The sequence below is a fragment of the Polistes fuscatus genome, unplaced genomic scaffold, assembly GCF_010416935.1.
Source record: "Polistes fuscatus isolate 324 unplaced genomic scaffold, CU_Pfus_HIC Scaffold28, whole genome shotgun sequence".
In the NCBI taxonomy this organism is placed as follows: Eukaryota; Metazoa; Arthropoda; class Insecta; order Hymenoptera; family Vespidae; genus Polistes; species Polistes fuscatus.
Genome location: NW_025113105.1, coordinates 363,991 through 429,982, shown reverse-complemented (window position 1 = coordinate 429,982; position 65,992 = coordinate 363,991). Strand labels below are relative to the sequence as shown.

General features: G+C 30.8%; 4 protein-coding genes and 3 long non-coding RNA genes across 7 annotated transcripts; 1 reads left to right on the top strand and 6 right to left on the bottom strand.

Annotated features, from left to right (window-relative positions):
- Positions 1-5,573: 5,573 nt before the first annotated feature.
- On the bottom strand, positions 5,574-6,499 carry LOC122519019 (histone H1-like). Its single transcript, XM_043638186.1, has one exon. The coding sequence runs from the start codon at positions 6,397-6,399 to the stop codon at positions 5,662-5,664; it is 738 nt and encodes a 245-aa protein (XP_043494121.1). The 5' UTR covers positions 6,400-6,499; the 3' UTR covers positions 5,574-5,661.
- Positions 6,500-18,957: 12,458 nt separating this feature from the next.
- LOC122519004 lies at positions 18,958-25,057 on the bottom strand. Its single transcript, XM_043638168.1, has 11 exons — positions 24,829-25,057; positions 24,539-24,702; positions 24,062-24,466; positions 23,748-23,947; positions 23,487-23,629; positions 23,226-23,388; positions 22,919-22,998; positions 22,371-22,852; positions 22,100-22,259; positions 21,408-21,979; positions 18,958-19,128 (listed from the first exon to the last, which is right to left on the bottom strand). The coding sequence occupies exons 1-11, from the start codon at positions 25,055-25,057 to the stop codon at positions 18,958-18,960; spliced, it is 2,769 nt and encodes a 922-aa protein (XP_043494103.1).
- Positions 25,058-26,127: 1,070 nt separating this feature from the next.
- LOC122519034 (cytochrome P450 4C1-like) lies at positions 26,128-27,292 on the bottom strand. Its single transcript, XM_043638195.1, has 6 exons — positions 27,245-27,292; positions 27,034-27,140; positions 26,887-26,955; positions 26,582-26,756; positions 26,307-26,475; positions 26,128-26,219 (listed from the first exon to the last, which is right to left on the bottom strand). Exons 1-5 carry the CDS (start codon positions 27,288-27,290, stop codon positions 26,411-26,413), a joined length of 462 nt encoding a protein of 153 aa, XP_043494130.1. The 5' UTR covers positions 27,291-27,292; the 3' UTR covers positions 26,128-26,219; positions 26,307-26,410.
- Positions 27,293-27,316: 24 nt separating this feature from the next.
- LOC122519033 lies at positions 27,317-28,119 on the bottom strand. The gene is made up of 3 exons (XR_006304231.1): positions 28,061-28,119; positions 27,638-27,820; positions 27,317-27,551 (listed from the first exon to the last, which is right to left on the bottom strand). It is a non-coding gene; the product is annotated as an uncharacterized LOC122519033 (long non-coding RNA).
- Positions 28,120-34,900: 6,781 nt separating this feature from the next.
- On the bottom strand, positions 34,901-35,927 carry LOC122519003. Its single transcript, XM_043638167.1, has 3 exons — positions 35,697-35,927; positions 34,995-35,264; positions 34,901-34,951 (listed from the first exon to the last, which is right to left on the bottom strand). Exons 1-3 carry the CDS (start codon positions 35,925-35,927, stop codon positions 34,901-34,903), a joined length of 552 nt encoding a protein of 183 aa, XP_043494102.1.
- Positions 35,928-36,590: 663 nt separating this feature from the next.
- LOC122519032 lies at positions 36,591-36,850 on the top strand. The gene is made up of 2 exons (XR_006304230.1): positions 36,591-36,650; positions 36,754-36,850. It is a non-coding gene; the product is annotated as an uncharacterized LOC122519032 (long non-coding RNA).
- On the bottom strand, positions 36,752-37,017 carry LOC122519031. The gene is made up of 2 exons (XR_006304229.1): positions 36,910-37,017; positions 36,752-36,821 (listed from the first exon to the last, which is right to left on the bottom strand). It is a non-coding gene; the product is annotated as an uncharacterized LOC122519031 (long non-coding RNA).
- Between the last annotated feature and the right edge of the window lie 28,975 nt (positions 37,018-65,992).

Sequence of the window (65,992 nt, the reverse complement as noted above, 5' to 3'; positions counted from 1 at the left end):
TTCGCGTTTTCGTATCAACGTCAATATGTGCTATGTAGATATCACATTAACGCATGCACGTTTGAATATACCAAAAATAAAATCAAAACGTCTACCTTCAAATTATTCATACGTCAAGAATAAAATTTAAAATAAAATTTACAACGATTTAAAAAAAATTTTAAGCTACAATTTATTATTAACAATTCTTTCAATCTCGTGTAGTTGAAGCATTAATTATACGAAAGTACCTTGATAGTTAGACGGATATTCTGTAAAATCATAACCTTTTCGAGGATTTGATATATATATATTAATCATGTTCTATATTAAAATTATTCTACGTGAAAAAAAAGTCTACATCACATACAAGTGGAAATCGAAAAAAAAAATTACAAAGGCGACACAATCAAACCTACTTGCATATTGCAAACAAAAACATATGAAAGGGGTAGATCGTGCAGATAGTACTTGGCGAACAGCAGTATCTTACGAAAAACTGTAAAGTGGGTAAAAAAAGTTAGCATTTCTTCTGATAACTGCAGCCTTGTTCAATGCTTATAACTGTACTGTACCAATTGCTAGAAAATAAAACAAGATATACAAAATTTCTACTGGAAGTAGTAGAGAATTAATTAAAATTTAACAGTTAATGTGGATTTCAAAGAATGTAGCATCACACTAACACTTCGAATTTCTAAAACAGCCTTAATAAAACACCCTTCAGGTTTTCCGGACAAGTAAGAGACCACGTCTTAGAAACAAAGTCACTACCAGAAAAGCAAATCCGAGTAGAGCATGCAGAGTATGCTCTTCAAAGTGAAAACGAAGCAACTAGATATATTTGTAAAAGCTGTTGTGTACCATTACACGTAGATGATTTTTAATACGCTTATCATACGAAAACGAAAATAAAAGTTGAATAATAAATAAAATTTATTAAAGTTTACTTTTATTGTTTTATTTCACATCCAATAACGAAATAATAGCCAGTGACATGAGATAAATTTTTAGTAAAATTGCCGGTCAACGATGTGTTAAGATTGAGAAATTCGAACCTACTAATAGTACTGGTTAAACTGGATACTAACTGAGATTATCAACTAAAACTAAAGTACACGATTCGACAGCAAAAAGAAGTGTAAATATTTACTTACTAATTTAGTGTATGATTCAACCAAAAGAATATATATATCTGTCCATTTCTATTTTGGAATCATTCCTTCTGAACTATTCCAATTCTTACTTTCTAGTGCATGTACTCTTTCGCGTAGCAAATGCATTTCAAATGCCACAGGATTTTTTCACTGACAGAGTAAGGCTGATTGATTTGAGGATTTTTTGGATTATTTGTATTGTCGGACGTTAGATCTGAACGCCGTAAAGCTTTTAAGCATTTTAACGGAGTTTGTTGATAGAAGAAGTGAAAGTCTTTCAGATATGTAAGAAACAATTCTTAAATAATAAATATTAAAATATGTTACACTTGTGTGATGGCGTGAATGTATGTGTAAAAAATTTCGTAGATAGCATGAGTGTGAGAGAGTGTATAGGTATAGTGAGTGGAAATATGTAAAACATACATATACACATACAGATAGACCGATCAATATACAGGATGTAGTAGCATAAACGCGGAATACTATGAGATAACTTCAACACATCAAAATCAGAACAAAAAGTTTATATGAGCATATCCTATTTGACCATGTTTAGGAATTATATCGAATCGGAGTTTGGATTAACTGAATGCACTTACATTCACAAGAGGTGTTTCAAAATAACTTCCTTGTACCTATGCACAAGCTTGCAGTCGTTTTACGGGCGATTGCCTTACTCTCTCTCCATATTTTCGAACAATTGCTCGGATATACTGGAAGTTTTTGATAATTCCTTTCACGAAGTATTCCGCATTGTTTATAGGTTTTTTTTTTATAGAGAATGTTTTTTAAATAGCCTCACGAGTGAGAATCAAAGATTCAAATCGGAGGAACGAACAGGTCGGGTAGCAAGACATCAGATTTTTATTTTGTTTGGAAATCGTTCGTTTCAAAATCGTATAGGTAGTCGGTAAAATGCAGCGGTGCTTCATCATGCGTTAACTATAGGTTGTTCGACATCCAGTTTAACGTCCTATTTCCGCTTTTGTAATAATCATTGCGATAGAAACACCACGTAATTCGATGTAACTCCGAAACAAGGTCAAATAGACATATTTACAGGAATTTGTATTTCTGTTTAAAGCTATTCGTATAATATTTTCCACTTATTCTGTTACTTATTCTGTATTGATGGAGAATACATAGTCAAATATGGACAGAGTGAGTGTGGGAGAAAAAGAAATAACTTTGGCGGTCTCACATATGATTCAATATTATAAATTAAAATCTTTAGATAAAAACTGAGTTGTATTATACTATTGGTTTTCTTTACAATAAATAAATATATAATTGCAATCCTTTCGATATCACTCTTTAACAGTTTGTATTATCGGCAATTAGTGAAAATCCATCAGCTTTCCATATAAGAATAATTTCCGTTAAATCCATCGTATTTTTTGTCAATTAGATATTGTTTCATTATATAATAGAAACCTTGTTAAATGTTAATTATTCCAATTCATAGACAATAATATTTTTGTGCAACAATTAAACCCAATGTACTTGATAAATATTTTTATATGAAAAACTAATATATTTAAAGAAGAATTGCAGGTAAAAAAGATATAAAATAAGTCAATCAGTCAGAAAAAAATACTCTGCATTTGCTAGTTAGTAAATCAAGCAATTGATAAGTCACGTTCTAGATATAAAACGGGTAAACAATTAAATCTTTCTAAAAGTAATAAAAGTATATTCAGCTTAAAAAAAACGTTTTGTATTCTATTACAATTATTTCCGAACATAATCATTCGCCTATCATTAAGATAAAATTTACTCTCTAATCAACACGCGGTTAGAAGAAAAGGCAAGTGACTTAAAATCTGTATTCTCGTTATCCTTCTTTCTGCTTCCTTAAATTCTAACATTTTCCAATCTTATCATCTTTTTATATATTTCATCGATCAGTGACACGTATTCCATATTCAGTATCAAGTTAATACTTGCAAAATAAGGTTGGTTAACGTAAAGGTCATTTCCTGGTAAAGCCTTCACGACCTTAACAATCTTAATTACGCCACAAGACGTAACATATTCAAAACTTTAGTTATGTTAAGTCTTGCATAGAATAACTTCATTTCTTTGGTCCTAATAATATATTTTTCTTGCGAGAATTTTAAAATATTCCACTTAGCGACTTGTTTAAGATCCAACCGATGCCTTACGGTATTTAAGCAACAAATATTTATCACACCCGTTGTTGAGGGACTAAACTTTTAAAAATTCCTGGTCACTCTTACAATCTTCTACTATTTCCTGTTTGCGTTTATTTTCTTTTTATATTTCATAATTTTTTGAAGATCCTTTGCTTCGATACTTTGCTGCTACCAAGTATTTTCTAGTTTTTAAAACATTATCTAATTAAATGTATTATATAATAAATAAATTTATTAAACCAATAGAGAACAAACTATGTCAAGGACGGATAAACCTACACTTGAAAGGCCATAAACCGAAGAAATGCATACTTCTTATCTCAAAAATTTACTACTGTGAAAATATCGACAGGAATGGATCAGCTGACAAAGAATATTTTTTTATATTATATTTGGAGCATGTCCTAACATAAATATGATAGATTAACGAGAGACAATGTATTTCAAAAATATTTGAAAATAATGCACATATTTCAAATATCATAGATAAAAAACTAGGCTCATCTATAACCAATTAAGAAATCAATTTGTCTCTTTTCTTACAAATCCATTGCAGGAAGCCGAATATCTTTACGCAGTTATTTATCTTTGCGAACTTATTAGAAGCAATTGATTACTGTTAAATATTATTAGCTTCATGTTAAAAGCAATAGATTTTAATCGAACGATTGTAATGTAACATCCCTATTATTTGAATCATGCTTCGATGATAAAGTTAAATTAGTGTCCGAAGTCAAATTAACTACGTGACTTATTCGAATTGTGAAACGAGTATCTATCGATTCTTTAACAGAGAAAATATTTTTTTTTCTGATCTTTTATTATTTTTGGTTTTTATTATTGTAAAGTATATTATACGACACAAGAAAAATAATAAGGCTATAAAAATCTTGGGACCAAACAAGCACAAGGGTAGCCGAATTCATTATTAGATATCGATAAAAAATCATTAAAAAAAATCTATTGCAGCGAAAGAATAATCTAAATTATGAAAAGAAGAGATCAAGAGAAAAGTTGATTTCTCAATATAATAAAAAAGTAATTACGTTGACGAAACGAGGAAACTTCACATGCTTTTTAATAAAAATGCACATTTTTATTATATTCCCTACAAAATTAATATAACTTCCTCTAGAAAAATTAAAAAAAATAAAATCAATTGAACATTCTTTATAATATGATATATATATATATATCATATTTCATATATATTTCATTATGTTTTTTACTGTAAGTTGTAATATCATAATTCACAGTTAAAAATACACTGGTAAATAAAGAATTTTTATTGCATATTCTTTCAGAAGAGTATTAAATTAGTCATTTAGCCGATAATAATATTGTTTCATTACACGAAAAGCCAAAGGAGCAATTTCATGTTTTGTAAATATTGTCTAGAAAATAATGATTCGTTTAAGAAAAAAAAAGGAATCACTCTCATTGTTTGTTTAATGACGAGTCTTCATCTATTCATATCATCTGCTTTAAAATGGTAGTTCTTAAATTTTTTATTGTATTTTATATTATATTATTACAATCAAACTGTGAATGAAAATAACTTGGTCTTGTAATAAAAAGACCAATCACCAATAGGTGATACTCAAATGTATCTTTCAGTAAATCAATTATTTACAGATTAAATTTAATTATTTAAAATTATATGAAGTATTTTTTTTTTCATGGACTTGTTCTGTAAATTAATGAAAAATATATGATTGTCTATTTGATTTTTTTCTTATCTAATATATATTTGGAGTTGAAAGAGTGATTATATTCTTAAGTCTTCAAAGGTTAAATGAATATTCAATTAAAAAGACTAGTTCTAAAAAAAAAAATAAGTCTTGAAACGTTTACAAATATTTTTGTTTTTCAAAATAGATTTTGGCTTACAGTATTCAACTGGTTTTAAATGTTTTCTTATTAAAATTCTGTAGTTATTATTGGGGCTTCTTATTTAATTACTTAAATTAGTACTGAATGAATTATTATCTATATCACATTAAATACTAGTTTGCTATAAGTAGATGAACAAAGGGGACAGTAAACTAAATAAACGAATACTTTTATTTAATAAAATTTATTAAAAATTTGTATTTACATATTTACAGATGTTGTAGAAAATAACACTAAATATTATTATTTTACTTATACAACCACAATTACTACAAACTATAAATTAAAAACTATTAAGCATTAAATTCTTTAAAATATGAAATATATCAGCATAAAAAAATGAGGAAAAAGAGAGAAGGGGTAAAGAGAGTAGGTAGAGAAGATATGCATGTAAATCGATATTCACTCCAATGACTTATAAAAAACGTTGTGGCCCTGAAAAGGGCCAATTTATAGGATTCTGGTGGAAAAAATTATTTTTTGGCAACAGCCTTGGCAGTTGTCTTCTTCGGTTTAGGAGTTCTAGTTTTGGCAGCTGGTGCCTTAGCAGTTTTCTTAGCTTTTGAGACAGCTTTAGGTGTAGCTGGTTTCTTCGCAACTTTCTTTTCGGTGGTAACAGTAGCGGCGGCTGCGGCAGCGGCAGCAGCAGCAGCAGCAGCAGTAGCAGATCTTGATGTTGCAATTTTCGATTTTTTCGGATCGGCTGCTTTCTTCACAGTTTCAGCTTTTTTAGCCGGTGCTTTGGTCTTCTTAGCAACAGCAGTAGCAGCCGATTTGCGTGCTGCAGCAGTCTTCTTTTCTACAGATTTGTCAGCTACTTTCTTTTCCTTAATAACTCGTGGAGATTTAGCTTTGGCAGGGCTCGCCTTAATGGTCGACAACTTGAACGATCCAGACGTACCCTTTCCTTTGGTCTGAACAACGGCTCCAGTCGAGACTGCATTTTTTAGATATTTTTTGATAAATGGTGTTACCTTTTCGCCATCAACCTTGTACGTAGCTACAACGAATTTCTTGATAGCTTGCAACGACGAACCCTTACGATCCTTTAATTCCTTAATGGCGGCAGTCACCATTTCAGATGTCGGTGGATGAGTAGATTTTGGCCTTTGAGTCTTGGCTTTAGGCTTAGCAACTTTTTTCGGTGTTGCCGTAGTCGTTTCAGTTGAATTCTCAACTGCTGCTCCAGAAGTATTGACTAAGTCCTCCATTGTAAGATATCGTAGGATGTTCTTTCCCTTCTGTTATAATAGTTTATAACTCGTTAAGTCCTCTTCAGCAATTTTCGGCAAAGGACGATGTATATATCGATGTGATTCCTTTAAGTTAGGTGTATCAAACTCTGCCGCGCAAGGAATGACCCTCATTTTGTATCGTAGCGCGGACCATGAAGAGAGACTCTCTCGATATGGCGCACGAACGTCTCGATTAGAAAGATACGCAGACAATTCCGACATCGTAATATCAACCTTATTTTAAATAATACTAAACGTTCCCAACACTTGTTTTATATCAATCGAAAGTTTAGTTTATGGGCTTTCATAATATCTACTTTTTATCCATTTATCTATCAGATTTTGTTCATTATTTATAATATATTCCGAAGCATACACTTTTCAGATGATAGTTTAGTCGATAATATTGTTAAAATTTACTTTATTCTTTATTAAAATTATATATTTTTTCATCTTAATAACATCATCATGGATTAATCTTTCCATATCGATCAATAATTATTCTCATATGTGTCTTATTGTTGTTGAAAATATCAAACAAATGCGACGTGTCAATACCATACGATTTACTTTTCGTCGTACACGTAGTCGTCAACACCGGTTAACACATTTTTGCACTAACGTATATTATCAATGTGATTAATATTTTTTATTTCATATTATTGTGTAAGATATGTTTGTGAAAAAACTTGACGATTAATTGGTCGATTAAGTCGAACAAACGTAGATTTTCCAGGCGTACTTCCTACGAAATAAGAAGAAAAGAAACGACTGAGTAGAGAATGGATTTTCATTTGTAAAAGAAAAAAAAAAAATTGAAAATATATCGGATCGACTAATTAATTTAACAATTTTTATATTTTATTAAATTACAATGAATCCTTTTGTAATACGATCTCTATGTAAATTAATAGAATAAAATGTTCTTTCATAATACGGTATTCTTATAGCACGATTTTCCAAATATAACGAGTTAACAAATTTAGATTATTCTTGTCTAACACGAAGGCTTATTCATTCTATTGCGTTATTTTTTTATTTTATTTTTTAATTTGTTCTTTATTTAACACGATTTTGTTTAAATGTAGAACGAATTAATTGTGTTATAGGAGAATTAGAGTGTACATTGTTATTATTTGTTAGGAATACACGTGTTCATGCCATATATGTAGGAATTGAAGATTCATAAAGACAATTATTCTGGTATACTTCAATAAATAACCAAATATATATTTTAATTATATAATTTATGTATAACAATTAAACAAAATACGTTTTTTCTCTGCTTTGTAGCAATAACTCGTTTACCTAACCCCAAATCATTTTTTTTGTCTAATATATATATATATATATGTATATGTATATATTAAAAAAAAAAAAAAAAAAAAAATTTCTTTCCTATCGAGGAATCGATCTAACGCATCAGAGACACGAGGATCATTTTTGCGAAATTTCTATTCGTTTTTTCGAAAACGCTTGAATATATATTTTATGTAAATACAATAAATATTCTCATGGACTATTACAAATGTGAAAAGTTTCAAAAAAAAATCGGAAAGAAGTTACTTTTACGGTCCTCCCATAAGGGTATAACAAAAAAATAGAGAGAACCCCCTTCCCCTTTAAACTAAATGATTACAGAAGTACCTTACTTTATTAAGCCTTTGCCATGTTTATTTTAGAGAAAACTAACCCTCCGCTATATATTAAGTTCACAAGAACTATCGAAGCGAAGGAATTCCAAAAATTATCGAAAAACAGGCTATAATTTAACAGAATCTAGGAATAAATCAGGGTAGTAAATAAAGCTGTGAGAAGAACAGAATTCGCAACAGAAACCAATCGCCACGCTGATCTATGTTGTAACAAAATAACAGAATACATCGTTAATAGTAAACGAACTCCTGTCTTTTACTCTGTCCTTACAACATGGAAGCTTGAAAGAGTAAAATTTTATTATCAAGCAGTTTGAGAAGGCGCGTGCATGTGTCCGTGCACAGTAAAGAAATTGAAGATCCTTACATGACTATACGAATATATATATACAGCATTCCTAAGAGACAAGCAATTCACAAAAGCTACAACATTTTTAGTTATAAAAGCGCATTCCATCAAATATCTCAAACCTTATATCAGTCTGATATATTTTCGTAATGCAATAAGGCTCCTAACAAATCGGAGTTATGAGTGTTGATTACTGTATCCAATAATAATTACGAGTCATCTTCAGTAAATTCTAACGTCATGTAGTTAAAAAGGATCGGTAAGAATCAAAGTCAGCTAGTCAGTAAAATGTAATCAACCTATAAGAACAAATACCCTATAAATCCAGTTTTTGATTAGTTATTAAATCCATATCCTGTATTTAGTGAAACCGATAGTAATTATTAAGTCTGTATTTTGAGCGATGAAATAATTACAATAAATCGATTTCTTTAAGGAAATTAACTTATATCAGAAACTCTGTAAATTAATTTGAATTTTATTTGGCATCTTTATTCAATGGGGGAGGGGGGAGAAAAGAGAAGAAGAAAGGAGAAAATATTCTCTCTCCCTTAGTTACACTAAATTTGTAGTATTTAAGTATACAATGCCACAAATTGGCCCTTACTACAGAAAGTAATTCATGCATAAGAGAAAAAAAGAAAAAAATTACCAGCACTTGATATAAAATTATAATTTTATGACAGTGATAATTATTTAATAATTTTTATAACGGATTATTTATTCCCACTAGTCCAAGTCGCTACCTTTTTTTCTACTTAAACAATTCTTAAGCTTATAGGAGTAGAATAATTGACACAATTTCAGTGAAAATGAATAGAACCTTTCTCTAAATAACTATTATAAATCCTGACACAGGAGGAAAATATCAAGATTCAATATCAAAAAGTTATTGGTACACGACAGTATGGTGAAAAAAATATCTCGTAATTCGCGCGACTTTAATTTTTTGGTTGAATTTAAAACAGAAATTTTTGGAATAAAAAATTGAATGATATAAATATTTACGATCATATTTTTAACAAATGTTATAAGGCATATGTACGACATTTAAAAGAAATAGAATTGTGTTTCTTCTAAACAAATTAGCTTTTAACATTGTATCCTAACACTTTACCATTTAGTGTTACGAAAGGATTAAAAAAAATACAATTAAGTATAATTTAAATAAAAAAATACTAATGACTTTAAAATCATGTAAAAAAATTTATTTTAAGAGAAATGTCTCCTATCAAACAGCCTTTAAAATAGTGTAACATTGTCCTAAGCATTTTTTTCGTAAAATAAAAATAATTAGGTTATATTACCAGCTTATAATTGTTATAGACTAACCCTCTATTTACTTATAGATTACGTTAATGTTATAGTTAGATTATATGTAAATGTGAAATGTACAACAGATTTTCATTTCCGTTAAATAATAAATATAAAATAAATGCAAATATATATAAAAAAAGGTATCAACGTTACTTAGGTTTATTTGCGAGGAAGAAAAAACGAATGGAAAAGAAAAGGATAAGTCACATACCAAAGACGACCGTACATGCTATGCCTTTATAGTACAAGTACCTACGTTTTAACTCTTGCGACTCCGTTGCGGTAACTTCCATGTAAATAATTAAGTTAGTGTCAATTTTGCAATTTTGTTTATTATTATCTACACTGGGAATTTTTCTGATATCTTTTTATATTTATATGATAGTTTATTAGTTGACAATCACTTAGTTGCCTACCCAATATTAATAGTGTCTAAATAATACGTACAGTAAATATTGTATTGACCGTGCTTATAAGACAGAAAAAGATCTATTCTATAATTAACGGTCTATTTTTATTATTATTGTTCGGATTATGAGACACGTGTTTTATTAATTAATTTAAACAATAAAATGTAATAAAAATTACTTTTGAAAGAGTATGTAATCGTTTGAAAACAACTTTTTATATTCTTTTTTGCATTTCAAACGTTAATATTTGCAGTTTATTTAATTTTAATGTAGGTATACGTACGGTTATATTAATCTTACCAAAAATATGGTCATAGTCATTGTCGCCTCTGGTCATTTAGGGAACATCGAAGAGTGTCAATAGCCGCCCCACCCCCCTCTTTTAACCATTGCTAAACACGCCCTGCTATGCCCGCTAACAACCGCATTAGCTATTCTCTTCCGTTGGAAAGTACACGCCCACCATTAGGACAGATATTATACGACAAGAAAACAATATACAGAGTGATTCACTAATTCTTGCCACCAAGATAGCTCCGAAAATGTGACAGTAGCAGGAAAGTTTATACAACAAAAATTGCAAGAAAAATTCAGGAGTATAATATGACTTCAGTTTTTTTGCTAGGTTTAGTCGCTTCTAAGATTTAAGAGGCAATTTTGTTTTTTTAAATGGAATGCTATGTTTCGGCACTTATTTTCTGATAGCGGCTATCATGGTGAATCCAACAATGTGCAACATTAAGGTATTTGAAGATCAACAAAGGTCAAGTTTGGCGAACCAGCCAGCCCAGCCACGATACAGCTCCTCCGCAACGTGCTTGCATCAGATCACGTCATCCTTTAGGTGTCCGACAAAGGACGGAACAGTCAGACGGAATAGTCAGGTTTAATGAGTACGTCATATTTAATAAATATTTACTGTATTTAATGTTACACATCGTTGGATTCACCACGACAGCCGTTATAATCAAAAAATAAGTACCAAAACATAGCATTCCATTTAAAAAAACAAACTTGTCTCTTAAATCTTAGAAGCGACTAAACCTAACAAAAAAAAATGATGTCATATTATACTCCTGAATTTTTCTTGCAATTTGTGTTGTATAAACTTTCCTGCTACTGTCACATTCTCGGAGCTATCTTGGTGGCAAGAGTTAGTGAATCACCTTGTATATAAGCGAGGTATAAGTGTATCCCTTATACTTCCACATACGAGAGAGAGGTGCATCACCGCGAAAGCAGCAAACCGATGAGGAAGAGAATAAGCGAAGTGTTTAAACTCTCTTGACACTCTACAGACGAGCCAGAGGCGAGATTCATTATTGTATCTATCTAGAAGCGAGGCGAGCGAGAGGTGAACCACGTGTCCTAATCTTTGGTTGGACGCTGTTCAGTATTATATACAATTTATCAATGAGGATTTATATGCCGCAAGGCTTTTCCCTGACGAGCTAATAAAAATATTATGTATTATTTTCTATTGGCTCAATCACGTGTTTTATTTCTTATTTTAATTCAACCTTTCTTTTTCCTGATCATTAGCTTATCACAATCACTAGAGACCTCCATTGTTGGGAAAATTTGCGCACAATACAATCAGTGATAGAGGAGTATATTTTACTTGATTAGCGTTCGGAAAAAAATTAGAACTATTAAATCTGCCGGAAACTAATGCATACCTCACGTGTTTAAAAAAATTCATTAAAGTGAGATGTTATTAAAAAAATTTGTTATTCAAGAAAAATAATCTTTGTTTGTTCATTATTTTAGGTTCTATTTATTTAACACGTTCACGCCGGGGCGAAAATCTACGTTTTTCCGCGTGAGGCGGGACTGTCTTATCTCCTTACGCTTCGTGGGGCGGGGCAACATCGTTATTTTGAAAAGTTGCATAGGTATAAATTAATAATTGTTATCAATTTAAAATATTGAATGTTAATGTTTATAATACTTAATTTTTATATGTAATGTTGAGAAATAATAAAATCAACTTATTTTCTTAACGACTAATTTTCTGAAAACAAGTGATCCACAAGTGGGTCATGCCGCCCCACGGAACAGTAAAGTGTTACCCACCGGTGGTCTCAACGTTTATGCCTTGTTTGATTTATATCTTTATATTTTAGTTTTTACTTTATCATTTGTATATTCATCCCTAAAAATGTCAAGACATTCGAGGAATATCAATTTATTAGACAAAATAAATAATAACAATGAGGATCGTTCAGAAGATGACAAAGAAGTTACCGATATCGATGATATATCAGAAAATAATTATGACTTATTTGACAGCGATACGGACGAAGAGAATATTTTGAATATACGAAGAGGACAAAAAAGAAAAAGATTCATAACTATGAATCTAACTAACTAGTTCCGAAAGTGAAAATGAGGAAGGGATTGAAATTGCTATGGACGGAACAGTCTGGCAAAAAATAAAAGAAGGGTCTAGTCGCGGAAGAGCACCGATTTATAATATTTTCAAGGAAATATCAGGACCGATAGAATACACTTAACGAAATATTGTAAAGAGCAGAGTTGATCGATAAGATATTGTAAAGTCAATAAGACTAACGAAATTTGTATAAAATGTCAAAAATACGTATGGTAAAAGTGTGCAATAAAAAATGCTGTAATTTTTAAAAAATGTGCTAAAAATTCATAAGTAAAACTTTCTAAATAGAAAAGCGGGGAGCGGGTTTTTTTTGTAGCACCAGAAAAATATTATGTTTACTATCCAATTGGCCAAAATCTCTTTCTATATTAAGATACTTATGTTCTTTTGAAACGATCATTTGACTGCTTATGGTAGGAATAGGAATACATGAAATGTCGGAAGGTTTAGTGTTAGACATCTAAATTTCCAGATTGAAAAAACTTGAGCCAACTTTATCTCAGAAATATACTGATACTATATAATGTCCATAAAACTCACAATTCTTGAACAACTTGAGCCGCATTCTTCTCTTTTATAAAATAGCTTTAAAATTTCCCGACTTTTTTACTAATTCTTATTTATTTTTAAGACGCAATAACTTATGATTGGAAAAACAAATACCAAAACTTTATGTTTTAATTACTCTTTGATATGGCAGCTATCAAACTACATAAATATTGTCAAATTCGATTAAATATTACCAGAGTTATGCGATTTTACAACTATCTACCGGGAAAATAAGAAAAAAAATTTTTTTTAATTTAATATTTATAATATATGTAAAAAAAAAAATAATTATGAAAAAAAAAACTAATTTATATAATGAAAATATAAATCGAACATATGTATTTATATAAACCGACCCGAACCTTACGGACAACCCAATAAAATATACAAATTGCAATGCATTAATGAAAGACTATTACACAATGAATCGTGAACAGTAAAGTGCAATTTTACCGCTTACTGAACCAGGTAACGTAATACGAGACAAAGCGGAGAACTTTGAAAACTAAAATACAAAGAGATAGAAGAGAGAAATAAGTAGTAGATTTATATTTGCTTTAATGAAACATTCTAAAACTACAAAAGAGCTTATCATAGCTTTTTTATCAAAAGCTCAATAGATCTTTGCTTATTTTACATTATTTAATTATTTAAATATATCGCAAAATTGTGCTACTTTGAACAATTTTTCGAAGACTGCTAAGGCTTAACAATTTTACAAGTATTAAAAATATAAAACAAAAAAAACTGTGTGTAGCCTTCAAATGCCCGATAGAAGCGAAACTTGTATTTATCGTGTTAAAAATAATCAATTGATACATATATAAATATGATCCATATATAAATATGTACTTTATTGCGAGAAAATAAAACTAAGAAATAAAACGAGAGAAAAAAGATGGAGAAATTTAATAATTTAAAGATTTTATTGTCAATATTCGAAACAGTATTTATAAAATTTATTGTTGATTCAGTTTCCATCTCCTCTTTTTAAAAAAAAAAAATTATACGAGTAGCTTATAGTAACTAAAACATAGTATATTATATTTTTTATAATTATCGTATATTTTATATAGTTATTATATTTTTGCATTTAATTATAATAATTATTATTTCAATATAAATTATTCTACTAATGTATCAACTATAAGAAAATAAAAATTATTAAAATATGAAATATTTTACTTTATTCAATAAAAAAAAAATATCTTGAATAACCTCCGAATTCCATCTTATTAATGTTAACTATTGTATATCAGGTTTTAGAGCTCTTACCGACGTCAAAAACTGCGCATAAGAGATCTTTACATTACATTTGTTATCTTTCTGGCCAGTTTTTTCGGATATCAGGTCAAAAAATGTTTTCTCTTAGAGCTCTAAGATAACTTTGTACTAAGCGGGTTATAATGTATACTTTTTAAAATCTAATTATCAGAGGTTTTCAACTTAATGGATAGTTACTTACTTCCAAGATAAATATAAACCCGATGTTGTTTTTACGCAAACTTTTTTTACACGATTTTAATTATTTAATTATTTTGTTTATAACTTCTCGGTCTTCTTGTTTGGACGAAAATTCAACTGAAACTCTGTACATATCGCTACTATAGTTGTCCTCCTTAGCCGTCGCCGGTTTTGAAAATACATCGATCACACGGATCGAATTGTCATTTTTCGCCTTCCGCAATATATTTTGCAAAAACTCGATGCTCAGCCATAACGGTGTCTCTTCGGCCATTTCTGAAATTGGAATTGAAATCGGAGAATTTCATCGACAAATCATTGTTTATTTCGTTGTATTAGGAAATGTGGAAACGATTCTTTATAATAACTTATTATCAGCAGGGGAATATATAATTTTCTTTCAATTCTTAGGGGTTTTTGCCCCTAAACGAAGTACGCGAACCAATCCATTTTTTTGATATCATTTTTTGTATGTTACGGTCAATGTATATATTCCGGTAAATCTATAGAATGCGCAGAAGGTTTTGATTACTCTATGAAATGAGCTTTAATTTGCTATTTTTAGAGCTAATGGAAGGGAGAGAGAGGAGGAAATGAAACAAACCGCGATAGGTGTATGTTCGTATGGTCATCAAATAATCTTCACTTTCCGTACTGTGCACGCGTTTTTTCAACTGTCTGATAATAAGAACTTAATCTTCCATACTTCCACATTGTAAGGGTAGAAGAAGGTAATATAGAAAAAGATACGAATTCAATTATTATTATAATAAATAAAGTTATTATTGTGTTAAAATAAAGTTATTATTTAAACTTTTTAAAATTGTAAATAATTTAATAATTGAAATAACTTATTTAAAGTTATTATTTACCTTAAAAATAAAGTTATTATTTAAGATATTAAATATATATATTATATATAATATAATTATATTTTATATAAAAATAATTATTCTTATATTCCGTTACTATAAAGATCAGCGTAGTGCTTAGTTTCTTTTAAGTGGTGAGATTCAGTCAAGATTTTCAAAAAATAGATTTGTTTTTTTTTTACATTTTCTCGAAGTACGTTTCAAAAATATTCTCTGAAAAATTTGAAGGTAATCCGATGAATAGTTTCCGAGACATTCTACAATTGATAGGTAGCGGACAGAAGGAGCAAGCAACCGTTTTCGATACGCCTATTATATTTTACGAATAGTCTTGTGGAAACAACAACAAAAGAAACATCGAAAGCTGAAAATAAAGAAACAAATTAATTGACTCTATAGTCACGTACCGTTAAATGGCAAAATGTTTTCAATCCTAAAACTGCGGAATGTGATGAAAGTGTTACAAGTTCATCAGCTAATAGTAATTTATGTCATATGGCCGCAAAGTGGTGATTTTCTAACAACGACTATGTTGCGATATGAGTTTAAGGTTCGTGGCGGAAATGTACGAAAACGGGCGTAATTTTAACGTCCGAGGCGAAGCCGAGCGAATATCGTAGAATCGTCGTTGTCAAAATCACCACTTAGTGGCCAAATGACATACATTATTTTTTGTCATTATTGCTTCGTAATTTAAACTTTCGAGGGATACTCATTTTAAAAATGAAAAAATTTATAATCAGTCAGAATACATTATCGGAATATTTTTATAAACTTATTCAACTTATTATGAATTTTATATTTCTATTCAACTTGTTATGTATTTATGTAGTAAAATGGCGTTATTGTTATTTTATTAACATTAGGTGTTCTCTTCGCAATAAACTGTCAACAGAGAGAAATAATCAGCGCCACTAAATAGTAACTAAGAATAAAATTTACTAAAAATCTGCGGTCGGTACACTAGAATTTGATTTATTTCTTTCCTAATTTCATCCGATTGTACAAGGACAGTACGGAAAAAAAGGGGGAAGTAAACTTTGCGGCCTAGGCTGCGGAAAAAAGGCGGTATGGTAGAGTCTCTAAAAACGAATATCTTTTAGGACCCCACCCAGCGCTCGAAAGTTGAACTTTTGAAGCAAGTATGAGAAAAAAAATTAAAATGTGACATAGAAGATGATGTACCTAAAGATTGTCGTGTTGAATATAGAATAATAAACTTTGTTTCTGTATTACGACCATTTCGAATCTTGTAAAGGGAAAATAGTGTAATGAGGATGTGAAATTTCAGAGAGTAACCACGCGTGGTCCGGGATTAAAAATTGTAGTATCACGTGATAATTGTATTAACGATAACATTTCTTGTATATAATAATGTAAGTAATTATTTAATTAGTATTTCAATAAGTACATAAATTAAGTGTAAGATTGAAAAACTCTTTTAGAAATTTAAAAAAATGTATAACTCAAAAACTATGAGCTTTAGCAAAATTTTGTATATAATACTTTCGTTGTGAAATTGTCCAAAATATGAAAAGAAAATTAATTCATCTCGAAAAACTATAACTTTTTGAAAAATTGTTTAAACAATTGGCTATAAAGAATTAAATGCTCAATTTTTCGGCAAAAAGATTGTGATATTCAGATTCAGCGGATCAAAATACATAAAAAAAGTTTAGCTTTTTCCATCGAGCTCAAAATTGTACAAAAATATAATACCTTATCCAAATAAAAAATTGTTAAATGCGTTTTTCTCGAAACTATGTTTGTCAAGTCGGTGACCACTATAATTCAATAACAACTCGATGGATTTTGATGAAATTTCGACTGTTTATTAATAGCACTAAAAACTAATTCTTCATCGAAGGATTTTCATTTAATAGAATATCGATTTTTTAACAATTTTTTTTAACAAAAAACTCATGATATTTTTGTCAAAAATCGAAAAAATGCTAAAATCCCCCATTTTGGTAATTTTCAAAAAAATATAAAAAAGCATCGATGAAGGACAAGATTTAAAACTATATAAATTAATGATTTAGACCTAGATAAACTAATATGATTTATATATTTTTTTTTTTGATGATCTAATAAGATGTTCTGATGGTCACCGCGAAGCGCTTCTTGCGAAACGGGGTCTAACAAAAATGGCGATATTTTTATAAATAATTAATATTTGTTTTTAAAATTTTGTAGAAGTTAAGTTGAATCATAATATAACAACTCTGTGCAATCATTTTTATAAAGCAAACTTAATTATGTTAAAATTAAAAGCATACTTAATAAAAATTTCACTCCTCTGACTGTGTCTCCCACCTTAAGCGAGCTCCAACAAGACTATTGTTTTACAAATAGAGGAATCATAGATATATTCATAAACGTTCATAAATTTTGAAAAAATGTATCGAATGCGCACGGTAATTTCTTTTAAAAGCTTCTATTAGTCGATTGCCACTTATTACACAAAAGTACGAAAGTATTGCCTATCGCCAGGCGCTGAATAATGTAAATGAAACTTCTAAGAACGTTCGGGCGTATAGCATTGTGGTAATTTTTGCGTTTGTTGTGTGAAGAGAGAATTTTACTCTATTATCGTTGTGGTTTTGATTTCGGTAGTTTTAATTGATTGCTTTAATAGTTCTTTAATGTCCGATGTCTCATTAGTGTTAAAGTCTTTTTTATGTGTGTGTGCTCGTTTTGTCACTTTAGCGTAGCTTCTTTTGATTCAGTTTGTTCATATATTGGTACTTTATCTCTGTTGTGCATTTTCGTTTTGTTTATAGTAAGGAATTTCCTTGTAAGTAGCGTCTAGAATAGGTTTTACCAATACTTTTTTTCTTAGCGTTGAAAACAATTTTTGTTGTAGTAGTTTTCTCGTCTGACATCCTTTATAATTTTCTGGGTGATTACCGTTGCAGTTTACACATATGACGTTTTCGATTTTGCCCTCTTGAGGACAGAGTGTTGTTAAATGTTTTTTTACACATTTGACACAAGCAGGATTTCTGTTGCAATAATTTTTTGTGTTTCCATAAGCTTGGCATCGTCTGCATTGACGTATTTCTCTTTTAGTTCTAGGTAATCCGACTTTAATTATTGTATTAAGCAGGATATTAATGTCGTTATGTTTTTGTTATTATTCTGAGGAGCCTGTTCGATAAAAATAAAGGTAGCGGCTGTTTGGTATCGAATTTTGTTATATTATTTATTGTTCTTACCTTGTGACCAAGTTTGTGTAATTCATTTGTTATTTTAACTGTATTTGACTTGGAATAAAGTCCTTAAATTACGATTTTATAGCTCTTCTCGTTTTTTTCTTGATACTTGTGGTATCCCGGGTTTCAAGTTTTTTACATACAAAGTGCATTTGTTACCTTTCTGATCGTATCTGATGTAGTAGTTCGTACTTTCACTTGGTTCTCTATAAATTGTTTTATTACATAGTTATTTTGTTCAGCTGTCTCATTCAATAACTCGAGCAGAGGGTCGATGATTTCCGCGTCGATTTATATTGGTGGTGGTTTTACTGCATTTTTTCCTTCCAATTTTCAGTAGTATTTTTTGGTTTTGTTGACCTGACGAGTAGATCATAAGAGTTGCTTATGGGTATGTCTGGAAGCCATTTTGTTGGTAATAATGCGGAAGAGTTATTATTACTGTTTTTTGGTTCACCCATCTTGCGCTTTTTTGAACCCTGTTAGCGGGAATCCAGATTTGCGAATTTTTTAAATCTGTATCCATTCTCTCTTTCCACATATATGAGTTTTCATTATCTATTTTGATTATTCTCTTTTCTGTACGAGCAAGGTTAGAGGATTGTTTTGTTTCCATCAACGGTTGACCTATTTCGATATTAGCTCTTATTCGATTAATATAACTGCTCCCCTTATTAACTATTTTAAGAGGTGGGATGTTGTTAATTTCCATGGTCAAAGCTTTTTTGCCATAGGATTGAACACGCGGTTACCCGCGTGGGTGCAATGTTACCTCGCTAGAACACTGGTCACTTGTAGTTGCGATGTCAACCTAACTTACGTTATACTGTGTATCTCAACGTAAATACGTTTAAATAAATATTATTTAAATACTTATATTTTCGGAAGCGGTAGATAAACACGTCCGTATTTACTAACTATTGAACGAAGAATTCCTATTTTATTGATATGATAAATGAATGTGCTAGAAAAATTTACATCTAATCGCACATCAGCGTTTTTTCAGGATTGCATCGAGTTTGCGTCAGAGATACATCAGTGTTTTCTCAGAGTTTTTTCGGAATAAAGCGAATATTTAGCTCCTAACATCTTTCACACAAATTTATATATTTATTACCCCGCACAGGCCCGATGGAATTGAAAATTTCTTTTCGATATTGTCGATTGCGATAATCAAGAAATAATGGGAGTTTACTTTTCGCTTGAGACACATTTGATTACATATTTTTTTTTTTATTTATCTTAATCTTTTGTAGCACATACGCTCGTATAACATCCGTTTATTTTCCTTAAAAATTTTCTAACAGATATTATTTATTTTTTTAGGTTTTTTGCAGTTAAAAGAAACAATAAAGATAACATAAAAAAATGCAACCTCATCTTTTTAAAAATGAGCCAGCTTTATATTGTTAAGGCGTAAAAAAAATCGCACAGTGTGTTATTCAGTTTATACATTTTCAACCTAATTTTATGATCCATATAGAGGAGAAATAAAACGAATTAAAACTAATAAATAAGAAACATACCTTCGTTAACATCAAAAAAGACTTTTATTACTAATATTATCAAATAATCAATGTTTTTCCAGATATTTTTGAAGATATTCACAGTTTTTTTAATATCAATCACCACCATATGAAATAATTATAATAAACCAGGGGAAGAATAGGACGAGTATCTTTGTTACTGGACCCAGCAGGGCGTGCTTACCAACGGTTTGAAGAGTGGGGAGGCGCGATAACATTTCGATATTCTCAATATTCTCACAAAGAAAGAATATTCTTTCTACGATATTCACAAAATAATTGAGACGCGTATTTCGAATATACGCTAAGATTCTATAATCTTTATGGATCGTACATAAATCGTTAACACGTTGAGTGCCACACGAAATCCTAAAGAAAATCCTTGTCATTCCACGCTCGTTATTTAGTATTAAAAAAATATCAGAATATAGATATCAGTCCACACTAAATGTAAGAGAGATAAATCAAATTATTTCATGCTGTAAATTTGAAATCTCTTTGCCCGCGCATCGTAAAAACCGGAAGACATTGATCACTTTTGGAAGTTTGTTTTGGTAGGGATGCGTACGGATTGTAAAAATTCAATCTAAACATTTTTTCCTAAGCGCACCAAAAGAAATATAACTTCAATAAGAAATGATATGTTGATGTTAGGTGGATTAAATAAAATAGTTGTGGGTTAATAAACTCTAAAAATAACTCTTTATTCTAATCCTAGATTAATTTCTTACATTCTAAGTGTTACGACTAGCCGCTTGCTCTCTACCAACTGAACGTACACACGCATGCTGGCTACAATTGTAGCTCCCCACCATAGGCTCTCGACACACACTCATATATATATATATATGTGTGTATACATTATAGTATAAAGGTACCATACTCAACATGCTTCCTTACCTTTATACTATACCCCACTATCATTTATTATCACTTCAAATACAACTTTATTTTAAATTTAACATTCTTCTAAATTTTTCAAACTTATCTCTACATAACGCTTTTGTAAACATATCTGCTAGATTTTTTTCGGATTCTACTTTGATTACCTCGATAATCTTTTGTTCTACACTCTCATGTACATAGTGATAGTGAATTTCAATGTGTTTTGAGTTTTTCGTAAAATTACCGTACTTTGCAATATTTATTACCCCTGAATTATCTTCGTATATTTTAATCGGTTTTTCCATTTCAATTTCAAATACTTTTATTAGTTCCTTTATATATTTTACTTCAGTTACCAATTCCGATAATGCTACATATTCGGCATATGTTGACGCTTTGGTAATGCACTTCTGTTTTCGCGATTTCCAATAGATCAAGTTTCCATATAATCTAATCGCATATCCTGTTGTTGACTTTCTATCTGAACTATCACCTGCCCAATCAGCGTCTACATAACAATCAACAGTCTCATAGTTCTCATTTTTATTGTAACATAACTTTAAATCTCTGGTACCATATAAATATTTCAAGATTCTCAAAGCATATCTAAAATGTGTACTCGTATAACAATTCTGAAATCGGCTAAGGTAGTTTACACTATAACTTATATCTGGCCTTGTGCCCGAACTAATATACAACAAGGCCCCTAGTAGGTTTTTATACATAATATTTTCATTGCAACAATCCGGTTTTTCTACATTTAATCTTGTTTCCATTGGGGTATTATAACACTTACTATTTACTACATCATATTTATCTGCTAGCTTTTCTATATATTTACTTTGACTTAATTTCATTTCATTCTTCTCTATATTATAGTCTATCTCTATACCTAAGTATTCTTTAATTTCTCCCATGTCTTTAATTTTAAATTTTTCCCCTAATAATCTTTTAATAACTTTAATTTTATTTTTATTTTTACAACATATTATTATATCATCAACATAATTCATTAAGTAGACTTTATTATCTCCTGTACCGTGTACATATAAACATAATTCTATACCATTTGTCCTAAATCCTAAGCTTTCTACATACTTATTAAAACATCTATACCAATCTCGTGGACTCTCACTTAGACCATACATTGACTTTACTAATTTCATAACTCTATCTGTGCCATCACTAAAACCTTTAGGCTGTTCAATATACCTCTGAGATTACATCTCCATACAAGAAGGCTGAATCTACGTCTACTACTTCAATTGTCAATCCATTAAGCAACAGAAAGATAACAAAAACTTTATAGCCTGATTGCTCGCTACAGGAGCATAAATATCATCAATTGCATTTTTCTGTTTAAACCCTCTGGCAACCAATCTTGCCCTAAATCTACCATTCACCTTTTTAGTATATACCCATTTGGTATCAATAATATTCTTACTATTTTTCCTATTTACTAAAACCCAGGTTTTGTTTTCATTTATATTCTTAATTTCGTCTTTCATCGCTACTTCCCATTTCTCATGTTCCTCGCAATTTAATGCTTCCTCAAATGATTGAGGTACATTTATATCCATATAGTTTACAGAGATGCAATACGTTGTAGGATCTCCAAATCTTTTTACCTTATTTCTTGTTCTCTGTGATACACTCTCTGGGTCTCTATTGCTTTCATTTTTCCACTCATTACTTCCAATTTTCTCATTAGTGTTTTCTACTTCATTATTCTTATCTTCATCACTATCTCTAAGTTCCTCCTTGGTTTGCACAGAAATAGGAGTACCATTTTCTAAATTTACAAAATTAAATTTTTCATTTTCATTCTTTTCGTTTCTGTCTTTGGTTCCATTTTCACCATAAATCAAATCATTCTCATTTTCAATTACTTCAACATGTCTTGCATCTATAACTTTATTATCGACTAGAACTCTGTAACTATCATGATTGTACCCAACCAAAATCCCTAATTTGATTTATCATCCCATTTTCCTTTTCTTAAAACTTCTGGGACTCTTACAAAAACCTTACTTCCGTATATTTTTAAATGTTTAATATTTGGTTTTGTACCAAAGAAAATCTCATAAGGAGTTTTATTTTCCAGCGTATTGGCTATCGTACGATTTTTCAAATACGCTACCGTTTTCATTATTTCAGGCCAATACTTAATATTAACTTTTGCTTCTCTTGCTAAGCATCTGCCCATGTCCATTGCTGACCTATTGTACCTTTCTGCTACTCCATTGAGTTCATGAACATATGGGGGACAATTTAATATCTCAATACCCTTACTTTTTACGAAATCATAAATTCTCTTATTTAAGTACTCTGTACCATTATCACACCTTAATTTTTTATACCTTTACCGAATTGGTTTTCTACTAAGTTTACAAATTCAATTAGACAATCAGCTGTCTCATCTTTACTTTTAATACAATATATCTTAGTACATCTACTATAATCATCAATGAAACTTACAAAATATCTTTCTCCTTTGTAACCAGGAGTCCTATGAGGCCCATTTAAGTCTGTGTGAATTACCTCTAATATTTCTTTTGACCTAGTCCGCCTATTTTCAAATGGTACATTAGCCATTTTGCTTTGCTTACAATTTATACATTGCATAAAACCTTTTTCTATCTTATCTGGTAACCCATCGAGCATTTTATCCCTTACTAGTTTATTACCTAAAATTTATATGGCCAAGTGCTCTATGCCATTTTTCTTTACTTGTTATTTTAACAGAATTTGGGTAAACATTATCCTTATTATTCTTACGTATAAAGCTAGTCATATGATACAAACCATCAGTCTTTTCTGCTACTGCTGTTAATTTATGATAATTATTATAAATTTTTGCATATTTACCAGATGCTACTACTTTATTCTTCTCGGTTATTTTCGATATGCTTAATAAATTTCTTTTTATCCCTTCTACAAAAAATACATTTTTTAATTCAACATTTGTTTCATAGTTATACGTTTTGAACACCGTATTTACGCTTCCTATCTTAGTAGCTTTTAACTTTTTATCATTTGGGAGGATAACTTCTATTGGGTTTCTCAAATCTGTTATATCACATAGATATTTCTGATCATTTACGATATGATCTGTGCAACCACTATCAAGTAACCATTCTATAATGTTCTCATTCTCGTTTTCACTCTCACTACACTGGTTTACATTTCCTTGAACTACCTGTGTTGCCCAGGATTCGTGCGATGATTTCTGTTGTTGTTCATGACCTCTTCCTCGACCTCTGTACGTGTTGCCTCTGCGAGACCCCATTTGTCCTCTCGATGACTTCTGATATTGTCTTTGTTTGTTATGCCGGCAATCTTTTATATCATGTCCTGTTTTGCCACAGTTAAAACATTGACCTTTAGTTTTAACATTAAATGTACTCTGATTTATTTTATTTTCACTATCATTGGCATTTATCTTCTTTTCTCGAATCTTAGATTTTATTAAATCAACAGTATTTTGATCTTCTGGCACCAAATCAATAAAATCTCCAATATGTGCATAACTAGATGGAAGTGCTTTTATAATATATCTCATTTTCTCTTCTTCTAATAATTTTCCACCAGCCTGTTTAAACTCATTACAGGCTTTTTCAAATTCAATGAAAAATTCATCTACTGTGTGATAGTTTTCCAATTTTATTTTATCTAATTTATTCCGATTGATTATTTGCAGTGCAGTTGATTTACTTGTTTATAAAGTTTCTAATTTATTTATCATTTCAAACGTCGTCGTACACTCACTAAGATATTCTAATTGTTTATCGGATACAGAACTAATTAATATCGTTTTCGCTTTTAGATCTAACTTTTTCCAACTAGCTTCATTTTCTGTATCCAACCTTTTCCTTATTGCAGGCTTATCACATTCTTTATACTCTAATAAAGTCAAAAGTCTAAATTTCCATGCACTATAATTAACTCCATCAAATATTGGAATACGAATATCATCAATTCTTGCTTGATCAGCCATTTATTCTTCCTTTTATTATCTTTAATTTTTAACTAACCTCTTTAGCCATATGTTAATTAAACACTTACTTTTATATCGTAACCACGCTCTGCTACCATGTTGATGTTAGGTGGATTAAATAAAATAGTTGTGGGTTAATAAACTCTAAAAATAACTCTTTATTCTAATCCTAGATTAATTTCTTACATTCTAAGTGTTACGACTAGCCGCTTGCTCTCTACCAACTGAACGTACACACGCATGCTGGCTACAATTGTAGCTCCCCACCATAGGCTCTCGACACACACTCATATATATATATATATATATGTGTGTATACATTATAGTATAAAGGTACCATACTCAACAGATATATTAAAGAATAGTAAGTTAATACAATTAATAATAATAATAATAACGACATAATAGACGCAATTAAATCTATACTATGCGATATAATAAAAAAGTAAAATTATAAAGTAAAATAAAGAATTTTATGAACAAAAGTCGAATATAGAGTAGATTGATAGATACTCTAATATTAAAACACTGAACGATATCGCTTCTAACAAATAAAGAAATATAAAGTTAACAAGTAAAGCAATAAAATAAAAAGATATTACTAATATATATTAAATAAAATAAAAGCAATATAAGATTTTATTGAACGTAGCTATCAGAGAGTTGGCGAAAGAGTGCCGATCTTTTCCTCTATGGCGAGGAGATTTCCATTTTTGACAACAAAGTTCGAAGTTGCCATCGCAATGTTTGCCTACTCGACGACTCGCTTGCTCTTATTTTCTAGTTTCCACTTCGTTAGCCTCTCCTAGTCGACAGCTATCAAGGTTGCCGTTATCTAAGGGCTACGAACAAGGCACAACCTATGACAACGTAGACGTCAGTTTATAATATTTATATCTTATTTTAGATAGTTGAGCCGTGTTACGTCGAGAGGTGTCTGCCGGCAAAAATTTCTGTCGCACTTTGGAACAGAATATTGACAAAAATGTCAGATATTATCTTTTGTAAAATCTCAATAATATAGGTTTCGCTGGTTTCTAGGTAACCAGGTTGTATTTTAGGTCAATATCTTTAACTATTACTGGATTATCTATTTGTACAACAAATTTTCTTAATATTGTAGCAACTATTCCCTTCATATCGATCATTGCTAATGTCTGACCTGTAAAAGTGATGTTAAATATATATGTATTTTGCAAAATAACAGTTTCGAATATGAATTCAAGAATTTATAAAAATGTGGTATTACCTATGCAGTCTCTTCTTCCAGCACTGAATGGTAAAAAACATTTAGGATCGTAATTGCCTGGTAAAAACCGATCAGGATTAAATGTTAAAGGGTCCTTCCAATATTTATCGTTTCGATGAAGTGTAAATATAATAAGCAGTAGAGAACAATCTTTCGGTATTACCACATTCTCGTCCACTAAATAAAATAAATAAACACATATAATTAGTACATAAAAAAATAATGCGAATGGTAAAAAATATATACATGTAGTCATGTAGTATATGTAGGAATACCTCTCACATCTTTTTGTAAAACTCGACCAAGGATAGGAGCAGGAGGAAAGAGACGTAATGTCTCCTTGATAACACGCTCCAAATACTTCATTTTTTTAATATCTTCAAGTGTTATAGGAACATTTCGGGGATCGCTTGAGCCGTACATTTGGTACAACTCTTCGTATACTTGTTGCTGCAATCAGAAATAAGGAAATAAGAAAATAAGAAATATAAAGAAATAAAGAAATAAGGAAAACAATACAAGGTTAGTAAAAAGATATATTTGATTAATTATGTAGTATTTAAATGCTATCTGTACATACTTGAACTTCCGGAAATGTAGCAACCATTAAAAATAGAAAAGCAAGTGTTTCAGCTGTTGTGTCGCTTCCCTGAAAAGTAATACTAATTATATTTCACGTTTACTCGATTCCAAAAATTGTATTTAATCTAAAATTAAAAAAACTTACTGCAAAAACCAATGTATTAATTTCATCACGAATATCTTGTTCCGAATATACTCCTGTCTCATAAAATGATTTCAATAGCAAATCAAGAAATGTACTTGTATTTTGTCCTTTATTCAGAAAAATATATAATTTATTAGTTAGCATTGTTATATAAGTTTTCTATTCTTAAATGGATCAACAATAGAACTTGTTTTTAAACTGTTATACTTACTTGCATCTGACGCTTCCAATTCTGGAGTAATTTTATCTTTTTGCATTGACTCTTTTTTTCTCGTATAATCTTGACGAATGAAAGTTATATACATTAGTAATATATGATTTTGTTTTAGCAAAAAGAAAAGCAGTATCCATGAGTCTGAATAAGTTTAAAATTCAATAAGAGAAAACAAATATGGACTAAAATTGCTATTACATTATAAATATTAAAATATTCTTTTTATTTTAATACTCCGACATATATTCATCAAGTTTGCATTCGGGATTGTTCTGCCAATCAAGATCACGACCTAAAAAGCTATCTGTCAGTACAAAAAAAAGCAAATTTTAATTAACTTACTTATATTTATACAAATAATTGAAACATTTAAGAATTTCAAAAGCTTACCATATATTATATCCAAAGTACATAGATGTATGTAATGCAGGGTATCTATATTTTTTCCGTCAGTACTTTCTAAAATTGTAGCTAGTCTGTTTGAATTTTTTGATATCGAGTCCATAAAAGTAGAATGAAATTGTTCTTTGAATACTGGATTTAGGATTTTTCGATGAATTTCCCACTTTAATGCTTCAAATAAAAGAATATTTCTTACTAAAATTTCTTACGTTGTTTCTTTTTTTTATATTCATTAGTTAAAAAATGAGAAAAAAAATTTATTTTATACGCATGTATTTTTTTGAGACTTTAAACATTGTATGCTCAGATAAAGAAAAGTACTACTTTTACCAGTATTCCTTTGTAAGACATTTAAAAATATTCTTTTGGATTATTATATATATATATATAACATATGAACGTGTTGATTACCTGGGATAGTAAACAACCCATTACCCAGAGCCGGTTTGAAAAAATCATATATCAGATTTTCTCATAACTGTTAGACTTTTTTGTTATAATCTAGAAAGAAAACAAAAAATTAAACAAAAATAAAAAGCAAAGAATGACATAAATTAAACTCGCGTCTCCTCATTAAACGTCATTACGGTAAACTGATGAATTTTACCTCAATACATTTAGGATCATCAAATAATATAAATAATTTTGGATTTATCCAGAATCGCCATGGTGATGCATATTTGGTAGATAGTTTTAACATTTTATTGGTAACATCTCTAAAATAAATATCTTTAATAGCGTTAACATAAGTATAGATATGACAAATATGAAATACAGTCATACCTTCCATATCCCCAAGAAGCAAATACAGGTTTCCAATGAAAGGAAAAGCTTTTGGTCCCGAGAATCCTTTTGCCATATTAAATTCAAAATCTTATTTATTAAATATTTAATTATATAGTATAATATAATTGTTATTGCTGTTTTAGCAATAAGTGTATCGATATACTCCATGATGAATTAAGCAAACTAAAAATTACTGAAGAAATAAAATTTGTTTAAATATAACACTTGGACCTCCCGTTGTAACTTTGGAACGAATATTATGTAAGCACTGTGCAGAAAATTCTTGTACACTTCGCGTCTTAACAACAAGTGGCAATGTATAAGCAAACGGAAAGCCTATTTATACAAGACTAGGTACATACTTTGTCCAGACGTCAAAAACTGCCCGTATGAATACTAATTTGCATTTACATATGTACTATGTAATTTCCAAGATTAGAGCAAATAAATAAATAAAATATAAATAATATATATTTAAAAAAATCTTGTTTTCTTCCCTTTTTTGTATTTGATTTCGTATTATACTTATAAAAAACTATTAGATAATCAAAAAAATCTGACGAATAGCAAGAAGTATATTGATTATGATCAGATTAAAATAACTTCGTTTTGCATCATTGTATAACATTGATGATTAGTTTTAGTTACTCGAGATGTAACACATAGTTTTTCCTATCTTATGAAATAATACACTAATATGGTAGAGACATTTTTACATTTTTTGCTTTTTTGTTATACGCGTACTTATCTTCCTGTAAATTCAATTTTTTATGAATTGGTGCAATAGCGTAGGTAGTAGCGTTTTCGGCTGCCGATCCGATGGGTTAGTGTTCGATCCTTCTTGGGAAAATCTTTTTTTTATAGGTTATTTCTATATATAAATTTAAAACAATTTGTTTTCACATTTATTAGTATTTATTAAATATTTTTATTGAAATAATTTAAATTTTTTGCATGAAATTTTTAATGATTAGAGTATATATATATATATATATATATATGTAAGGACAGTAGTTCGAGCTATATTGAATTTAGCGCGTAAATAGGTTAGGGAATAAAACAGGTGGCGTTAGTGCTACAAAGAAAGCAGGAGTGAAAAGATATAGAAATTAAGAAATATAGTAAGAAAATTAATCAAGAAACAACGGTGTGGATATTAGCATTGAATGTTGTTTCTTTGTTATTACAGGTAGGATAAATAATTAGTCTAAGTTGCTACATTATTATTTTGTTCAAAATAAAATAAAACCTTTGTTATTACAGAGAAACAATTCTACCTATTATCTACCCATAACCTGCACTATAAATAAGACATTATAAAACAACATTCTCGTTGGAATTCACAACAGAAAGGAAAAAAGAAAATAAGAATAAAAGATGGAGCAGTTGCAATTTACTTTTACGATTAAAGGGACAGATGATCAGAAAAAGAATGTGCTCTGTATAACCTCAATCGGCACATCGAATGGCCACGTATATGCAATTCCGGATGAGTATCAACCAGTTACACAACACAAAGAAATTATGGCACAACCGATATTTAATAAGATAAAAAATTCGTTAACGAGAAGGCACCAAATAAAGAGAGTATGGATCGATTTAACAGAAGAATTAGCGAAAGTTTACTTAGACGAAGGAGGGAATTTACACATAAAGGGATTGTTCCTAGAGGAGATACTGGAGAAACCGGAGGATAGGTCACAAACTTCAGAACAACCACTGATGAAAATGTTAGAAAAGTTGCTCGAAAAGAGCCAAATACAGTCGGAAAGTACAGGAAAAAGGGCAGAACAATTCATGATTGGGAGATTTGATGGAAGGAATTTAGACGCAGATCAATGGATCACGAGTTTCGAAAAAGAGTGTGAACGATTTGACATCTCTGAGGACTATAAAAAAATTGAAATCTTGAAATCATTCATGGATAAGAGCGCCGCAGATTGGTACAGTTGTACATTGTTAAAACTTACGATTGAAGCAAGTTGGGAAGAGTGGAAAAGAATCTTCTGCAAAACATTCGTCAGCAAAGGTTGGTCTAGGATAAGATATGCTCTGTCGTTTAGATATCAAACGGGTCCTTTGCTTGATTATGCGATAAAGAAAGAGAAACTTTTATTAGAAGCAGGAAGATCGATGGACGATGGAACGTTAATTGATTTAATTGCAACTGGCCTGCCAAATTTTGTATCTGATAGGATTGATAGAGAAAAATTAAGAGAGACAGAAGATTTATATAATGAAATAACGAAATTAGAATATCTAGTTTTCAAGAGCAACCCTGGTATAAAAAGGAATAAGAATTACGATAACAAAGAAAAGACAGAAAGAACACCATGCGAAACTTGTAAAAAGAAAGGCAAAGGCGTACGCTTCCACCCTGCAGCCGAATGCTGGTTTAAAGATAAGAAATACGAAACGAAGCATACCAATAATTCAATATTAGAAGTAGAACTAAGTGATGAAGATCCAAAAAACTATTAACTCCACCATTAATCGAACTTAAAATAACACTGAACAACACGTTCGATGTAACCGCTATTTATGATTCAGGCTCAAACATCTCACTAATAAATGCAAGACTAGTACACTTGAAACATAGGAGAACTAATTTGAGACAAAAAGTTAATTTAAGAACGATTAATGGTGTGTATAAATTAGAAGAATTAATAAGAATCAAAGCAAAGATATTGAATATAGAAGAAGATATAGACGTATTCATAATTAATAATGAAAATTTCAAATATGACTTTCTAATAGGATTAGATTGCATAAAAAAATTTAAACTAACACAGAATGAAAAATTAGAGATAGAACAAGAAAAATCCCATTTAATGGAGAAACAAGAATACCAAATGAACTTCAATGAACATGTAGATTTAGACAGTTTCCAAGTCTTAACAAATCACTTAGATCATTATGAAGAAAAAATAATAGAGAATCTTATAGACAAATATAAAAATATATTTGCTAGAGATAAATATGATATAGGCGTAGTAAAAGACTATGAAGCCAGAATAGATCTCATAGTAGATAAATACTGTAGCAAGAGGCCTTACCGATGCACAATTGAAGATAAAAAAGAAATAGAAGAACAGATCTCAGAATTACTTAAAAGAAATCTAATAGAAGAATCATATAGTCCTTTTGCTGCTCCAGTTACATTGGCATACAAAAGAGATGAGAATAAAAAATCAAGACTATGCATAGATTTTAGAGACTTGAATAAAATAGTAGTTCCCCAATCACAACCATTCCCATTAATTGAAGATTTAGTAGTAAAAACAAGGGACTGCAAATATTTTTCAAAATTAGACATAAACTCAGCATTTTGGTCTATTCCTCTTCGAATTGAAGATAGAAGAAAAACAGGATTTGTTACCCAAGAAGGTCAATTTCAATGGACGTGCCTTCCGTTCGGACTGAAGACGTCGCCAGCAATTTTTCAGAGAATATTAAGCAACATAATAAGAAAACATAGGCTGTCAGACTTCACGGTAAACTACATCGATGACATACTGATTTTTTCAAAATCTTTTAAAGAACATGTAGAGCATCTGTCACAATTATTAGAAGCAATAATGGAAGAAGGGTTCAGATTAAAACTCTCTAAATGCACATTTGCATTAGATTCCGTACAATACCTAGGTCACATCATAAAACATAACTCAATTTCGCCAATAAAAGATAATCTAATTTCAATAAAAAAGTTTCCAATACCGAAAAATCAGAAGAATATCAGACAGTTCTTAGGGAAGATTAATTTCTACAACCAATACGTTCCGAAAATTTCACTAATTTTAGAACCCTTACATAACTTACTAAGAAAGGGACAAAAATTCATTTGGTCAAAAGAATGCCAAGAAGCCTTTGAATATATGAAAGATTTCCTCTGCACTCAACCAACATTAGCCATTTTCGATCCCGGTCTACCGATACATATATACACGGATGCAAGTTTACAAGGTATAGGAGCTGTGTTAAAACAACCACAACTAAACGATGATCAAAAGATGGAAAAACCAGTGGCATATTTTTCAAAAAAACTCAATGAAGCACAAAAAAGAAAAAAAGCTATTTACTTGGAATGCTTAGCAATAAAAGAATCAACGAAATATTGGCAACATTGGCTTATAGGTAGACACTTCAAAGTATTCTCAGATCACAAACCATTGGAAAAGATGAATATTAAAGCTAGAACAGATGAAGAATTAGGCGATCTCACCTACTATTTATCACAATATGATTTTGAAATAATATATCACCCAGGTAAAGATAACTTAGAAGCAGACTGCTTAAGCAGAAACCCAGTATTAGAGTGTCAGGAAGACGAAGATGATCAATTAAAAATTGTGAATTTAATAAAGATAGAAGATATTTATGAAGATCAAAAGAAAAATGATGATATAAAAACTAACAAAAATAAATTACTGTTAAAAGAGAATTTGTACTATAAAAAAGTAAGAAAGAAAGAGAAAATCGTACTATCAGAAGAATTCTGCAAGAGATTTATAAAAAACACCCACGAATATTTCTGTCACATCGGCATAAAACAAATGCAAAGAAAGATATTACCATACTATACAGCAAATAATATTTCAGAGAATATAGAGCGAATATGCAAAAATTGTGAAATCTGTATAAAAAACAAGTCAAGGGGACAAGATAAAATTGGACTGATGTCTAATCTTGGTCCAGCAAAAGAACCATTTGAAATAGTTTCCATAGATACAATAGGGGGATTCGGTGGTTCACGATCCACAAAAAAATATTTACATCTTCTAGTAGACCACTTTACAAGATTTGCTTATATATTGACATCAAAAACACAAAGCGCGAATGATTTTATTAAGTTGACGAAAAACGTGCTAAAAGAAAACAATATAAAGATGATTTTGACGGACCAATACCCGGGCATAAACTCAAATGAATTCAAGAATTACTTGGAAAAGCAAAAAATCACGTTGATTTTTACGGCAGTTAATGCTCCATTTTCCAATGGTTTAAACGAAAGAGTAAACCAAACCTTAGTAAATAAGATTAGATGTGCAATGAATGAAAAAAAATAGAAGGAGTGCATGGACAACTGTAGCACACAACTGCGTAAGGAGATATAATGAAACGGAACACACAGTCACTAGATTTAGTCCAAAATATTTATTACGAGGGGAAGATACCTCAACATTACCAAAGGAGTTACAGAAAGAGAAGGATAATAATAGGCTAGACAATGATAGAACAATTGCCTTCAAAAATAGCACTAAATATCATGAATACAACAAGAGATTATATGATAAAAACAGAAAGGATTACGATTTTAATATCGGAGACTTAGTGTATGTTGAAAATAGTAATCGACTAAATCGAAAAAAACTAGATGAATTGAGAATCGGTCCTTACAGGATTTTAAACAAAATATCAAAATCAATATACGAAATCGATATAGGACATAAAAGAACAGTACTAAACTTGTTTCATATTTCTAAACTTATTCCGACTCCATATGATTCAATTGGAATAGGTGCTGCTGGCACCTGATTACGACTTCCTGTAATGTGTACAAAAAAAAAAAAAAAAAAAAAAAAAAAAAAAAAAGATTTATGTACCAAAAATTTTTTTTTTTTCTTTCGGAGGGGGGAGATGTAAGGACAGTAGTTTGAGCTATATTGAATTTAGCGCGTAAATAGGTTAGGGAATAAAACAGGTGGCGTTAGTGCTACAAAGAAAGCAGGAGTGAAAAGATATAGAAATTAAGAAATATAAGTAAGAAAATTAATCAAGAAACAACGGTGTGGATATTAGCATTGAATGTTGTTTCTTTGTTATTACAGGTAGGATAAATAATTAGTCTAAGTTGCTACATTATTATTTTGTTCAAAATAAAATAAAACCTTTGTTATTACAGAGAAACAATTCTACCTATTATCTACCCATAACCTGCACTATAAATAAGACATTATATATATATATAATTGTTATTATTACTTTAAATTGTATATATTTTTATGATGTTTACTGATAAAGCATAAATGATAACTGTAATTCAACAAAATATCGTCTCTTATTATTTGCGCAAGATTTTAAACAACTTATTATTATATTTCCAATTTTTTGGTGATAATTTTTATTCTCTTTCCTGTATATAATTAAAAATTAATAAATGTAAAAAAAATTTTTAAACTTTTTAATAACTTTTTTAAATATAATAATAATCATAAACTTATATAATAAATAAACTAATATAATAAATCTAATAAACTTATTTAAATAATTTATAAAAAGAAAAGACTCCCCTGCAAAGAGAACCGAACAATTGCTATTGCACCAATTGAAAAAAAATGGAATTTAAAAGAACCTGTATAAAAAGCACGTGTATAAAAAAAAGCAAATTTTGAAAGCTTTTCTCTCAAAATTGGCTGGCCAGTTCACCGAAATATTTTACCACGAGAATACCTTAAAGGTATACTACTAATATATCAAAACTTGTAAAAATCCGTTGGTGTACAACCGTAATGTCTCCTGTTGGTGAAAAATCCCTTTATTCGATAAAATAGATTCTTACCTTTTCGCATACGGCCAAATTACTCGCATGAAATCTAGCAAGTCCTTGCATCGCACACAAGCAGTGAGGAAGGTCAAGACCAGCTTGACGGTCAGCCATACGAAATCCAAGTGGAACTAGATCCTCTATCACTAGAAAACTCGGATATTCTTTCTTACTGTAGAAAATTTGTGTACCGAGAATATGAGCTGGTCCAACTAGATCGTTCATTTTCTTCAACAGGTTCTCCATTATCGATATTTCCGTATCGAAGACCTTTGATTGCTCGATCTAGACGAACAATTCTACGTATTATATTATTGATCGTATTTTTTCAATTTTCCCTTCGTACTCGGCTGTCAGTGCAGTCGTGACACAACGTAAGTTTAGCATATAACTGTACAAAATAATAAGAAATAAATTCTGATTTGTTTGCAAATATATAATATGTTCATCGCGATGCTGACAAATTTAGACAAATCAAACATCGTCACAATACCTTACTTATAATACTTTAAAAGTTATGCTATATAATATGATGACTCAAGAATAGCGTCGAATTGTCGGTAGGTTACTTCCGAAACGGCGACGAGTGCAAAAGATTAATTACACGCTTCATCGTACATTCAGATTATCTTTCTTTATTCTTACTCTCAATCGTGAATCTAATTTCAAAACAAAAGACTGTAATACCTACCATTTTTTTTTTTCTATAGTATCTGCCGATGGTGCGACTTTAACGATGAAAGATATTTTGTTCATAACTTCTCGGTCTTCTTGTTTCGACGAAAATTCAACTGAAACTCTGTACATATCGCTACTATAGTTGTCCCCCTTAGCCGTCGCCGGTTTTGAAAATACATCGATCACACGGATCGAATTGTCATTTTTCGCCTTCCGCAATATATTTTGCAAAAACTCGATGCTCAGCCATAACGGTGTCTCTTCGGCCATTTCTGAAATTTGAATTGAAATCGGAGAATTTCATCGACAAATCATTGTTCGTTTCGTTGTATTTGGAATTGGCAAGGTGCGCGATGACAATGACATCTGATGGCCGCATTAAATCATGCTCGATAGCCGTGGGAGAGGTGTCATATTATTAAAAATTTTTTATTTTTAGTAAATAAATATATATAACCTGGTCAGCATTGTAAAAGTGAAATGCAATATAAATTAGTGAATAAATAATTTGAAAGCAAAGAAAGTAAGTATAAAAAGTGTCAGTAAGTAGTAATGTTTATTACTGAGGAATGAGGTTATCTGGTGTAACCAATACAAATGACAGTTGCAATAACATTGCAACTATCATAATAAAAAAAAAAAATAAATATATAAAAAAAAATTAAATAAACAGATTTTTAAAAATAATAGTTTATTTTAAATTAATGAATAGTTGTTTTTACTAATGTAACATTATGTTGAAGATTTTTAATATTTTAATTGTCATTTTTAACAATTTTTAGGTAAAGATGAATGTCATTATTCAAACAGGATTTGAAGCAATATTTCACGATATATATTTCAACCAAAGACTATTCCTAAAGGGAAGCAATTAGTTATGGCTGGTCATGTCAGAGACGTAAAAGAATTTCGGCAATGTGGTAGTAGTTTTTTCTGCTTCATTGGAGTTTGAAAGGAAATCGACTTGACAATCTTTGTCAATTTTTTCAATAGGTACATTTGTAAGTCCATTGTATAATCAATGATCATTTGATTAATGTCAGTGTTTGTGACCATTTCTGAGACTGCTAAATTTTTGTTTTTTTTAATTTTTCAGTGTTTGTGACCACGCCTGAGTCTGCTATATTATTTTTAGCAAATCTTCGCTTTAAGAAACGTGCATGCCTGTAATAAATTAAAAAAAGTTAATTTTGTACATAACTGTTATATATTTTTACAATTTTAGAGGTATTCATTACTTTAAATATATTACCTGTTAGAAGAAGTTTCTTCATTAATTGTAGGTTTATTATAAATTGAAGGGAATATCGTTGGGATGTAGCTTGGACTTGTCTCTTCTTCACCCTTTACACCTCCAACGAAATGGTAACTGCAATAGTATCTTTTGGTTTCGGAGTCCACGGTGATCCGTCAATCCTAATAAAAATTTTTTTTCATTAAAAAACGAATACATTCAAGTTAGCAGTCACTACAGAATTTTATAATTTTTTTTCAGAAAAAATTAGTTCCAAAAAATTATTTTTTAGAATTGCATTTTAATTTTTTTTAACATTTTTACGAGTCGATTTTTTTATATTTTTTTTTTGCCATAATATTTAAGAAAATTCTTAAAATTATCAAATATTTGATAAATTTATTTTCATGAAAAACTAATAATCACAAAATTATACTCACAAATTTATTAATATTACAAAATTATTTTCATTCATACACGTGAATTGGAGTAAACATATTATTAAGTTAGGTTATACACTACTTACTTTATTCTCTTAACTGCATTAATCCATTTTCTCCTTTGTTCTAACTTCCAACTAGCACTTGGAAATGTATAAATTTGCAGTTACTATTTCTGCCAGTATTCTTACATTCAACTACACAGCAACTATTATGGACCATTTTTAATTATATTATCTAATTGTTTACATTTAAATCAAGCATGATTTAACGAAAATTTGACCACCGCGATCGCTGCAATCGATTCAACTGTCCCCACCATACACTCCGCACCTTGCCAATAGCCCGAATGGCTTTGGTAATGGGCCCTGCAGGGTGCACGCACTCGAGGGTCGAGTTGTGGGGGTATGGACGCTAGTGTCTAGTAACTCCCTCCTATCGACTAGGGCGCGTATTATGAATATCGATTTTGGTTACGATCAATTCCGATCGTACACAATTCTTTTATTCAGTTACTTTTGTAATAGTAATATTCGATGTTGCCTCTGATGGTATTACTGTGACAATTGGACGATTACTTTAAAAAATATAATAGTATCAATGAAAACTAAAATAAATATTAGTTGTTCGCGCGCAATGTATCTATGCTAACGCGAATCCGTTTCAAACTAACGTACAAATTTTTTAAGTTTAATTATACGCTCGTCTTGTACGGAATCCCGACGACAGAAAATTAATACGGTGTGGATGGTTTTGTAGTAATACTAAAGGCAATTCTTTAGTCAACAATGATTTTTTATTATTAAGTCTTGGCGACTGCAGTGCAATTATTTGAATGCTTGATGTGTGTGGACTGTATAAATGCTTATGGACAACTAACTATGCTTAGTGTAGACTATGTGAGAAAAAGGCTAAGTGTAATGTTACAAGGGCACATTTGTGTGTGTAAAAAAATTTATGGGTTAGTGGTCGCTAGTTAGATACGTGTTTAGGAAAAGAAGCGGACGACAAGGAGTGTATGAAGTAGGCGACCGATGATAAGACAAAGTGTAAAAGCCAGAAATGTATCAGGAGGAATGTTTGTTTAAGATATCAAGTATTGAATGAAAGAAAAAAGGCGTGCCCGCTGAGAAAGAATGTGTGTGTCTGAAATAAGTGGATTCTATGTAACTCCTAGAAAATTAGGAATGTGTGATGTAAATAACAAAAAAATAAAATGCGTGCATGACGTATGCTTATTAAAGAAAGAGAGAGGACTCTTATATGAGAAATGTATTTGATACTGAACATTAATATCTTCTGATATTATCAGATTAATAGAAATAGTAAAAATATTATATAACATAAATTGTGTGTTTTGGGTTTAACATTTCAAAAGTGCTCTATAAATTAAAAAATAATTTTCTGTTGTTTTTTAAGCTCTATCGAAAAGGCAAGTGAGCTTCAACGAAAATAGCATTGATACGTATTTTGATTAATCGAGAAATTTTGTAACGTTCGCTATCGTTTTATATAACGAATTATAGAAACGATAAAAAGGTACTACACTTAGTTATTTTCTTTACCATAATTAAACAATAAAATGACAATATATAATGTTCCAAGAATCACTTCTTAAAGAAAATAAAAACAAAAAAATAAATCGATATTTGTGTAACAATACTTAATCATTTCGAAAATATTGAAAGTATCGAGATTTTGTTATCGTCCCTCCTCACTCTTCAAACCCTCGCTAAGCACGCCCTTCTGGGCTCTTAAAACAAAGACACTCGTCCTATTCTTCCCCTGGACGCCTACGACGTCACGTTTCAGATTAACCAGCGAAGAATTTACAAAGAAAGCGACGAACAAAGCGATTTAAGCTAGAACGAAATAAGAAAAGTATAAGTATTCCTTATACTTCCATAAACGAGGTGAACCTTTTTGTTGAATCCGTATACTAGCGAAGCGAGCAAGAAATGAGATACGTGTTTAATTTTTTGTTAAAACCGCAATTCCTTATTATGTTTAATTTATCAACCAGAGATTTTAAGCTACAAGGCTTTTTGTCTGACGAGCCAATATAGTATTAAACTTTGTATTTACTTAACCAAGAGTTTTTCTTTTTCTTATTTGTTGTTTTATTTTATAATTTGTTAATAATTGTATTTTATTTAAATTATATTTATTATCTTTATTTTATTAAGTTTTTATTGCAGTTATATTTATTTTATTTACAAATGTAGAGTATATATGGCATTCGGGAAAATTGTAGTTATTTCATATTGAATACAATGAAGATGGAGAAGTAAATGTTGTGTGGCTTAAGTTTTCAGATTCACTAAAGATTGGCTAGAAAATCGTACAGAAAGTTGCTGGACACGTTGCGATTTAAATTAATAAAACAATAGTGCCGATCGGACGTAGATCTCCAACTATTCTCCTTACCAACAATACAAAAATTAAGACTAAGCGTTCACATTATCTATAGTTTAAAGGTTATATAATAGTTTAATTAAAGGAATCAGGAAAATAAGGAAAATAATGAGGAAAATAAGGAAAATAATGAGGAAAATAAGGAAAACATAATGAGCGCTAATGCAAAACGTAGTAGGGTTCATTGGCTGCGAAGAAAAATGATTCAAAAAGCAAATGATTGCCTGCGAATGAAATTTTATGTACTCCGTCAACTTCTAATTTACTTTGCGAACCATCGGCTAAGCCTGTGATTACTGGTACAAATTTAAATAATTTAAATGTCTCAGCAATAACTAATATTATTGCTAATTTTTTTTTCTTTTTGTTTGATCTTTATGTTTTAAAGTTATTTGAAGTTATTTTAAGTTATTACATTTATTTTATTTTTGACATTTATTTGACATTATTTCTTCAAGAAAACCAATTGTCTGCGAATGGAACTTTATGTGCTCCATCGACTTCGAATTTATTAGTGACTTCTGAACCATTTATTAGTGACTTCTGAACCATCGGCTCAGCCTATGATTACCGGTACAAATATAATTTAAAATTCACAGCAATAACTAATAGTACTGCTAATTATTATTTTTGAATTTATACTTCTTTGATACAATTGGGATTTGGTCTTTATTTTTTACTTTTACTTCTTCAAGATGCATCGTTGTATACTGCAAAAGAAACAATCACAACTATATTATTGTGCAAGCTGATGTGCATATGGACAATTCTTCTATGCCGTGCCATCAACGTATAACATCAAAAAACATTACATCAACAAACATGGAGCAAAGTTCACGATCTCGAGCACGAATAATCAATATTTAGCTGACGCTTCGATTATACATGTATTGTCTAATCAAGACATTGTACTGGATGAAAAATGCAATTCGTTAAACCAAGCTACAATAATGGATCAGGAATTACCTCAATCAGATGTACACTCTATTTATTCTAACGCTTCAGACTAGTTAGTAATTAATCATTCCACTGGCGAGCAAATTAATATGGATTTAAATCCTTCTTTACCATATAGCAATTATCATCAATTTAAACGAGCTCACATAAGGAATTTAAAATAAACTCCTTGGACAATTCATTTGAACATCCATGCTCAGTATGTGACAGGTTTAAAAAGGATTTAAAAGAGCCATCTAATGAACATAAGGATATTTTAACACAAATTATACCTAATGTACCTATGGAAAATACTAATAAGGGGACCTTACACTGGGACCCCCACAGATCTTAACGAGCTTTGGTATATTAGTAGTATACTTTTAGGGTGTTATCGTGGTAAAGGGTTTTTTCAAAATGCACAGTCGTTATTGAGAAAAAAGGTTTTAAAGTTTTGAATTTTGTTGTATATATGTTTATATTATTTTAATTTCGACCGTGTATCAAGTGACGCGTTAGCGTCAGTAATAGCGTTCTCGCTTCTCGCGCGGTTAGTCGATGTTCGATCCTTCGTGGGGTAAGTTTTTTTTATTAATTTTTTTCTTTCTGTTTTCTAATTTTTTTTTCATATTTATTAATTTTTATATATATACAGGAAAGAGAAAATTATTTATTACAAAATAAATTAGTAATAATAAATTTTTTAAAATCTTGCGCAAATAATAAAGGATAATTGATTACTTGAATTACAGTTAACATTTTATTTTTTAACAGGTATATAAAAATAAATAAATCTTCAATATACTAACAACCAACAATCGTATATATTCTATTCATTAACAATTTCATATATAATTTATTTATATCCACGAGTTTTTTAACATTTATTTTAAATCTATTATTATTTAATACACGCAGGTTCCATAGTGGTAGTTATTGTAAAAGCATTCAAAACAATAAATTTTTTCACATCTCGCGCAATTAATGAAAGATTACTTGTTACATAAACAACGACTTTTTAAAAGATCTGTTGGAAAACAAACCTGATGAACGTTTAAAAATATTTCTCTTTCATTTGGTTTTAATAAAGCATGAACTTAATATTATATCTACATGAAATTGTGTATAATACAATGAATTGTCTAAGAAGTTTATTTTAAATTCCTTATGAGCTCGTTTAAATTGATGATAATTGCTATATGGTAAAAAAGGATCTAAATCCATATCAATTTGCTCGCCAGTGGAATGATTAATTACTAACTGGTCTGAAGAGTTAGAATAAATAGAGTGTACATCTGATTGAAGTTATTTCTGATCCATGATTGTGTCTTGGTTTAACGAATTGCGTTTTTCATCCGGTACAATGTCTTGATTTGACAATACATGTATAATCGAAGCGTCAGCTAAATATTGATTATTTCGTGCTCGAGATCGTGAATTTTCCTTCATGTTTGTTGATGTAATGTTTTTTGATGTTATACGATGATGACACAGCATAGAAGAATTTTTCATATGCACATCAGCTTGCACAGTAATATAGTTGTGATAGTCATCTTTTGCAGTAGACAAATCTTGCAGAAGTAACTGTAAAAAATAAAGACCAAATTCCCAAACGTACCAAAAGAAGTATAAGTTCAAAAATAATAATTAGCAGTACTATTCGTTATTGCTGTTAATTTTAAATTGTATAAATTTGTACCAGTAATTATAGGCTGAGCCTATGGTTCAGAAGTCACTAGTAAATTCGAAGTCGATAGGGTACATGAAGTTCCATTCGCAGTGTTTGGGAATAAGCATTCCCAACGAACGGCGCCACGCGACTATTGTCACGCGATGAAGACACGCCTCTTTCCCCAGCGACTATTAAAGACTCGCCGTAACGCCGGCTTTTCCAGCAGCCATTACAATCGAAGTTCTCTTATGCGTACAACGTGCTCACCGGAAAGAAATCTCAGTTTTGCTCAATGTAGATCTCATACTAGTTCTTTGACCACTCAAGTGATTAATACAATCTCTCAAAGTCTCACTTACGGTGACACGTGACAACCACCTGTTTTGTAACTGAAATATTTAAAATTAGACCACAGCAATTGTAAAGTGCTCGGCGTTCATCTCATTTTTTATTTTTTATTTTATTTCCTAAACAAGGTGAATCACTAATGAAAATACCAATCTTTGCCGAAGCAATAAAAAAATGTGATGTAGTTTTAAGACCGCGAGGTTACGATATTGTGCATATTATATGCGATAAAAATCCAACAATATACGTTAATATTATAAACTGCTTTCTGGGAATAGCAGCAATACAAGTAATAATATATGATGTTTCCCCTTCAGCGCAGTGTTTATTTTTTTTAAATGAATAATTTCGAATAATTGTTACATAGATCGGTCTGGTGGATACTCTATATGCTGTTGGCGTGAAACCGAATTACATGATCGGGCATTCTGTTGGTGAGCTGGGTTGCTCTTACGCAGATGGTTGCTTTACTGCTGAGGAAATGATCTTAAGCGCTCTTTCTCGTGGTTTGGCTTCAGTGGAAAGTGATTTGATACATGGAACGATGGCCGCAGTAGGTCTGGGTTACAAACAGTTGCGACATTTTTGTCTTGAAGACATTGATGTTACTTGTCATAATGGACCCGACAGTTCTACCATAAGTGGATCTACCGAGTCCATAAAAGCTTTTGTAAAAGAATTACAGGTAATGCTTAGAAGAGATTTTTTCATAGGCATTTAAAATATTAAAATTTTGAAACTGTAATTATATTTTCTTTAGAGTAATGGAATATTTGCTAAAACCGTGCTGACTGGTAATATTGCTTTTCATAGTCGGTACATTTCTCCAGCTGGTCCAAAGTTGTTAGAATACTTAAAAAAAGTAATCTCTCAACCAAAAACTCGCAGTAAACGTTGGATATGCACGTCTATTCCAAAAAATGAGTAACATTTAATGAAAGCTTACAACATTCAATGCAACTTTTATTTTATCCACATTAGGAAAGCTTTATAATCTTGGATTTCCAATTACGCCAGGAAAGCTCTATCAGAGAGTTCCTTATCCTGTTTCTAGAGAGACCCCATCTATTTCTCCTCTTGTTCGATGGGAACAAAGTTCTGATTGGTAAGTACAAAATAGACTTTTCTCAATGGATGGTATAAACTATTATTGTGTATGTTTGACAGGCACGTGAAAGGTGGTAAATTGCGGGAGACTCAACAAACTGAAGAACTGGTAGATTTGGAATCGGATAAATACAAGTTTTTACAAAATTTTAAAATTAACGGCAACGTTATCATTTCTTCAGCTGTCTATTTAAGTTGGTTGTGAATATTTACTCGAATTTTATACCGAATAAGACTAATAATTCTTTTATACTCGAGAACATTATTATTCACAATAAATTACTAGAAGTACCTAGAAATGGCAAAATTCATTTAACTATTATGACATTTAAAGGTATAAATAGCAATCCTATAAATATAATATTTTAAAATAATATTTGAAACAATGTAAATTTTCAGGTTCAGGAAAATTTGAAGTAAAAACCAAAGATGAAATTATGATAGCTTCTGGAACTATTCGCTTAGCAGAAACAGAGAAGAAATATATTCCAGAAATCATTTTACTAAAAGAAGAAACGGAAATTTTAGACGAAGAAAATATTTACTCTAGTCTACTTTTACATGGTTACCAGTATGAAGAATCTTACAATATTATTAGCGGACTTTCTACATCGTGTTCCAATGGAATGCTTAAATGGAGCAGAGACTGGGGGTTATTACTAGAAGGATTAGTTCAAGTCCATATTATCAGCAGTAGGAATAAAAATATGTTGGTACCGAGTAGGATACAAAAACTTGTCATCGACATGGAACAATTAACAGAAAAAATGAAAGAAAACAATGGTAAGCATTTGAAACCTAATATTAACTTACTCGTGGTTATTAAGTTACAATATAGACCAAAAGTCCTAAAACTCTTCAAATTCTTTACCACATAAATAAAAATTGAAATAAATGTGTAGAATCTTAAGAGCATTTTTTAATAATAAATAAATTTTAATTTTCTTTATTTAATAATGAGGAATAAAAAGTTAAAATTAATATTATTTATTAAATTATGCTTTGATAATATATTATTTACGACTGTTTCCTTAACAATAATAATCGGCAGCTAATTTTTAACGTTATGTACTAACATTTACAATTAGGAAATATTACAATAGACAATTTGTTAAAACAAAAACGACTAGTATGCAAGAAGGCAATACGTATATATTTTTCCAAACGACATAAAAATAGTTTTTACATCAAATATGCTCGTACACCAGACTTGTTATATTATTAAAAAACATTTTTCTGATCACTTATTTAAATATCGTGTTTATAAATGTTTCAAAAAAAATAAAGTAATGTATCATAGTTTAACAAATTATATGAACTATACAGTAAAACCTCTTTTTGTGCGGTCCTTTTTTATACGATTTTATTTTTGTGCGATTTGTTTTGTGCGATTTTATTTTTGTGCGATTTGTTTTGTGAGATTTATTTTTATGCGGTATCTAAATCTCAGCAGCGTTGCTACCAGTTTTATGTTTTCTTTCAATGTACATATACATGTGTGGACGAATGTGTGGACTGATTACATGGTCTCCTTGACGACGATGTATCTGGACTTCGCGACGCTGTTCATCTGATTTAAACAATCTCCTAACAATTATTTAATTTGATTGAAAGCATTTTCACATCTATATTTCGCAAATAATTGATGTATTTTCTAAGTGCGACTTTTTTTATGCGGTCCCGTTCCGCCGCATAAAAAAAATTAGGTAGTATATCGTACAAAGTTGTTTATAATATGTAAGTATTTATAAAATTACCGAATATTTTTTTGTATGATTTCTTTTATGCGGTCCCTATCCACCGCACAAAAAGAGGTTTTACTGTACTGATTTTTTTTCGTAACCTTACCGATGAAGTTTGAAAAACGGGCAAACGTCATTGCTTGCCCCGGAATCGCAATGAGTGGAATCCAATTTAAAGAAATAATATTTAAAAACAGGAATTTGAAAATTGTCACGGATGAACTTCGATTTATCCAGAATATCAATAAAACAAAGATGGATATCGACGACGTATTAAACGCAGTACTAGGATTAATTTCACAAAATATTAGCATGAACAGTGAAGAAAAGATATTGTTAACGAATGAGTCAAAAAAGAATACTGAGAATATTTTGGATTTTCTCGAGAATACCATAAAAAGGACGAGGAAAAACTTCAACATAAATTAATTGCTAGAGAGTTGCTTTATAAGACAATTCATGAGAATTTTATTTTAACGATCATAAATAACGCGCATTATACCGATGTAAGAAGACTTATTAGTACTCTCGATAAAGAATCATTTTTATTGACAATCATTGAAACAAAAGAGGAAGATAATGCGATTTCTGTATTGACAAGTGTAGGATTAAACGTCGTCCTGAAAATAAAAATTGCTCTCTGTCGTACAGCTCTTCTTTTACATAAAGAAAGAAATTTAGGAAAAACTGTTGTCGTTAATAACCACGAGAACTGTTTAGATCGGTTAAAAATCTGCCTACAAGACTCAAAATATGACAATGTTATATTTGTGGTTAACACTATAAAATATATATAAAATAGTTTCTTTGTCTCACGTTTGCCAGGCGTCCCACGATGACCTTAGCGTTTTTTTATATTTCATACATAAACTATTTTCTTAAATAATTTTAGATAAGTATGCAGTTCTACACTTTTTATTCCATATAAACTGTAACACATCCAAGAAAAAGACTCCACTATAGCATCGGATTTATGCATATAAATTTCATTTTCAATGGTTCACGATATAAAGATTTCATTCAACTAATGTTTCCTCCGCAAAGAGTCTATGTGAATTATTATGCGAATATAAAATGCAGCTGCAGTTACAAGGAAAAATCAATACCAAAATCTGTTAAAAAAGGTAAACATTATATAATTCTCCTAAAAAATAATTATTTATAGCATTATTAAATTTATTCTTTCTTTATAGGTTTTAAATTATTTTACTGGAAAAGAGAGTATATAACTTTCCACAACGATAAGAAAAAGCTGACAACACTGCAATCATGAAAGATTTTGGAAGACACCGTCTTCTTTTTACCACACTGCAAAGAAACCATGTGCATTTATTTTCTATTGAAAAAATTGAAGATTTGAGAACGCTTCTATGGAGAACCAAAGGGCCTTGGAGACCAAAATAGACATTCTAGAGAAAAGATTCAAGAGCCTGATGGTTAAATACGACAGCTTAAACAATGAGCTCAAATCCGCTCAAGCAAATAATGAAAATAATAACAATTCTCACAGCTATTACAACAACAATAGACACAGTCGCAGCCGTCCGGTACACCAAGGACAACGTTTCCCCAGCAGATCACGTTCCAAAGAAGGCATCTGCTACTATCACCACAAGTTCGGAATCGATGCACAACGTTGCTTACAACCATGCAACTTCATACGACCGGATAACAAGCAGGGAAACTAGGAGGGGTGCTGTCCGCGGTACAGGCGGACCAGGCCAGCACCACGTTTCCTCGGAAAACGGAAATCCGTCTCCACATCTACGACAGACGTACTAAATTGAAATACTTGGTCGATACAGGGTCAATAGTTACCATCTTACCTCGTCACCTGTGTGGAAATAAACCTGCAGCACAACATCTCAGGTTATACGCTACCAATGGCTCTCACATTAACACTTATGGTACGAAGGTGATGACTCTCGATCTTGGCCTTAGACGTTCCTTCAACTGGACTTTCATAATAGCTGAGGTAACCACAGCTATACTTGGTGCAGATTTCCTGGCACACTACGGTTTACTGATAGACATGCGACGCCGCAAACTAATCGACAGTAACACGACACTCTCAATCTCGGGTACAGCCACAACACCAACGATTCATGGTATTTCCACCCTAAGTCATAACATGCCATACGCAGATTTGCTCCCAAAATACATCAACATTACGAAACCAAACTTCTTCACGCCAGACTCAAAGAGTGCTTTCAGCCACACCATCGTCACCACAGGAGAACCAATCACTGAACGTCCACGCAAACTTTTTGGACAAAAAGCGGATGCAGCTAGAGCGGAGATACGCCGACTCCTGGACAACGGAGTAATACGACCATCCAGCAGTCCCTGGGCTAGTCCGATTCACTTAACCAAAAAGAAAGACAATACATACCGACTTTGTGGCGATTACCGTAAACTAAATAGCATAACAGTACCGGATAAATATTCACCACCTCTAATTCAAAATCTTTTTTTAACAATACACGGCAAAAAAATATTTTCTACAATTGACTTAGAGAGAGCTTATAATCAGATACCAGTAAATGAAGATAGCATACAGAAAACAGCAATCACAACACCTTGGGGATTATACGAGTACGTTGGATGTCATTCGGATTAAAAAACGCTACTCAAACCTTCCAAAGGTACATCGACTACATATTCAGAGAATTGGACTTTGTTTTCATTTACGTTGATAACATCCTGGTCATGTCCGAAAACCAACAACAACACACGGACCACTTACAACAGGTATTTCAGAAACTATCGGATCACAAAATGTCAATTAACGTCAACAAATGCATTTTTGGACAAGAGCAGGTATCTTTTCTTGGCTATCAGATAAGCGGTGAAAGATATCACCCCAATCCTGACAGAGTAAAAGCCATTGACGAATTTCCACTCCCATCAACAGTCATGGAACTCCGAAAATTTCTTGGGATGTTCAACTACTATCGCCCTTGTATCAAGAACGCAGCACAAATACAACTTCCTCTTACAGCCTACCTGAGAAATTCGAAAAGAAAAGACAAGACTCCCATCCTCTGGACTGAAACTCTCAACAATCCTTTCACCACTGTAAAAAGGCACTTTCTTCCATAGCTCTAAACACCTATCCAATTCCAACCGCCAAACTACGACTCACGACAGACGCTTCAACCACGGCAATCGGCTCAACTCTAGAACAACTCGAACATGACAACGAATGGAGACCGATTGGATTTTTTTCACGGAAACTGACAGAGACTGAAAAAAGATACAGCACGTACGACAGAGAACTTCTTGCCATATTCGCTAGCACAAAACATTTTAAACACCTCTTAGAAGGACGACAATTTACAATAAGAACTGATCACAGACCACTGACTTACGCCTTCTCACAGAAACTAGGAAAGGCATCTGAACAACAACTCAGACAACTTGACTACATCTCACAATTTATAACGGACATAGTCTACGTAAAGGGTGATGAAAACGTAGCAGCAGACACTCTTTCTAGAATTAACACAATTGACATACCAACGACACTAGACTTCCTAACAATTCAACAAACCAACAGGACGATACTGAACTTAAAGAAATTCTCAAAAACAATACTACTTCTTACAGCTAAATAAACTCAAACTTGACAACACAAGTATTTACTGTGACGTATCGACTGGAATCATCCGACCTTACATTCCTTCTACTCTCCGTAAAACTGCTTTTAAAATCATCCACGGACTCTCGCATCCAAGCAAGAAAGCAACTTCACGACAATTACGGCAGAAATTTGAATGGCCAAGCATCAACAAGGATATCAATACTTGGTCGAGGGAATGCATACCTTGTCAACTATCTAAAGTACAACGACACACACGCATTCCACCTAAACACATTAACATACTGGATGATCGCTTTAAACACATACATTTGGACATCATAGTGCTACCTGAACACAAAAACTACAAATACTGTTTGACCATCATAGACCGTTTCTCCAGATGGTGAACAGTTCCACTAAAAGACATCACAGCAGACACAATCATTACCTCTCTCTTCGATCACTGGATCGCACACTATGCACGCCAACAACAATAACGACTGATCAAGGTTCGCAATTTGAGTCATCCTTGTTTCAGGCTTTTACTAGATTCATTGGCTGTAACAGACAACGCACAACACCATACCACCCTCAATCTAACGGTATGATCGAACGATGGCACCGTACGTTAAAATCTGCATTAATGTGTTCACCGAAACCATGGACAGAAATATTACCTACTGTACTACTTGGACTTCGCACTAGTTATAAGGAAGATATTCAAGTTTCACCAGCAGAAATGCTATATGGAACCACCTTACTCATTCCAGGTGAATTCTTTATAAATAATGACTCTATAGCTAATCCACAGATTTTTGTAGAAAAGCATCGTGAATACATGAGAGGATTGAGACCGACATCGACAGCTCACCACATAAAATCAAGGATATTCATTCCAAAAAACCTCCATACTTGCAGTCATGTATTCATTCGATCAGATCATGTCAAAGCACCATTAGAACAACCTTACCGAGGACCTTATAAAATTACAAAAAGAAAATCTGATACAATTTTTGAACTAGACATAAATGGTATGCTTATGGATATTAACATTGACAGATTGAAACCTGCTTATTTATCTAAAACGGACGCAGAAAATGACGCTCAACCTACACAAACCAATCCAATACCTGAACACCACTGGACAGCAACAACCAATATACCAACCAAAACATATGTTAAGAAGAAAGTCTCTTTCAACTTACCATCTCATGAGACTTGAGGGGGAGTATTGTGGCCGTGACGCCAAAACTTGGCGCAACCGGCACTCTTACCGTCACGCCTCTGGTGGCGAAAACTGACAACTAAAAAAACCCCACGTATATAAATAACCACTGCTATTCGTCCTATTCCGTTCCAACCACTGAGCAAGACACGCGTTTACTAGCAGCGACCAAAGACTGAACACTAGTCATTACTTTCGTTTTTCTTTGTTATATTTGTTAGTTTGTAATATATATTTTTGTAAGTCTTTTTTGATACGTTTAAAATATAAAATATTCTAATAATATTTACCTAGTGAATTAATTATTTATGAATATTGTTGAACACGCTACAATTCCCAACGGACGGCGCCAACCGAAAGTTGTCGCGCGATGAAGACACGCCTCTTTCCCCAGCGACTATTGAAAAACGTTATAAAAAAAATAATTCCCCCACGAAGAATCGAACGTTAAATACCAGCGCGAGAAGCGAAGACGTTACTACTTAGGCTAACGCAGCACTTGATAATTGTTCAATTTATTTCGTACAATTCTTAAGACTTGAAGATGAATCAGAATGCATTACTGTTTTCTTTAACATAATAAAAATGAATTAAAATTATGTATAGACAAAAAATAAATTCCACGTTTTAGAATATCCTTTCATATATATCTTGAATTAATTTTATGTGTGGTTATAAAATTCTTCTTTTTCAAATAGTATTTAATTTGATAAACTAATAAATTTTTACGAGACAAAAAGTCAGTAATTTAAAATTTTATAAAATACATAATTTAATAGGAAAAATATTTAAATTTTAAATTTCGTCTTAAAGAGAATACGTATTCAATTTGATATACAAATAAATTTTTGTGAGGCAAAGAATTTATATCAATTAATTATTCTAATTAATTTTATGGCGAGGCACAAAATTATTCATTATTTTTACTCCACTAAATAATAATAGTTTCTGCTAAAATGAATTATTTTTTTTTTACTCAAGGTTCATTATTTTTGACAATAAATAAAGAAACGGCGTGCCATAAGCATCAAGATTCGATTTAAAAATGCCGCGCTTATACGCCGATATATATAGATATACAAAACGCTCGACGCTCGATGGCCAAGACGTAAAATTCTGGCTACCGAGTGAAAAAATTGAAAGAGAGAAATATCGGTTTTCTTTCTCACTCGCACTCGTATACAAAACGCTCGACGCTCGATGGCCAAGACGTAAAATTCTTGCTACCGAAAGAAAAAATATAAAAAGAGAAATATCAGAACGCTCAACAATCGATGGCCAAGGACAATAATACTCGTTATCGCATGATAAATAAAAAGAGAGAAATATTGGTTTGTTCTCTCACTCGCACTTTCATTCAAGACCGAGAGTCCCGAAGATTGCCGAAGATCCTTCGTTTGTGTATTAGTGCACACGGACGCTCGCACGCATACTAGCTCGCTCGCGTGTAAAACGCGACGGAGGGATAAGCTTGCTTTCTCCCACTCTTACAATTTTTTCCCATCTTCAATCCAATTTTATTCGCTTATTTTTGAAAATACGAAGATAACTCATAGAAATTTTTTATGTATATTTTAATTCTTTACAACTTTTGCTTAAAATTTTTTTCGATCAAATGCCTAGATTCTAAGATAAGGCTATATTTTACCCTTTTTTACCCTTTTTTTACAACCTCGGGATCAAATTTAAATAAAATTAGCACCATTCGATTCAGCGTCGTCAACTTACCCTTAGGTCAAATTTTGAAGCTGCCAGCTAAAAAGGTCAGTTTTTGGCCCGCGTTGACTGGCCTATTATAAGGAAATCGTCTGCAGCTATTGTCGGAACATCTGTAGGCACACTTCTGAACGTAATCGTTCTTCGTTATCTACGTTTCAAGTTTCTTTCCATTCACTCGGGACAGGAAATACTGCTTTATTGTTCACTTCCGAATTTCTCTTATCCTCACAATAGTAAAGATAAAGTCTTTGTAAGTTTTCTTTAAAAATAAAATAATAAAATTCGAGAAAAACGCAAGGATCATTCTGAAAGTTGGACTAAAATTAAAAGTGTTCCTTTGACTCGTTGAAGAAAGACTGTAGCGTTGCGTTATCTAAATCTCTAAATTTCGAAATTTTCACTTTTTTATATCCCTAAGCAGAGAAAGAATTTTAATTGCGTATACTACACCGTTATATCTGTTTCAACATATAATACGAATTAAACGATAAAAATCTAGGATTTTTCAATTGTATATAACCTATGCAATATTCAGCTTCGCCTAATACAATCAATGAACTGATTAAATATGTTCAAAACGCTTATTATAAATTAAACGGAGAGATGCTTGATAATATTCATGTAATATTACAAACATGTATGAAATTAAAATAAATCAGTTAAATTAAGCAACGTATATAAGGGGGACTATAGTTTTAAAATTTATTTAAATATATTCGTGGTGAACAATCTGACAACCTAACACGTCCAATCAATCAGGTTTTATTTCTTCTCTTTTCTCATCATTTTCTGAGCTACGATTTTTCCTGCACACTTTTTCCTTTTCCTTGTTCTAATTTATATCAATTGAATTTTTGCAATTCAAAATTTTTTAAATTTTTAGCTATCCTAGACGTTCTTTGTCTTTCACGTCAAAATCACTCTTTTAAAAGCGTTTAAACAGAATATTAAGAAATCCAACCCGTTAAGACTGAATCCCTTTCAACAATGTATATGTTACCATTAAAGCTCGAAAGTCGTTAATGTATACATTACCTAGTTAATCTACAGATTAATTAATATGTTCTGTTAACGAGCGGAACAAGAGAGTTTTCAACTTTTACCTAGGTAATGTACACATTAAAGTAAGTTGCTAGTTGTAGAAACCAATTGCTATGTAATTAAAGAAAAAACAATATTAAGATTGCTTCAATAATTAGGCATAATTTTTATTAATGTTTATGAGGATATTATCGTATTTATTTCTTTTGTATAAATCACAAACACACGCACACATTTATCGTAAAAACAATACAAATATTCGTCGTTTATATATACTCATTTTCCCCTCCATCATCTTTCGTTATTTTCTCGCATTCTTAATCCAAGTTTCCCGACCATTTCCGATCATATAAACTCGAGATTCTTCCTTACTTCCGGATCGAGAATATTCCGAAGGTTCCGGTACGACCAAACATTAGGCGATTATCTCAAGCGACGTCGCCTGACAAACGATACACTCGTACGCAACAAAAGAGTCGTATTTAGTCTCCTAGCAACCTTTTCTCACACATACAAACACTATTCACTCTCTCATTTGATAAGATAAATTCAATATTTCACAAATTTATTATATGGTTTGTAAATTCATTTCGTTAATTGTAATAATATTTTAAACCGTTTGATTATTTCTATTATAGTTTTTTAATTGATTGATAATTAATACAATCAACTAATTTAATAATTAGTTGATCGTATTAATTTGATTGATTGAATAATTAGCAGGATACCTAGATAATTTGAGAAATGAAATAATTTTCGATACTTTAACGGATTACCCTAGTTAATATCACATACCTGAGTAATTTGCAAAATAACTGATTTCTGCGCTTTAGCAGTAACATATACATTTCAAAAGACACTCGATTTTACAATTGAAACTTACTAGCATTGAAACTGGTTCCTTGTATCATATAGGCCAGTCAACGCGGGCCTAACTTCCAGTTTTTTAGCTAAACGCGTGCATCTTTGTCCTAAGAGTAAGTTGACGACGCTGAATCGAATAGTGCTAATTTCATTAAAATAAGATCCCGAGGTTTTGAGAAAAAGGGTAAAAAAGGGTAATAAATGGCCTTATCTTAGAATCTAGGCATTTAATCGAAAAAAGTTTCAAACAAAAGTTGTAGAGAATTAAAATATACATAAAAAATGTTCTATGAGTTATCTTCGTATTTTCAAAAATAAGCGAATAAAATTGGATTGAAGATGGGAAAAAAATTGTAAGAGTGGGAGAAAGCAAGCTTATCCCTCCGTCGCGTTTTACACGCGAGCGAGCTAGTATGCGTGCGAGCGTCCGTGTGCACTAATACACAAACGAAGGATCTTCGGCAATCTTCGGGACTCTCGGTCTTGAATGAAAGTGCGAGTGAGAGAACAAACCAATATTTCTCTCTTTTTATTTATCATGCGATAACGAGTATTATTGTCCTTGGCCATCGATTGTTGAGCGTTCTGATATTTCTCTTTTTATATTTTTTCTTTCGGTAGCAAGAATTTTACGTCTTGGCCATCGAGCGTCGAGCGTTTTGTATACGAGTGCGAGTGAGAAAGAAAACCGATATTTCTCTCTTTCAATTTTTTCACTCGGTAGCCAGAATTTTACGTCTTGGCCATCGAACGTCGAGCGTTTTGTATATCTATATATATCGGCGTATAAGCGCGGCATTTTAAATCGAATCTTGATGCTTATGGCACGCCGTTTCTTTATTTATTGTCAAAATAATGAACCTTGAGTAAAAAAAAAATAATTCATTTTAACAGAAACTATTATTATTTAGTTGAGAGTAAAAATAATGAATTAATTTTGTGTCTCGCCATAATATTAATTAGAATAATTAATTGATATAAATTCTTTGCCTCACAAAAATTTATTTATATCAAATTGAATACGTATTCTCTTTAAGACGAAATTTAAAATTTAAATATTTTTCCTATTAAATTATGTATTTATAAAATTTTAAATTACTGACTTTTTGTCTCGTAAAAATTTATTAGTTTATCAAATTAAATACTTATTTGAAAAAGAAGAATTTTATAACCACACATAAAATTAATTCAAGATATATATGAAAGGATATTCTAAAAACGTGGAATTTATTTTTTGTCTATACATAATTTTAATTCATTTTTATTATGTTATAAGAAAACAGTGATGCATTCTGATTCATCTTCGAAGTCTTAAGAATTGTACAAAATAAAAAGAACAATTATCAAGTAGTGCGTTAGCCTAAGTAGAAACGTCTTCGCTTCTCGCGCTGGGTATTTAACGTTCGATTCTTCGTGGAGGAATTATTTTTTTTATAAGTTTTTCTATCCTTTTATAAGTTTTTCTATCCAATTGAGCTATCCAGGGCCCACCGTCCAATCTCCTGACGAACGCCTATTTAATTGCTTGGCCTGGAGGTGCTCGCATCCCACATTAAGAATTCTATTCTTGTACAATTTGTATAACCAAGCCTCGTACCATGTAATGGAAGATATTATTGAAATCGAATTACTAGAAAATATTGAAGACTTGAATAATCGAATTTCTTTTTCATAGAGACGCTATGAGAATCATTTTGCAAATAGAATGCAGTGGCAGTGTCAAGGATCTTTTAAATGGCAAACATAATTACCATGTATTGGGAAGAAACCAATATTATAATAATTTCTTAAAAAATATTTATTCAAAGTATTAAAGATCTTATTCTTTTTGCATAGGTGTTCAATCAAAGTACTGGAAAAGAGAGCGTATGATTTTTCTCTACGATAAGAAGAATCCAATAACACTGTAATCATGAAAGATTTAGGAGGACACTGGTGAAAGTATTCTGTTCTTACATTGGAAGGAAACCATGTATAGTATAAAATTCTATAAAAAAAATTAATGAAAGAATTCATCTTGATTATTACAAATATAAAGACAAATAAGAATCAAGTTACATTAAGAATTCTATTCTTGTACAATTTGTATAACCAAGCCTCGTACCAGGTAATGGAAGATATTATTGAAATCGAATTACTAGAAAATATTGAAGACTTTTATAATCGAATTTCTTTTTTATAGAGCCGCTACGTGAATCAATTTGAAAATATAATGCAGCAGCAGTGAAAAGGATCTTTTAAATAGCAATCCTAATTATCTTGTATAAGGAATAAACAAATATAATAAAATATCTTAAAAAATATTTATTCAAAGTATTAAAGATCTTAACCTTTTTGCATAAGTGATCAATCAACTTACTAGAAAAAAGAGCGTATGATTTTTCACTACGATAAGAAGAATCCAATAACACTGTAATCATGAAAGATAAAGAAAGACACCGGTTAAACTTTTTCTTTCTCTCACTGGAAGGAAACTATGTATAGTATAAAATTCTATAAAAAAAATTAATGATAGAATTCATCTTGATTATTACAAATATAAAGACAAATAAGAATCAAGTTACATTAAGAATTCTATTCTTGTACAATTTGTATAACCAAGCCTCGTACCAGGTAATGGAAGATATTATTGAAATCGAATTACTAGAAAATATTGAAGACTTTTATAATCGAATTTCTTTTTCATAGAGACGCCATGAGAATCATTTTGCAAATAGAATGCAGTGGCAGTGTCAAGGATCTTTTAAATGGCAAACATAATTACCTTGTGTTGGCAAGGAAGCAATATTATAATAGTTTCTTAAGAAATATTTATTCAAAGTATTAAAGATCTTATTCTTTTTGCATGGGTGTTCAATCAATCAAAGTTCTGGAAAAGAGAGCGTATGATTTTTCACTACGATAAGAAGAATCCAATAACACTGTAATCATGAAAGATTTAGGAGGACACTGGTGAAAGTATTCTGTTCTTACATTGGAAGGAAACCATGTATAATAATATTCTGTCAAAAGAATTGAAGAAGAAATGCATCCTGATTATTACAAATATAAAGACAAGTAAGAATCAAGTTATATTAAGAATTCTATTCTTGTACAATTTGTATAACCAAGCCTCGTACCAGGTAATGGAAGATATTATTGAAATCGAATTACTAGAAAATATTGAAGACTTTATAATCGAATTTCTTTTTCATAGAGACGCCATGAGAATCATTTTGCAAATAGAATGCAGTTGCAGTTTCAAGGATCTTTTAAATGGCAAACATAATTACCATGTATTGGGAAGAAACCAATATTATAATAATTTCTTAAAACTATTTATTCAAAGTATTAAAGATCTTATTCTTTTTGCATAAGTGTTCAATCAAAGTACTGGAAAAGAGAGCGTTTGTATTTTCACTATGATAAGAAGAATCCAATAACACTGTAATCATGAAAGATTTAGGAGGACACTAGTGAGAGTATTCTGTTCTTAAATTGGAAAGAAACCATGTATAATAATATTCTGTCAAAAGAATTGAAGAAGAAATACATCTCTAATATTACAATATAAAGACAAATAAGAATCAAGTTACATTAAAAATTCTATTCTTGTACAATTTGTATTACCAAGCCTCGTACCAGGTAATGGAAGATATTACTGTAATTCGATTTCCTAGAAAATATTAAAGACTTGTATCATCGAATTTCTTTTTCGTAGAGACGCCATGTGAATCAATTTGAAATATAATGCAGCAGCAGTGTCAAGGATCTTTTAAATAACAAACAAAATTACCTTGTATTGGCAATGAAGCAATATTATAATACTTTCTTAAGAAATATTTATTAAAAGTATTAAAGATCTTATTCTTTTTCATAGGTGATCAATCAACTTACTAGAAAAGAGAGCGTATGATTTTTCACTAGGATAAGAAGAATCTAACAATACTTTAATCATGAAAGATTAAGAAAGATACCGGTAAATTGTTCCGTTCTCACACTGGAAGGGAACCATGTACAATAATAAAAGTATTTAAATACATAGGATGTCTAAAAAAAAGAAGTACTTTGTACACAAAAACTTTAATAACTTGAAAACTAACAAATTCTAAAATGTTATACTATAGTCATTTTAAAGCTCTTTAAATGCTCTACAACCTGATTTAATACTTTAGTAGTTAAAATATTTAGAGTTTTTTAAAAAAAGAAGAAATCTGTACACAAAAACTTTCATAATTTGAAAACTAACAAATTTTAAAATAATTTATAGTAGTCTTATTAAAGTTGTCATTTTAAAGCAGTAATTATAAAGCTCTTTAAATGTCCTAAAATTTTATGCTAAACATAATTATTTAATATACATAGGGTTTAAAAAAAAAGAAGGAAGCTGTACACATAAACTTTAATTTCTCAAAGACTAACTAATTTTTAAATGATTTAAAATAGCCATTTTAAAGCTCTTTTAATGTCCAACAACATGATGTTAAGCAAAAGTATTTAAAATACATAGAGTGTCTAAAAAAAAGAAGTAATTTGTACAAAAAAACTTTAATAACTTTAAAAATAACAAATTCTAAAATGTTTTACCATAGTCATTTTAAAGCTCTTTTAATGCTCTACAACCTGATTTAAAATTTAAGTATTTAAAATATATAGAGTATTTAAAAAAAAAGAAGGAAACTGTACACAAAAACTTAAATTACTCGAAAAAAAGCAACTTTTAAAGTGTCTTAAAATAGCTATTTGTAAGCTCTTTAAATGCCATATAACCTGATTCTTAACATAACTGTTTAATAGACATATGTTGTCTAAAAAAAAGAAGGAATATATACAAAAACTTTAATTACTCGAAAACTAACAAATTTTAAAATCTTATAACATGATCATTTTAAAGCTCGTGTTATGCTCTAAAACACTATTTAAAACTTAAGTTTTTAAAATATATAGGGTTTTTAAAATAGAAGAAGAAATCTGTACACAAAAACTTTCATAACTCGAAAACTAACAAATTTTAAAAATTCAAAGCTGTCATTTTATAGTAGTCATTTTAAAGCAGTAGTTTTAAAGCTCTTTAAATGCCCTAAAATTTTATGTTAATCATAATTATTTAATATACATAGGGTGTTTAAAAAAAAGAAATACTTTGTACACAAATACTTTAATAACTCGAAAAGTAAGAAATTCTAAAATGTTATAACATTGTCATTTTAAAGCTTTTTTATTGCTCTACACCCTGATTTAAAACTTAAAGATTTATAATATAGGCTTTTAAAAAATAAAGAAGGAATCTGTAAACAAAAGCTTCAATTACTCGAAAATAAGAAAATTTTAGATTGTTTTAATATTGTCATTTTAAAGCTCTTTAAAAGCTCTTCAATCTTATGCTAAACTTGAGAATTTAAAACTTAAAAGTTTTCTAAAAAAAAGAAAGAAGCTGTACACATAAACTTTAATTTCTCAAAGGGTAACTTATTTTAAAATGTTTTTAAATAGCAATTTTAAAGCTCTTTTAATGCCAAACAACGTGATGTTAAGCTGAAGTATTTAAAATACATAGGATGTCATAAAAAAAAGAAGTAATTTGTACAAAAAAACTTTAATAACTTGAAAAATAACAAATTCTAAAATGTTATAACATAGTCATTTTAAAGCTCTTTTAATGCTCTACAACCTGATTTAAAACTTAAGTATTTAAAATATATAGGGTTTTTAAAAAAAAAGAAGGAATCTGTACACAAAAACTTCAATTACTCGAAAACAAGCAAATTTTTAAATAATTTTACGCTATCATTTTAAAGTTGTCATTTTAAAGCACTAATTTTAAAGTTGTTTTAATTACCTAAAACTTGATGCTAAACATAATAATTCAATATACATGGGGTGTTTAAAAAAAAAGAAGAAAGCTGTACACATTAATTTAAATTTCTCAAAGACTTACTAATTTTAAAATTTTTTTAAAATTGCCATTTTAAAGCTCTTTAAATGCCTAAGAACATGGTTCTAAACATATGTATTTAATATACATAGGTTGTCTAAAAAAAAAGAATTAATCTGAATACTTTAGCATTAATTACTTAAAGGCAAACAAATTTTAAAATGATATTAATAAGCTGTTTTTAAGTCTTTTAAATTACCAACAACCTTATGCTAAACATAGGTATTTAATATATAGGTTTTCTAAAAAAAAAAAGAAAGAAGCTGTACACATAAACTTTAATTTCTCAAAGACTAACTTATTTTAAAATGTTTTAAAATAGCCATTTTTAAGCTCTTTTAATGCTCTAAAACCTTATTTAAACTTAAGTATTTAAAATATATAGGGTTTTTAAAAAAAGAAGGAATCTGTACACAAAAACTTCAATTACTCGAAAACAAGCAAATTTTAAAATAATTTTCCGCTATCATTTTAAAGCACTAATTTTAAAGTTGTTTTAATTACCTAAACTTGATGCTAAACATAATAATTCAAATACATGGGGTGTTTAAAAAAAAGAAGAAGAAAGCTGTACACATTAATTTAAATTTCTCAAAGACTTACTAATTTTAAAATTTTTTTAAAATTGCCATTTTAAAGCTCTTTAAATGCCTAAGAACATGGTTCTAAACATATGTATTTAATATACATAGGTTGTCTAAAAAAAGAATTAATCTGAATACATTAGCATTAATTACTTAAAGGCAAACAAATTTTAAAATGATATTAATAAGCTATTTTTAAGTCTTTTAAATTACCAACAACCTTATGCTAAACATAGGTATTTAATATATAGGTTTTCTAAAAAAAAAAAAGAAAGAAGCTGTACACATAAACTTTAATTTCTCAAAGACTAACTTATTTTAAAATGTTTCAAAATAGCCATTTTTAAGCTCTTTTAATGCTCTACAACCTTATTTAAAACTTAAGTATTTAAATATATAGGGTTTTTAAAAAAAGAAGGAATCTGTACACAAAAACTTCAATTACTCGAAAACAAGCAAATTTTAAAATAATTTTCCGCTATCATTTTAAAGCACTAATTTTAAAGCTGTTTTAATTACCTAAAACTTGATGCTAAACATAATAATTCAATATACATGGGGTGTTTAAAAAAAAAGATGAAAGCTTTAAACATTTCCTTTAATTTCTCAAAGACATACTAATTTTAAAATTTTTTTAAAATTGCCATTTTAAAGCTCTTTAAATGCCTAACAACATGGTTCTAAACATATGTATTTAATATACATAGGTTGTCTAAAAAAAAAAAATTAATCTGAACTCTTAAGCATTAATTACTTAAAGGCAAACAAATTTTAAAATGATATTAATAAGCTATTTTAAAGTCTTTTAAATTACCAACAACCTTATGCTAAACATAGGTATTTAATATATAGGTTTTCTAAAAAAAAAAAGAAGTACTTTGTACACAAAAACTTTAATATCTCGAAAACTAACAAATTCTAAAATCTTATAACATGGTCATTTTAAAGCTCTTTTAATGCTCTAAACCTTATTTAAAACTTAAGTATTTAAAATATATAGGGTTTTTAAAAAAAGAAGGAATCTACACAAAACCTAAATTACTCGAAAAAATGCAAATTTTAAAATGTTTTAAAATAGCTATTTGTATGCTCTTCAAAAGCCTAACAACCTGATGCTAAACATAATTTTTTAATATACAAAGGTTGTCTAAAAAAAAGGAAGGAAGCTATAAACAAAAACTTTAATTACTCGAAAACTAACAAATTTTAAAATTTTATAACATGACAATTTTAAAGCTCTTTAAATGCTCCTAACTATGATTTGAAACTTTAGTATTTAAAATATTTATTGTTTTTAAAAAAAAGGAAAAAATCTGTACACAAAAACTTTTTTAACTCGAAAACTGACAAATTTTAAAATAATTTAAAGCAGTCATTTTAAAGTAGTCATTTTAAAGCAGTAATTTTAAAGCTCTTTTAGTGCCCAAAAACTTGATGCTAAACATATTTATTTATTAAACATAGGGTGTTTAAAAAAAAAAGGAAACTTTACACAAAAACTCTAAATACTCGAAAACAAGCAATTTTAAAATGTTTTAATATGTTCATTATTAAGCTCTTTAAATGCTTTAAAATCTTATGCTAAACTTAAGTATTTAAAACTTAAAAGTTTTCTAAAAAAAAAATAAAGAAGCTGTACACATAGGCTTTAATTTCTCAAAGAGTAACTTATTTTAAAATGTTTTAAAATAGCAATTTTAAAGCTCTTTTAATGCAGAACAACGTGATGTTAAGCAAAAGTATTTAAAATACATAGGTTGTTTAAAAAAAAAGAAATACTTTGTACACAAATACTTTAATAACTCGAAAATTAACAAATTATAAAGTAATTCAAAGCTTATATTTTAAAGTAGTCATTTTAAAGCAGTAATTTTAAAGCTCTTTTAAAGCTCTAAAACTTGATGCTAAACATAATAATTTAATATATTTAGGGTGCTTAAAAAAAAGAAATACTTTGTAAACAAATACTTTAATAACTCGAAAACTAACAAATTCTAAAATGTTATAACATGGTCATTTTAAAGCTTTTTTATTGCTCTACACCCTGATTTAAAACTTAAGCATTTAAAATATATAGGGTTTTAAAAAATGAAGAAGGAATCTGTAAACAAAAGCTTCAATTACTCGAAAACAAGAAAATTTTAGAATGTTTTAATATTGTCATTTTAAAGCTCTTTAAAAGCTCTACAATCTTTTGCTAAACTTGAGTATTTAAAACTTAAAAGTTTTCTAAAAAAAAAATAAAGAAGCTGTACACATAGGCTTTAATTTCCATAATATAATAAATAGTTATTTTAAAGATCTTTTATAGCCCAACAACATGATGTTAAGCTAAAGTATTTAAAATACATAGGGTGTCTAAAGAAAAAAAATTACTTTGTACAAAAAAACTTTAATATCTCGAAAACTAACAACAATTCTAAAATGTTATAACATGATCATTTTAAAGCTCTTTTAATGCTCTAAAACCTTATTTAAAACTTAAGTATTTAAAATAGATAGGGTTTTTAAAAAAAAACAAGGAATCTGTACACAAAAACTTCAATTACTTGAAAACAAGCAAATTTTAAAATAATTTTATGCTATCATTTTAAAGTTGTCATTTTAAAGCACTAATTTTAAAGCTGTTTTAATTACCTAAAACTTGATGCTAAACATAATAATTTAATATACATGGTGTTTCTAGCATTTATATACGTAACCAGAAAATGGTCGAATCCCTCCCAATGAGTTCTACTAAACAATTTAACGCTGGAATTAGTGAGATAGGACAGGATATATAAATGAGCAAAACACTTTTACGCGGCACAATGCTACTTGCCTCGGCATAAAAACTCTCACGGAATTGAGAGAAAAGCCGGGGCAAGAGGACAATTTATTCAATAAACTGGTGAAGCATACAATTACAAACAAAACACTGAAAAGAAAATATATTATTAGAATAAACGACGCGAGGTACCTTTTGGTCGCACGCTAGAGAGCTCTCTTACCGTTCGCTTCCGACGCAAGACGACAACCGAACGCACGCTGTTTCTTATCGCTCCTAACGATGGCCTGTCTGGCCAGAACATTATCCCGCGTTGGTAGCCTGGCGACCGGTTGCAGATAATTCGCCACAAGCCCACGTGGGGCGCCGGGCGGCAGGTTGTAAACAATTCGCTACACCTGGCCAGCTAGAAGCCCACGTGGGGAGCCTGGAGACAGGTTGTAGATATCCGTACAACTGACCGACTAGAAGCCCACGTGGAGAGCCTGTTGGGAACAAAACACCAGACAACTCCACACACTCCTCACTCACTCACACACGCTCTAGTCACGTTGCCTAGAACAAAAAGCCAAGATAATGAGAAGCTCAAGATGACAAAAAACACTGTTGTTAGCTCAACCAGAGTGAACACCAGAATGAGACTCGTGCGTGCACACGGCCCCACGCATCCTATCCCCCCCGCACAACTCAAGACGCTCTCCCATGCCTCTTGCATGGTAAGGCGCGTCCGCACGCATCTCGACAGCCCTTGCGCGCCCTCGCAACTTAATTAACGCATACGCCGCCTATCCTATTCCGCGCGCAATATAAATTATTCCAACAACGTAAATATCGCCGAACATCCCGCCCGCCTTCGTCGTACTGACGAACCAAACCGAGCTACGGTTGACTGGTTGTCTCAACCGTCCCTATCGTCGAACCTGAGGGGGCACAGACGCGCAATGTGTCGCTGGCGCAAACAGGTGCTGGTCTTGACGGTGACCACTCGCACAAACCCGTCAGGGCCAGGGTGCAACTCGGTTACCCTGCCCAACGGCCATTTTGAGGGAGGGTACCGATCATCCCTTATCAGTACCAGCTGCCTGACTCGGAAGTTCTCAGATTGATTCCTCCATTTCTTTCGACCCTGTAAATGTGACAAGTACTCGTTTGACCACCGCTTCCAAAAATTATTGCGGACGCGCTGAAGAAGTTGGAACCTATTTAACCGGTTCTCCGGCAAAGTAGATAACTCGGCGTCCTGAATCAAAGCCGACACTCCCTCATTGAGGAAGTGAAAGGGAGTGAGCACTTGCAGGCAAGATTAAACATCTCTTTCACTTCTTCTTTATTAAATGTATCTGCCGAAAGAATATGATGACCGGTCAGATTGCAACTAACATGACTCGAAGGTGTCGATTGTAGATGTAAATTTGTACTATTATCGCTCTTTTGACATATTGAACTACTAAAGGAAAAAGGTGAAATATTTTGTTGAACTCCGAGTAACATTGGATGGTCGACGTCAACATCGATCGTTTTTACATTGACAACAGACTGATGTTTTATATTTCTTTCATTTCTCTGATATCCTGACCAAAACCTGGATTAACCAGAATTTGTTTTTCGACGTTAGCTACTTCACCTCTCAGAATAACTCTGTGAACAGATCCACAAACTTTCATACCAGCGAAAGGTGTCCATTGAGCTTTGCTAAATAATAATGCTTCCGGTATCACCCATTCATCGTCGAGATCAACTTAAATGTAAATATTTGGTTGATCTGGTATATTGAATATCTTTTCTGGATTCTTGTAAGACTTCTCGACCAGTTCTTCTATCGTTAGTCTTCCTTCGTGTACTGCATTAAATAACAATGCTAAAATTGTTTCTATATATATATTCGGTTCATAACGTTCTCCGATGTCTTCCGATTCCTAATCGCCATTGTTCTATCGTAACATATGTCTTCGTTCAAGCCTCTTTCTTCAATTTCCCTATGAATTCCTTCCATCCAGCTTTTCCTAGGTCTTCCTCTTTTCCGCCGTCTTTTTGGTGCCCACATTAGTACTTGTTTGGGTAATCTTTCGTCTTCCGTACGTTGTACATGGCCAAACCATCTTAATTGTTTTGTTTTTATATCGTCAATTATAGTATGCTTTACATCCATTATCTCCAATATTCTTGTATTTCTGATTTTATCTCTTCTTGATACACCAGCGGCTCTTCTCCAGAAGTCCATTTCAGTTGTTCTGAGCATATTTTCGGATTTTCTTTAAGTGGCCAAACTTCGCTGCTATATGTTATAATACTCTTAACAATGCTGTTCTAGATGTTATGTTTATTCTCTTTGGAAATACGTTGGTCCCATAGGATTGTGTTCAATAATGCGATATCTTTTCATCTTGTGTAATTTTAAGCCCCAAGTATTTATATTCCTGACAGTGATTGATAGTTATTCCGTTTTCCAATGTAAGATCCTGCTGTATGCCTCCAACGCACATATATTCCGTGTTTTAGTATTCACTTCTAAACCCCAGTTCCGGTACTCTTCTATGATTTTGCGGGTCATATATTCAATATCGTGATAATCCTGGCCATGAGAATCTGATCATCCGCGAAACATAGAGTGTATAGCGTGTTATCATTTAGCGGTATACCCATATTTTTACATTTCCTTTTCCAGGGTTTCAAAAATTGTTCCAAATATATTTAAATAACGTCGGCGATAGACAGCAGCCCTGCTTCAAACCCTTATTCACTTC

Excerpts from the sequence above, each read along its gene's own strand:
- LOC122519004 (XM_043638168.1), bottom strand. The coding sequence starts at position 25,057 with ATGGCTGATCAAGCAAGAATTGATGATATTCGTATTCCAATATTTGAT. Across the intron at positions 24,703-24,828 it reads TAAACAATTAGAATATCTTA|TAGATGAATTTTTCATTGAA; the intron begins GTGAGTGTACGA and ends ACTATCACACAG. Across the intron at positions 22,999-23,225 it reads GAAGCAAAAGTTAATATTAA|TTACAGAGTTCTAGTCGATA; the intron begins GTATTGGCCTGA and ends CAATCATGATAG.
- LOC122519019 (XM_043638186.1), bottom strand. The coding sequence starts at position 6,399 with ATGGAGGACTTAGTCAATACTTCTGGAGCAGCAGTTGAGAATTCAACT.
- LOC122519003 (XM_043638167.1), bottom strand. The coding sequence starts at position 35,927 with ATGGCCGAAGAGACACCGTTATGGCTGAGCATCGAGTTTTTGCAAAAT. Across the intron at positions 35,265-35,696 it reads TCGTTAAAGTCGCACCATCG|ATCGAGCAATCAAAGGTCTT; the intron begins GCAGATACTATA and ends TTGTTCGTCTAG. Across the intron at positions 34,952-34,994 it reads ATTTGGCCGTATGCGAAAAG|GAGACATTACGGTTGTACAC; the intron begins GTAAGAATCTAT and ends TTTCACCAACAG.
- LOC122519034 (XM_043638195.1), bottom strand. The coding sequence starts at position 27,290 with ATGCAAAAAGATAAAATTACTCCAGAATTGGAAGCGTCAGATGCAA. Across the intron at positions 27,141-27,244 it reads ATTGGAAGCGTCAGATGCAA|GACAAAATACAAGTACATTT; the intron begins GTAAGTATAACA and ends TTCTGAATAAAG. Across the intron at positions 26,476-26,581 it reads TTTACAAAAAGATGTGAGAG|AATGTGGTAATACCGAAAGA; the intron begins GTATTCCTACAT and ends TTAGTGGACGAG.